The sequence below is a fragment of the Hyla sarda genome, unplaced genomic scaffold (assembly GCF_029499605.1).
Source record: "Hyla sarda isolate aHylSar1 unplaced genomic scaffold, aHylSar1.hap1 scaffold_18, whole genome shotgun sequence".
NCBI lineage: Eukaryota > Metazoa > Chordata > Amphibia > Anura > Hylidae > Hyla > Hyla sarda.
The window spans coordinates 427,981-500,069 of record NW_026608445.1 but is presented as its reverse complement, the minus strand read 5'-3'; the positions used below and the strand labels follow the sequence as shown (position 1 = coordinate 500,069).

Genomic DNA, 72,089 nt, shown 5'->3' with positions numbered 1-72,089 from the left:
AAGAGGCATGGACTCAAGGGACAGGGACATAATACTCCCCCTTTATAAAGCATTGGTACGGCCTCACCTGGAATATGCTGTTCAGTTTTGGTCGCCTGTACATAAAAGGGACACTGCAGAGTTGGAAAGGGTGCAGAGACGCGCGACTAAACTAATATGGGGCATGGAACATCTTAGCTATGAGGAGCGATTAAAGGAGTTACAATTGTTTAGTCTTGAGAAGAGACGTTTAAGGGGGGATATGATAAACGTATATAAGTATATAAATGTCCCATACAAAAAATATGGAGAAAAACTGTTCCAGGTTAAACCCCCCAAAGGATGAGGGGGCACTCCCTCCGTCTGGAGAAGAAAAGGTTTAGTCTAAAGGGGCGACACGCCTTCTTTACCGTGAGGACTGTGAATTTATGGAACGGTCTACCTCAGGAACTGGTCACAGCAGGAACAATTAACAGCTTTAAAACAGGGTTAGATACATTCCTGGAACAAAATAACATTAATGCTTATGCAGAATTATAAAACTACATCCCTTCCCTTATCCCCTTACACCCTTCACTTCAATTCCCTGGTTGGACTTGATGGACGTATGTCTTTTTTCAACCATACTAACTATGTAACTATGTACTTTGTACACTTTTGGGTAAAAATGAAATGTTGTTATCTTTATTCTGTAGGTCAATAGATTAAGATACCCAATTTACATAGGTTATGTTTTATATTACTACTTTTCAAATTGCATTCTTAAAATTGCCGTATATATGGGACTGTATGAGGGCTTATTTTTTGTGCCACTTTCTTTAGTTTTTATCAATACCATTTGTGTTTTGATGGGACTTTTTGATCACTTTTTATTAATTTTCTTCAGCAATTCTGCACTTTCGGTAGATATATTTTAACATATACAACATTCACTAAGCGGGTTTATTAACAATATATTTAAATAGTTAAAACATTTCCTCACACAGTGATACCTAATGTGTTTATGTTTATTTTTGTTTACATAATTTTTTTTTGTCAGAAATTTTTATTGAACAGTTTTGTGTAAAACAAAACAACATACAAATACAAAAAGGTCCCCCCTCCCCCTACCACAAAAAACAATCAACCAACCCCTTCCCCCAACCCCAATCCCCATGTCTGCCTTCACAACGGATCCACGGCAATAGAACAAAATGTAGTGCGGCACAGCATCGGACACATCAGAAAAGAGGTGCCAGTCCCTTGAACCATATAACATAAAGGCAGGCAATACAAGGAAATGTTCAGGGGTAATACAGACAATTACTGAGTGTGGAAAAACCCACAGAAAGGGGAACAACCACGAAACATAGTACACCAAGACAAACGTGGAACAAAAAGACACTAGAAACAGAAAAAGCGCAGTCAAAACACTAGGATGTATTACCGTGCGGACCTCTCAGAACCCCCCAGCAGCACCTCCATTGGGGTTCTTCGTAAATACGTAGATGGTAAACCTGGGCTGTCAATCCAGGGGCCCCAGATGAGTTCAAATTTACGCATGGCCTTCCTTTTGAAATATACACCTTTCTCCAACCTAATGATGTGATTCAGTTTTGTAACCAACTCAGTTATAGTAGGAGGGGTGGCTCTCAACCAGTGTTGTGCAATTAACTTACGGGCTTGATACTAAATTCTGCCAATACCTATGTATAAGCCCCTATCCTCATCCCTCCCGTCCAAATAACCCAGGATACACGTTATGACAGAGAGACTAAGCTTCGGGCAGAGAGGAAATGAAAGACAATACTCTGCGCAAAAAATCACCTGAGTATTGGGGGGGAATATAAAGTGCCACCAGCACACAAAGTATGATTAAAAGTGCCATAAAGGCACACAAATCTGCCCTCCGGGTTAATTAAACTTGAAATACAGGAAAACATAACACTTCTATGAATAAGCACACTTACCCCTCTAGCATGTGACGAATAGGTGCCGTGGAAAGTGTGGCCAAACCACGGTTTATTTAGCATATGTTTAGTGTCGTCTATCCGACAGACATAGTATAGCAGGTTGGGAGGGATGAGGACCTGGAAAACAGCAAGACGCTTAGTAGGATCATTGAGGCCTCTAACATTCCACGCCACTACTGTCAGATCACTAGCCATAGTACAAATGCAGAAACATAATTGACAACATGAAACGTCGGTCGCTGACAGCATCCATAAGGCAAGGTGGTATATGACATATAACAGCAGAGAAATAGGGTAGAAGCACATGACAAGTAGCAGAACTCTGAACGGAAGCGCCAAGGCCCCTCACATACCACGCCACCTCACGCAGGGTGGTAACCATAGTACAAAGGGAATAATAGAAGCAGCAACGTGGAAGGGCAGATAAAAAAGACCAGACATAGACATGCAAAACACAGCACCGCACAAAAAATCGGAAGGAGAGACACGGAGTAACACAAACAAAAAAACAAAACAGTCACAACTTGGGAACAATAAGGGCAACCAAATAGCCGAGGTAGGGTGAGCAGATTAACAGATTAAATTACTAACATGCTGCGCTCAAAGCCGAGCCAAAAATCATCAGGGAACACGGCCCCTCCGTCGGCTCCTGTGTCTTCTTATTGTGCTTTCGCCAGGCCATTCTAATAGCTGCACGTACCGGGCACCATCACAAACAGATGGGGAGAAGAAATACAATATATAATATGCCAAATGCAAGATAATTGAGCAGATGCACAGCGGAGTACAGCACTCTAGCAGCCGCTCACATGCCGTGCTAATTCATGCCCCCTCTTAACCCTTGAAAGAACCAGCCATTTTACACCTTAGGTGGCCATTTTTTGAACATCTGACCACTGTCACTTTAAACATTAATAACTCTGGAATGCTTTTAGTTATCATTCTGATTCCGAGATTGTTTTTTCGTGACATATTCTACTTTAACATACTGGTAAAATTTAGTGGTAACTTGCATCCTTTCTTGGTGAAAAATCCCAAAATTTGATGAAAAATTTGAAAATTTAGCATTTTTCTAACTTTGAAGCTCTCTGCTTGTAAGGAAAATGGATATTGCAAATATTTTTTTTTTATTCACATATACAATATGTCTACTTTATGTCTGCATCATAAAATTGCTGTGTTTTTACTTTTGGAAGACACCAGAAGGCTTTAAAGTTCAGCAGCAATTTTCCAATTTTTCACAAAATTTTCAAACTCACTTTTTTTCAGGGACCAATTCAGGTTTGAAGTGGATTTGAAGGATCTTCATATTAGAAATACCCCACAAAAGACCCCATTATAAAAACTGCAGCCCCCAAAGTATTCAAAATGACATTCAGTCAGCGTTTTAACCCTTTAGGTGTTTCACAGGAATAGCAGCAAAGTGAAGGAGAAAATTCACAATCTTCATTTTTTATACTCACATTTTCTTGTAGACCCAATTTTTGAATTTTTACAAGGGGTAAAAGGAGAAAATGTATACTTATGTCTGTAGCCCAATTTCTCTCGAGTAAGCACATACCTCATATGTCTATGTAAAGTGTTCGGCAGGCGCAGTAGAGGGCTCAGAAGCGAAGGAGCGACAAGGGGATTTTGGAGAGTACGTTTTTCAGAAATGGTTTTTGGGGGGCATGTTGCATTTAGGAAGCCCCTATGGTGCCAGAACAGCAAAAAAACAACAACACATGGCATAGCATTTTGAAAACTAGACCCCTTGAGGAACGTAACAAGGAATTAGGTGAGCCTTAATACCCCACAGGTGTTTCACGACTTTTGCATATGTAAAAAAAATTATAATAATTTTCACTATAATGTGTGGTTCCCCCCAAATTTCACATTTTTGCAAGGGTTAATAGCAGAAAATACCCCCCAAAATTTGTAACCTCATCTCTTCTGAGTATGTAGGTACCCCATAAGTTGACCTGAAGTGCACTACGGGCGAACTACAATGCTCAGAAGAGAAGGAGTCATATTTGGCTTTTTGAGAGCAAATTTTGCTCGGGGGCATGTCGCATTTAGGAAGCCCCTATGGTGCCAGGACAGCAAAAAATACCCACATGGCATACCATTTTGGAACTTAGACCCCTTGAGGAACGTAACAAGGGGTACAGTGAGCATTTACCCCCCACTGGTGTCTGTCAGATCTTTGGAACAGTGGGCTGTACAAAATTTTTTATTTGCACAGCCCATTGTTCCAAAGATACGTCAGACACCTGTGGGGTGTAAATTCTCACTGCACCCCTCATTACATTCCGTGAGGGGTGTAGTTTCCAAAATGGGGTCACATGTGTTTTTTTTTTTTTTTTTTTGCGTTTGTCAAAACCGCTGTAACAATCAGCCACCCCTGTGCAAATCACCTCAAATGACCATGGTGCACTCTCCCTTCTGGGCCTTGTTGTGCGCCCCCAGAGCACTTTTTGCCCACATATGGGGTATCGCCGTAGTTGGGAGAAATTGCATTACAAATTTTGGAGGGCTTTTTTCCCTTTTACCGCTTGTCAAAATGAAAAGTATAGGGCAACACCAGCATGTTAGTGTAAAAAATTTTTTTTTTACACTAACATGCTGGTGTAGACCCCCAACTTCCCCTTTTCATAAGGGGGTGAAAGGAGAAAAAGCCCCCCAAAATTTGTTAGGCAATTTCTCCAGAGTACGGGGATACCCCATATGTGACCCTAAACTGTTGCCTTGAAATACGACAGGGCTCCGAAGTGAGAGCGCCATGTGCATTTGAGGCCTGAATTAGGGATTTGCATAGGGGTGGACATAGGGGTATTCTACGCCAGCGATTCCCAAACAGGGTGCCTCCAGCTGTTGCAAAACTCCCAGCATGCTTGGACAGTCAACAGCTGTCCGGCAATACTGGGAGTTGTTGTTTTGCAACAGCTGGAGGCTCCATTTTGGAAAGAGTGGCGTACCAGACGTTTTTCATTTTTATTGGGCAGGGGGGCTGTGTATATGTGTATATGTAGTGTTTTTTTACTTTTTATTTTGTGTTAGTGTAGTGTAGTGTAGTGTTTTTAGAGTACAGTCACACGGGTGGGGGATTACAGCGAGTTTCCCGCTGCGAGTTTGACCTGCCGCGCAAAATTTGCTGCATCGCAAACTTGCAGCCTGATACTCACTGTAAGCCCCCTGCCCATGTGAATGTACCCTGTACATTCACAGGGGGGGGGGGGTTGGGGAAACCTCCAGCTGTTGCAAAACTACAACTCCCAGCATGCACAGTCTATCAGTGCATGCTGGTAGTTATAGTTTTGCAACAGCTGGAGGCACACGGGTTGGGAAACACTGAGTTAGGAAACAGACAATGTTTCCCAACCAGTGTGCCTCCAGTTGTTGCAAAACCACAACTCCCAGCATGCCCAGGCAGCTGAAGGGCATATTGGAAGTAGTGGTTACGCAACAGCTGGAGGAGAACAGCTGGCGGAGAACAGTTTGGGACCACTGTGTAGTGGTGTCCAAGCTGTAGCCCTCCAGATGTTGCAAAACTACAACTCCCAGTATGCCAAAACTGTCCAGGCATGCTGGGAGTTGTAGTTCTGCAACATCTGAAGGGCCAGATGTTACAAAACTACAACTCCCAGCATGCCTGGACAGTAAGGGCATGCTGAGGATGTGTAGTTTTGCAACATCTGAAAGGGCACAGTGGTCTCCAAACTGTGGACCTCCAGATGTTGCAAAACTGCAACTCCGAGCATGCCCAGACGCCAAGGGCTGTCTGGGCATGCTGGGAGTTGTAGTTTACAGGGTCCCATTACAGCAATGCATGTCGCTTTACGGCGACGTGCATTGCTGTAAAGGGCCCGACCGCGGCTGAAGAGGAACTCACCTGTCGCCGCCGCCGTCTTCATCGCCGGGATCCGGGTCTTCAGGGACGAGGTAAGTAACGGGGCCGGTCCCCAGCACTCCCCCGCCCCCCGCCGCGTCCTCCGGTCTTCCTCCTGTCCTCTCCGGACTTCAAGGGGCCGGGCAGGGCGGGAGGAAGTAACCCCCCCCCCTGCGATTGGTCGATTAACTAACCGAAGAATCGCAGGGGATCGGAGGCTCCTATTCTTTAGCATGGTCCTGGCTGTCTGTAATAGCCGGGATCATGCAAAATTACCGGGTGGTTGGGTCCCAGAGACCCAATCAGCCCGGTATCGCCGCAGATCGCAAGGGCGATTTCCCTACATGGCCCCCCTCGGCGTTTGCCCTGGATGCCTGCTGAAGCATTTCAGCAAGCATCGGCTTCCGATCTCTGCCCGGGGCGCGGCAGAGACCGGAGAAACACCAGGATGTACTAGTACGTCCTGGGTCCTTAAAGCCCACGGTGCCAGGACGTTCTAGTACGTCCTGGGTCCTTAAGGGGTTAACATTATTTTGTGTAAAAATGGGAGAAAGTGGTGATTTAAACTTGTATTAGGAAAAGGGCTTATTCACTTTTAGTGACACTTTATTTTTTCATTTTATTTTCTACTATGCAGAGTACCCAGTGTTAGATGGTTTTCCTACCTAAACATAGTTAACAATTACTCACTTTTATTTTATCCCATCCTTATATCCCATCCTCAAATCCAGTCCTCATATCCCATCCTCAGGTGGGGCTGAGCTGTGATGAAGAGATTGTTGTTAAATGACCTGTGATGTGGGTGTTTAGGGCAAAAATTGTGTTTTCGGTCAGTAGCCGAAACAAAAAAAAGGGCCTAAAATAGAAGGGTTGTGACTGGCGGGCGGGCGGGCATCGCTTGCAAGCTGCACTGACACACTCACCAGGAGATGCATAGAAGAGCTTGTGGATTAACCCCATTATTCAATAGCCTGTTTTGACCTTAACCCCTTCCCGCTATTGGATGTATGCATACGTCCAGGCGAACTACACGTTCGCGCAAATGGACGTATGCATACGTCCAAGCGATCTCCTGCTCTGCCGCGGGCAGCGCAGGAGATCGCGGGTGGGACTCAGCTGTCAATCACAGCCGGAGTCCCACCGCAGCTGCTGGGGCCGCGATCTCGCCGGTCCCGGCAGCATTAACCCCATAGATGCCGTGATCAGTTCTGATCACGGCATCTACGGTGTTTGCAGGGGGAGCGCTCTCCCCCTGCCCATCAACGGCGGCGCCGCGATAAAATAAGGGGGATCGGGGGTGTCCAAGACACCCTCGATCCCCCTTGAAGAGATAGGAGTGAGGTGGCAGGGTTGCCACCCCTCCTATCCCTGCTATTGATCGGCGGAGCGGCCGACCAATAGCAGACTGGGGGCGGGGGGGTTAAGGTTCGGTTTCCCCCCGCTATGCCCACCCATGTCCGGGCACAGCGGGGGGAACCGTGTAATAGCGGCGGCGGCGGCAGCGGCTGTCACTTACCCGGCGGCGGCTGTGATCATGGCGGCGGTGGAGGTGAGTATGGCGCCGCGTGTCCGGGAGTCTGTTGTCTAGTAACATCTGCAGGGCGACAGTTTAGAGAGTGGTCTCTAAACTGTGGCCCTCCATATGTTGCAAAACTACAACTCCCACCATGCCTTGACAGCTGTTTGCTGTGTTGGCATGCTGGGAGTTGTAGTTTTGCAAGATTTAGAGGGGTTCAGGCTAGAGATCACTGACAGTGGTCTCTAAACTGTAGCCCTCCAGATGTTACAAAACTACAACTCCCAGCATGCCCAGACAGCAGTTTGCTGTCTTAGCATGCTGAGATTTGTAGTTTTGCAACATCTGGAGGGCCACAGTTTAGAGACCACTGTCAGTGATCTCTAGCCTGAACCCCTCTAAATCTTGCAAAACTACAACTCCCAGCATTCAGGAACAGCAAATGGCTGTCTCGGCATGCTGGGAGTTGTACTTGCGTGCCTCCAGCTGTTGCATAACTACATCTCCCAGCATTCCCTTTGGCAATCAGTACATGCTGAGAGTTGTAGTTCTGCAACAGCTGGAGGCACACTGGTTGGGAAATACCGAGTTAGGTAATAGGTTCTATTACCTAACTCAGTATTTTCCAACCAGTGTGCCTCCAGCTGTTGCAAAACTACAACTCCCAGCATGTACGTTCTGTCAGTTTTGCCCCCCCCCCCCATGTGAATGTACAGGTTACATTCACACTGGCGGCGGATTACAGTGAGTTCCCCGCTTCAAGTTTGAGCTGCAGCCGCAGCTCAAACTCCTAGCGGGAGACTCAGTGTAATCCGCCGTCAGTGTGAATGTAACCTAAAAACACTACACTAACATAAAATAAAGAGTAAAACACTACATATACACACGTACACTGCCCCCCCCCCCACCACCCCCCCTTCCCCCCAATAAAAATGAAAAACGTATCCTACAGCAGTGTTTCCAAAACAGAGCCTCCAGCTGTTGCAAAACAAAAACTCCCAGCATTTCCGGACAGCCATTGACTGTCCAAGCATTCTGGGAGTTTAGCAACAGCTGGAGGCACCCTGTTTGGGAATCACTGGTGTAGAATACCCCTATGTCCACCCCTATGCAAATACCTAATTTAGGCCTCAAATGCGCATGGCGCTCTCACTTTGGAGCTCTGTCTTACTTCAAGGCAACAGAATAGGGTCACATATGGGGTATCGCCATACTCGGGAGAAATTACCTACCAAATTTTGGGGGGCTTTTTCTCCTTTTACCCCTTATGAAAAGGTAAAGTTGGGGTCTACACCAGCATGTTAGTGTAAAAAAAACATTTTTGTACACTAACATACTGGTGTTGCCCCATACTTTAAAATTTCACAAGCGGTAAAAGAAAAAAAGCCTCCAAAATTTGTAACGCAATTTCTCCTGAGTATGGAGATACCCCATATGTGGGCGCAAAGTGTTCTGGGGACGCACAAAAAGGCTCAGAAGGGAGAGTGCACCATGTAAATTTGAGGTCTAAATTGGTGATTTGCACAGGGGTGGCTGATTTTACAGCGGTTCTGACATAAGTGCAAAACAATAAATACCCACATGTGACCCCATTTTGGAAACTACACCCCTCACGGAATGTAATAAGGGGTACAGTGAACATTTACACCCCACAGGTGTCTGACAGATCTTTGAAACAGGGGTCTGTGAAAATGAAAAATAAAATTTTTAATTTGCACAGCCCACTGTTCCAAAGATCCGTCAAATGCCAGTGGGGTGTAAATTCTCCCTGCACCCATTATTACCTTCCGTGAGGGGTGTAGTTTTAAAAATGGGGTCACATGTGGGGGGGTCCACTGTTCTGGCACCACGGGGGGCTTTGGAAATGCACATGGCCAAATTCTCTCTCCAAAAGCTCAAGGATGCTCCTTCTCTTCTGAGCATTGTAGTTTGTCCCCAGTGCACTTCACGTCCACTTATGGGGTATTTCCATATTCAGAAGAGATGGGGTTACAAATTTTGGGGGGTATTTTCTGCTATTATCCCTTGTAAAAATGTAAAATTTGGGGGAAAACAAGCATTTTAGTGTAAAAAAAATATTTTTTTTTTACATATGCAAAAGTCGTAAAACACCTGTGGGGTATTAAGGTTCACTTTACCCCTTGTTACGTTCCCCAAGGGGTCTAGTTTCCAAAATGGTATGCCATGTGGTTTTTTTCTTCTGTCCTGGCACCATAGGGGCTTCCTAAATGCGGCATGCCCCAGAGCAAAATTTGCTTCCAAAAAGCCAAATGTGACTCCTTCTCTTCTGAGACCTGTAGTGCGCCAGCAGAGCACTTTTCATCCCCATATTGGGCGTTTTCTGAATCGGGAGAAATTGGGCTTCAAATTTTGGGGGGTATTTTCTGCTATTATCTTTTTTAAAAATGTAAAATATTTGCTAAACCAAGCATTTTTGGTAAAGAAAAACATTTTTTTTTTACATATGCAAAAGTCGTGAAACACCTGTGGGGTATTAAGGTTCACTTTATCCCTTGTTACGTTCCTCAAGGGGTCTAGTTTCCAAAATGGTATGCCATGTGTTTTTTTTTTGCTGTCCTAGCACCATAGGGGCTTCCTAAATGCGACATGCCCCCCGAGCAAAATTTGCTCTCAAAAAGCCAAATATGACTCCTTCTCTTCTGAGCATTGTAGTTCGCTCGTAGAGCACTAAAGGTCAACTTATGGGGTACCTCCATACTCAGAAGAAATGGGGTTACAAATTTTGGGGGGTATTTTCTGCTATTAACCCTTGCAAAAATGTGAAATTTGGGGGGAAACACACATTTTAGTGAAATGTTTTTTTTTTTTTTTTACATATGCAAAAGTCATAAAACACCTGTGGGGTATTAAGGCTCACTTAATTCCTTGTTACGTTCCCCAAGGGGTCTAGTTTCCAAAATGGTATGCCATGTGTTTTTTTTTTGCTGTTTTGGCACCATAGGGGCTTCCTAAATGCAACATGCCCCCAAAAACCATTTCAGAAAAACGTACTCTCCAAAATCCCCTTGTCGCTCCTTCGCTTCTGAGCCCTCTACTACGCCCGCCGAACAATTTACATAGACATATGAGATATGTGCTTACTCGAGAGAAATTGGGCTACAAATTCAAGTATAAATTTTATCCTTTTACCCCTTGTAAAAATTCAAAAATTGGGTCTACAAGAACATGCAAGTGTAAAAAATGAAGATTTTGAATTTTCTCCTTCACTTTGCTGCTGAAACACTTACTGAATGCCATTTTGAATACTTTGGGGGTTGCAGTTCTTGTAATGGGGTCATTTATGGGGTATTTCTAATATGAAGATTCTTCAAATCCACTTCAAACCTGAACTGGTCCATGAAAAATAGCGAGTTTGAAAATTTTGTGAAAAATTGTAAAATTGCTGCTGAACTTTGAAACCCTCTGGTGTCTTCCAAAAGTAAAAACACGTAAATTTTATGATGCAAACATAAAGTAGACATATTGTATATGGGAATCCAAAAAAAAAATATTTGGAATATCCATTTTCCTTACAAGCAGAGAGCTTCAAAGTTAGAAAAATGAAAAATTTTCAATTTTTTCATCAAATTTGGGGATTTTTCATCAAGAAAGGATGCAAGTTATTACAAACATTTACCACTATGTTTAAGTAGAATATGTCACGAAAAAACAATCTCGGAATCAGATTGATAAGTAAAAGCATTCCAAAGTTATTAATGTTTAAAGTGACAGTGGTCAGATGTGCAAAAAAGGGCTGCGTCCTAGAGGTGAAAATGGGCTGTGTCCTTAAGGGGTTAAAGGGGTACTCCAGTGGAAAACTTTTTTTTTTTAAATCAACTGGTGTAAGAAAGTTAAACAGATTTGTAAATTACACGAGGAAAGAATGAAGGATGGCATACACCCAGACGGAAACTTCAAATATTCTTTATTGTACAAACACGGTGGTGGTGTCAGAGAGGTGAACAGACAGGAACGCCGAGGGCCTCAGCGTGCAGGTACCTGTGTTTGTACAAGAAAGAATAGTGATGTCGCGAACATAAAATTTTCGGTACGCGAACTTCCGCAAAAGTTCGCGGACCGGCGAACCGGGCGAACCGCCATTGACTTCAATGGGCAAGCGAATTTTAAAACCCACAGGGACTCTTTCTGGCCACAATAGTGATTTAAAAGTTGTTTCAAGGGGACTAACACCTGGACTGTGGCGTGCCGGAGTGGGATCCATGGCAAAACTCCCATGGAAAATTACATAGTTGATGCAGAGTCTAGTTTTAATCCATAAAGGGCATAAATCACCTAATATTCCTAAATGGTTTGGAATAATGTGTGCTTTAGCCCCCTTTAGGCATCATATAATTAGGTTCCCCCCTTTAGACAGCACATAGATTCCCCCATATTAGCACATGGTTAGAGCCCCCCTTGAGGCAGCACATAGTGGGATTTGAACCCAAGGCCCCAGCGCTGCAAGGCAGCAGTGCTAACCTCTGAGCCACCATGCTACCCTTAGCATACATCTAATATCCACAGTTGCTAAAATGGACAGAGATGTCAGCAGAGAGTACCAGAAAAATTAGGCATGTACACATGCCTGAAAAATGTGGTATTGTTGCAGCCGCTTCTGTAGCAGCGGCTAGAAAAATTGCAGCACCATAACATGTGCAGCAGCAGAGGCCAGAAAAATTAGGCATGTACACATGGATGAAAAATTTTATATTGTTGCAGCCGCTTCTGTAGCAGCGGCCAGAAAAATTGCAGCACCATAACAAGTGCAGCAGCAGAGGCCAGAAAAATTAGGCATGTACACATGGATGAAAAATTGGGTATTGTCGCAGCCGCAGCTGTAGCAGTGGCCAGAAAAATTGCAGCACCATAACAAGTGCAGCAGCAGAGTCCCGAAAAATTAGGCATGTACACCAGGTCATTCTCCTTCATACTTTTTATACGAGGGTCCCTCAACAGGCACGACAGCATGGAAGACCCCATTTGCGCAAGGTTGGATGCCGAGCTACTCATGTCCCATTCCTCGTCCTCAGTGATGTCAGGGAAGGTATAATCTTCTTCCCCCCAGCGACGTACAACACCACGGGAACTAGATAGGTGACAAGGAGCACCCTGGGATGCCTGCTGTGGTTGATCTTCCTCCTCCTCTTCAAAGCCACATTCCTCCTCTGACTCCTCTTCCTCACAATCCTCTTCCAGCATTGCCGCAGGTCCAGCAAACGATGCTGAAAAGGCTGTTTCTGGTGGTGATGGTGTCCACAACTCTTCCTCTTCACGCTCATCTACTGCCTGATCCACCACTCTTCGCAGGACACGCTCCAGGAAGAAAAAAAATGGTATGATGTCGCTGATGGTGCCTTCGGTGTGACTGACCAGGTTTGTCACCTTCTCAAAAGGACGCACGAGCCTACAGGCATTGCGCATGAGCCTCCAGTAACGTGGCAAAAAAATTCCCAGCTCCGCAGATGATGTCCTAGCACCCCGGTCATACAAATATTCGTTGATGGCTTTTTCTTGTTGGAGCAGGCAGTCGAATATTAGGAGTGTTGAATTCCAACATGTCGGGCTGTCGCAAATCAAGCGCCTCACTGGCATGTTGTTTCGCCGCTGGATATCTGACAAGTGCGGCATGGCCGTGTAGGAACGCCTGAAATGGCCACACACCTTCCTGGACTGCTTCAGGACATCCTGTAAGCCTGGGTACTTGAGCACAAAGTGTTGTACAATCAGATTACACACATGTGCCATGCACGGCACATGTGTCAACTTGCCCAACCTCAATGCTGCCAACAAATTTGTTCCATTGTCACAAACCACCTTGCCGATCTCCAGTTGGTGCGGAGTCAGCCATTGGTTCACCTGTGCGTTCAGGGCCGACAGGAGTGCTGGTTCGGTGTGACTCTTTGAGGCAAGTCAACCCCAAGATGGCGTGACACTGCCGTATCCGGGATGTGGAATAGTACCTGGGGAGCTGGGGTGGGTGCCGGTGATGTGGAGCAAGACGCAGCAGTGGAAAAGGACTCGGCCGAGGATGTTATGGAAGAGGATGGAGTAGGAGGAGTAGAGGAGGTGGCGGCAGGCCTGCCTGCAAGTCGTGCTGGTGTCACCAACTCATCTGCAGAGCCACGCATTCCATGCTTGGCAGCCGTCACCAGGTTTACCCAATGCGCAGTGTAGGTGATATACCTGCCTTGACCATGCTTTGCACACCAGGTATCAGTGGTCAGATGGACTCTTGCCCCTACACTGTGTGCCAGACATGCCAAAATTTCCTTTTGCACAATGGAGTAAAGATTGGGGATTGCCTTTTGTGCAAAACATTTTTGGCCGGGTACCTTCCACTGCGGTGTACCAATGGCTACAAATTCTTTAAATGCCTCAGACTCCACCAACTTGTATGGTAAAAGCTGGCGGGCTAGCAGTTCCGACAAGCCAGCTGTCAGACGCCGGGCTAGGGGGTGACTTTGAGACATTTTCTTCTTGCGCCCAAACATCTCCTTGACAGACACCTGACTGTGGGCAGATGAGCAGGAACTGCTCAAGGCGAGAGACGGAGAGGCGGATGGTTGAGAGGGGGCAAGGAGGGCAGCAGTGGTTGACCTGGCTGAAGATGCTGGACCAGGAGGATGGCAGCTTTGACTTTGTGTGCTGCTTGTACTGACGTATTGATCCCATAGGCGTTTGTGATGTGACATCATGTGCCTTCGTAAAGCAGTTGTGCCTAGGTGGGTGTTGGACTTCCCACGACTCAGTTTCTTCTGGCACAGGTTGCAAATGGCCTCGCTGTTGTCAGAGGCAGACACACAAAAAAAATGCCACACTGCTGAGCTCTGCGATGACGGCATTCTGGTGGTGGCAACAGCATGCGTTGATTGGCGTCCCGTCTGGCTGACCTCAGGTGCCGATGCATGCTGTCTGACTGTGCCACTAGCTCCTTGCAACGACCTTCCCCTGCTTCCAACTGGTCTCCTCCTCCTCTCTGTCTTCCCATCTGAACTTTCCCTCTCTTCTTCTCTTCTAGCGGGCACCTACATGGCATCCACGGACACATCGTCATCATCAACACCTTCACCGCTATCTGACACCTCAAGAAGGAAGCAGCAGCGGGTACAACATCATCATCACACCGTACATCCATGTGTGTAATGCTGCCTGACTGAGACATATCCCTGTTAACTACATCCTCTGGCAATAATGGTTGTGGATCACTCATGTCTTCAAACTGATGTGTAAATAACTCCTCTGACGGATCAAGTAAAGCTGCTGTGGTGCTAGTGTTGGTGGTGGCGGCAGGCGGGCAAGTGGTAGCATGAGAGGTGCCCGAAGCTAAGCTAGAGGAGGAGAAGGAACGGTGCATCAAGGTTCCGAGCGGAAGCTGTAGTAGATTGGGTGTCTTGTGATAGCCAGTCAACTAAGTCCTCAGAAATTTGGGGGTTCAGAGTACGTGGCCTCTGAACACTGGCCATTCTAGGGCCAAAGGGAATCACAGCACCACGACGGCCCCTGCAGGGTGGCCTTCCTCTGCCTGTAATTTTTTGGGTTAAATTTGCACAAGTGTCACACCTAATGTGATTTGCACTAGGGTGACACAATTTGCCCTGCAGGCAAAAAAAATGGCAACTGTGACATGAACTGACAGTGACGACTGATTTTATTTAACAGCCACAAAAGTTTTTTTTTTTTTTGCACAACTATCACACCTAATGTGATTTGCACTAGGGTGACAAAATTTGCCCTGCAGGCAAAAAAACTGGCAACTGTGACGTGAACTGACAGTGACAACTGATTTTATTTAACAGCCAAAAAAAGGATTTTTTTTTTAAATTTGCACAACTGTCACACCTAATGTGATTTTCACTAGGGTGACACAATTTGCCCTGCAGGCAAACAAACTGGCAACTGTGATGTGAACTGACAGTGATGACTGATTTTATTTAACAGCCAAAAAAGGTATTTTTTTTTAATTTGCACAACTGTCACACCTAATGTGATTTGCACTAGGGTGACACAATTTGTCCTGCAGGCAAAAAAAACTGGCAACTGTGACGTGAACTGACAGTGACGACTGATTTTATTTAACAGCCAAAAAAGGTTTTAATTTTTTTTTAATTTGCACAACTGTCACACCTAATGTGATTTGCACTGGGGTGACACAATTTGCCCTGCAGGCAAAAAAAAAACTGGCAACTGTGACGTGAACTGACAGTGACGACTGATTTTATTTAACAGCCAAAAAAGGTTTTTATTTTTTTTAAATTTGCACAACTGTCACACCTAATGTGATTTGCACTGGGGTGACACAATTTGCCCTGCAGGCAAAAAAACTGGCAACTGTGACGTGAACTGACAGTGACGACTGATTTTATTTAACAGCCAAAAAAGGTATTTTTTTTTTATTTGCACAACTGTCACACCTAATGTGATTTGCACTAGGGTGACACAATTTGCCCTGCAGGCAAAGAAAAAATGGCAACTGTGACATGAACTGACAGTGATTACTGATTTTATTTAACAGCCAAAAAAGTTTTTGTTTTTTTATTTGCACAACTGTCACACCCAATGTGATTTGCACTAGGGTGACACAATTTGCCCTGCAGGCAAAAAAACTGGCAACTGTGATGTGAACTGACAGTGATGACTGATTTTATTTAACAGCCAAAAAAGGTATTTTTTTTTTTTTTGCACAACTGCCACACCTAATGTGATTTGCACTAGGGTGACACAATTTGCCCTGCGGGCAAAAAAAACTGGCAACTGTGACGTGAACTGACAGTGACGACTGATTTTATTTAATCCCTTAACGATGCAGGACGTAAATGTACGTCCTGGTGTTGTGGTACTTAACGCACCAGGACGTACATTTACATCCTGAGCATAACCGCGGGCATCGGAGCAATGCCGACATCATGCGAGGCAGGTCCCGGCTGTGGATCGCAGCCAGGGACCCGCCGGTAATGGCGGACACCCGCGATCCCACGGATGTCCGCCATTCACCCCTCAGATGCCATGATCAATACCGATCACGGCATCTGCAGCATCGCGGTCACTTAAAAGGATGATCGGATCGCCCGCAGCGCTGCCGCGGCGATCCGATCGTCCTGCACGGCAGACGGAGGTCCCCTCACCTGGCTCCGCTGCCTTCCGGGAGACTTCTGCTCTGATCTGCCTTCCCACAGACCAGAGCAGAAGATGACCGATAATACTGATCAGTGCTGTGTCCTACACATAGCACTGAACAGCATTAGCAATCGAATGGTATCTATAAATAGTCCCCTATGGAGACTATAAGAGTGTAAAAATTAAAGTGAAAAAATAAAGTAAAAAAAATTTGAAAAACCCCCTCCCCCAATAAAAACGTAAATTGTCCCATTTTCCCTATTTTACCCCCCAAAAGTGTAAAAAAAAGTATTTTATATACATATTTGGTATCACCGCATGCGTAAATATCCGAACTATTAAAATAAAATGTAAATGATCCCGTACGGGGGACGGCGTGAACGTAAAAAAAAATAAAAGGCCAAAAGGAGGGAAATACTGAAAAAAATAATATTTGGTGTAATCTACAGACCCCCTAATATAACTGAAGAGATAGAAGGTCGGCTGTATAAACAAATAGAGAGGGCCGCCCGGGCAGGTACAGTGGTAATAATGGGAGATTTTAACTATCCAGATATAGATTGGGGCCGGGGGCTGGCTAAAACTACTAAGGGGAGAAAATTCCGAAATTTATTGCAGGATAATTTTATGGGCCAGTTTGTGGAGGACCCAACAAGAAGTGATGCCTTGTTGGATCTGATCATTTCCAACAACGCAGAGCTGATTGGTAATGTAACAGTGCAGGAAAACCTTGGTAATAGCGACCACAATATAGTTACTTTTGACTTAAAATGTAGAAAACAAAGACAGATGGGGAAAGCAAAAACATATAACTTTAAAAAGGCAAATTTCCCTGGTCTGAGAGCTGCACTACAGGACATAGACTGGGGGAGGTGTTCTCAAATACGGATACAGAAGGTAAATGGGACATCTTTAAATCAACTCTAAATAACTATACAGATAAATATATACCAAAGGGGAACAAATATAAACGATTAAAACTAAATCCTACATGGCTGACAAATGAGGTTAAAAGAGCAATAAACAACAAAAAAATAGCCTTCAAAAAATTCAAATCTGATGGGTCAGCTTTAACATTTAAACAGTACAAGGAGCTTAATAAAATCTGTAAAAATGTAATAAAAACAGCAAAAATTCAAAATGAGAGACATGTGGCCAAAGAAAGCAAAACTAATCCTAAATATTTTTTTAGACATATGAATACAAAAAAACCAAGGACAGAGCATGTAGGACCCCTTAATAATGATAATGGGGAGGTTGTCACGGGCAATCAAGAGAAGGCGGAGCTACTGAATGGGTTCTTTAGTTCTGTATACACTATGGAAAAAGGAGCTGACATTGGCCAGGTCAGTGCTGGTAACACATCATGTAATGTACTGAACTGGCTTAATGTAGAGATGGTACAAGGTAAATTAAGTAATATAAATGTAAGCAAATCTCCAGGGCCGGATGGACTACACCCAAGAGTTCTTAGAGAGGTAAGTTCAGTAATATCTGTACCCTTGTTCATGATATTTAGAGATTCTCTGGTGTCTGGTATTGTGTCAAGGGACTGGCGCAAGGCGAATGTGGTACCAATCTTTAAGAAGGGCTCTAGGTCTTCGCCAGGCAATTATAGACCGGTAAGTCTAACGTGCATTGTGGGTAAATTGTTTGAAGGACTTATAAGGGATTACATACAGGAATACATAGGGGATAATAGTATTATAAGTGATAGCCAGCATGGGTTTACTAAGAATAGAAGTTGTCAAACCAATCTAATTTGCTTTTATGAAGAGGTGAGTAGAAGCCTTGACAGAGGAATGGCTGTGGATATAGTGTTTCTGGATTTTGCCAAAGCGTTTGATACTGTCCCTCACAGACGTCTGACAGGTAAGTTAAGGTCCTTGGGCTTGGAAACTTTAATTTGTAACTGGATTGAACACTGGCTCATGGATCGTACCCAGAGAGTAGTGGTCAATGATTCGTACTCTGATTGGTCCCCGGTAAATTAGTGGTGTACCGCAAGGTTCAGTACTGGGCCCGCTGCTGTTTAATTTATTTATCAATGATATAGAGGATGGTATTAACAGCTCTGTTTCTATCTTTGCAGATGACACCAAGCTTTGTAGCACAGTACAGTCTATAGAGGATGTGCATAGGTTACAAGATGACTTGGATAGACTAAGTGTCTGGGCATCCACTTGGCAAATGAGGTTCAATGTGAATAAATGTAAAGTTATGCATCTGGGTACTAATAACCTGCATGCGTCATATGTCTTAGGGGGGGATTAAACTGGCAGAGTCACTGGTAGAGAAGGATCTGGGTGTACTTGTAGATCACAGACTACAGAATAGCATGCAATGTCAGGCTGTTGCTTCCAAAGCCGGCAGGATATTATCATGTATCAAAAGAGGCATGGACTCAAGGGACAGGGACATAATGCTCCCCCTTTATAAAGCATTGGTACGGCCTCACCAGGAATATGCTGTTCAGTTTTAGTCGCCTGTTCATAAAAAGGACACTGCGGAGTTGGAAAGGGTGCAGAGACGAGCAACTAAACTAATATGGGGCATGGAACATCTTAGCTATGAGGAGCGATTAAAGGAGTTACAATTGTTTAGTCTTGAGAAGAGACGTTTAAGGGGGGATAATGTAAACGTATATAAGTATATAAATGGCCCATACAAAAATATGGAGAAAAACTGTTCCAGGTTAAACCCCCCCAAAGGACAAGGGGGCACTCCCTCCGTCTGGAGAAGAAAAGGTTTAGTCTAAAGGGGCGACACGCCTTCTTTACCGTGAGGAGTGTGAATTTATGGAACGGTTTACCTCAGGAACTGGTCACAGCAGGAACAATTAACAGCTTTAAAACAGGGTTAGATACATTCCTGGAACAAAATAACATTAATGCTTATGCAGAATTATGAAACTACATCCCTTTCCCTTATCCCCTTTCACCCTTCCCTTCAATACCCTGGTTGGACTTGATGGACGTATGTCTTTTTTCAACCATACTAACTATGTAACTATGTAACTATGTAACAAAATAGCTGCTTTTTATAACATTTTATTCCAAAAAATTTTTTATAAAACATGTAATAAAAGTTTTGTATAGGCAAATTTGGTATTAATAAAAAAGTACAGATCACAGCGCAAAAAAATGAGCCCTCATACCACCGCTTATATGGAAAAATGAAAAAATTATAGGTCTTCACAATAGGGGCATTTTAAACGTACTAATTTGGTTAAAAAGTTTGCGATTTTTTTTAAACGCAACAGTAATAGAAAACTGTATAATCATGTGTATCATTTTAATCGTATTGACCCAGAGAATTAAAAACACATGTCATTTTTACCATAAATTGTACGGCGTGAAAACAAAACCTTCCAAAATTTGCAAAATTGCAGTTTTCTTTTTAATTTCCCCACACAAAGACTATTTTTTGGTTGCGCCATACATTTTATGGTAAAGTGAGTGATGGCATTACAACGGATAACTGTTCGCACAAAAAACAAGCCCTCATACTTGTCTGTGGATGAAAATATAAAAGAGTTATGATTTTTTGAAGGCTAGGAGGAAAAAATGAAAACATAAAAATAAAATTGTCTTAGTCCTTAAGGTCCAAATGGTCTGAGTCCTTAAGGGGTTAACAGCCAAAAAAGGATTTTTTTTTTAAAATTTGCACAACGGTCACACCTAATGTGATTTGCACTAGGGTGACACAATTTGCCCTGCAGGCAAAAAAAATGGCAACTGTGACGTGAACTGACAGTGACAACTGATTTTATTTAACAGCCAAAAAAAGGTATTTTTTTTTTTTGCACAACTGTCACACCTAATGTGATTTGCACTAGTGTGACAATGAGCAAAAAAGCTTGCCAGCGAGTGGTCCCCAACCAGGGTGCCTCAAGCTGTTGCAAAACACACAGACTGATATTTTTCAGCCCTTTGAATACTGTAGTAGTTAGTTGCTTGAAGGAACTTAAGTTTTATTCTGGAGTACCCCTTTTAACCAGCGGTTTCCTCCCAACCAGTGTGCCTCCAGCTGTTGCAACTTGCAAGACACACGGACTGATATCTTTCAGCCCTTTGAATACTGAAGTAGTTAGTTGCTTGAAGGAACTTAAGTTTGATTCTGGAGTACCCCTTTTAACCAGCAGTTCCCTCCCAACCAGGACTGATATCTTTCAGCCCTTAAAAAGGGCTTTTTTGGGTGCTGTCCTTAAAGCAGATGTTACACTAGTGCTTTAGAAGTAAACTGGACCCTGAATACACCACCTAGCAGCAACCTAGCTATCGCTTTCCCTATACAGCAGGAGCAGCTTCTCTAACCCTCCACTTCCTAAGCCTGCAGCATGCTGAATGAGGCTAAAATGGCGCCCGTGCAAGAGGTAGGAGGGTCTGGAAGGGCGGGACTACTGCTGATTGGCTGTAATGTGTCTGCTGACTCTGACTCACAGGGTCAAAGTTTACTGCAATGTTAAAGTATAGGGGGCGGATCGAACTTCACATATGTTCGCCCGGCGATGCGAACATGCTAAATTCGCCAGGAACTGTTTGCCGGCGAACAATTCGCGACATCTCTAATAAAGAATATTTTAAGCTTCCATCTGGGTGAGTGTCATTGTGGTCCCGGATGAGAGCATAAAGCCTTGTAGGGGTGTAGGGTATTTAGGTTGTTGCTGTTCAGGATAGTTAAGGGCGCTGTTAACCCTTGTCACTCGTGACGCCAGGGTGAGGGTTAAATGCTGGGTTTCTTGATAGGCCTATTGCCACCCTTCCCAAGAGCAATAGGTGATGCAGAAATAAAGGATTGCCCACAACCACTGTTAACTGAAAACTTGCTGGAACTTTTAGTGAAGAATTTCTGTACATGTAGTAATAGTAACAGTCCAGATAACAGAGTCTCTTTGCATATAGTTTTGCAACATAGATTGACAGTCGGTTGGGATCAGATAAGCTCAATTTAGCTTCTTAAGGATTGTATAGCAGAGATCCGCTGGATTTAGGGGAGTATTTAGGTCCAGTGATCTTGCGATGAGTAGCGGGAATTGCTTAGTCTATCCGCTATGTTAGAGGCCTAGGCCGCAAGGCTTCGGCCTAGTAAATCGTCTTGCAAGCTGCGGAGGTCCTACCTCTTGCAGAGTCAGCAGCCCAAGAAAGGGATCAAGATGGCGCGGGTCCCTTATATGGGCAGGGGCTGGCCATTTTTGATTGGTCCGTAACGACTGTCACTCACCGTTACAGTGCATTGTGGGTGAACACGTCACGGGAACCTCCAAAGGTCCTGTAGCAAAACCATAGAGTTTTAACCTAATCACGTGACGCGCAGGTCCTGCTACGCTCCGAACAGGTAGATAACTAAATATATATCTCTATACTTATACTTATATTGTATATTAATAAGAACTGCTATATAGTCATCGACTAAGTGAGAGGTGACAAGGGGAAAACTACACAAGAGGGACCCCGACGTCCTAGGGACTCTGACTATGGGGACCTCTATACAGGTAACGTATACAGTACGGTACCGGTACACCACAAACCCTCTTACTTGAAATAAGTCGACCCAACGCCTGTCCCCTAAGGCAGAGGAACTAGGACAAGAACATGATTATACATATGAAATTTTTCTTTCTATACATCCTGACAAAACCTTAGTAAACATTAAGCACATTTATACTTGCTTGTTACTCTGACTAGCATCTTGACTAGACAATATGAATCCATCTAGACATTGAGGAAGCTATCTAACCTTTAGTTTCTAGCTCCTTAAACATTTTTATATAGCTCTAGAACATTTATGAGGCTAACTATACATTAGTACACAGCTTTCTATAACCTTTAGTCTCAAGCTGTCTAACCATTTTGAAATCTCACCACATTTTTTTTTCTTTTTGCCACAGCGAGTCACCTGTCACACAGAAGGATACATTGGCTTGCCCGAGGCTCTCTACCAATAAGGATGGCTACTAGGGTCTATCGGCTACACGCTACTTACCCCTAGAACACAACAGTATAACCTACCTAGGTTACCTTTAGAAATACGTGTTTAATTCTAAACTCACAAGAGCACCTACTGGCCAGGTAGAGCATCTCACACACGTAATACAGAGAAAAGAAATATGAGTGTATCTAACAGTGGCAGGAATTGGGTATCAATAGGCTACAATTCCTAAATGTTTCTTGAATGTGAGATATTTTTGTTTTTGTGTATGTACTGAAGAAGAATGAGGTAGTACATTTAAGTGAGTAATTTAAGTACTATGTGTGCAAGTACTGTTTACTAGTTAGTCTTGCTATTTTACGGGTAGTTTAGTTTGATGAAAGGTGCTAGCGATTGGCGACTAGAAACAATGTCACTCTCGGAGAAGCCAAGAGAGTCACCTATTGAGCAACGACTAAAACACCTTTTAGCATTTTTATTCCTTTGTATGTACACGTGCGTATAGCGGAAAATTTTCCTTGTACAACATTTACTTACTTTTTATGTACACAGACATGAAGCTATTTTTGTGTGTACAGGAACCATATACATTTTTATTATACCTTATTAACACTCCAACAAGGTTCAGGGGCATACACCTGATAAGTGCAAATCTCAGCTAGAGAGTCCTATGAATATAGAGTTATGTACACAAAATGGACGTGTAAGGATCTGCAGTCCACCTACACTAGGAGTCTATGCTTCACGGTTGTCCCAAATCAACCGGGCACAAAACTTACGAATCTTCTACTGGTTAGGAGTCTCTTGACCTGATGGTCGGGCACAAAGCTTGATGGTTACGTTGCTGAACTTGAAACTGGAACAATCTTAGCACAGTCCTGCTAGGCACATGTCTTGAACTTTGTCACTGAAAATCAAAAGGGGTTAGCATAGAAAAAGCAATAAACATTACTTTACAGTCCTTCAAAAGACATTTCTCCGGAATCTTCTTGTGCCTCTTGTAGAACCTCTGTGTCTCCCAACATCTTGAGCAGGCAAGGAGTTAATGTAACTCTCCCACACCACATTGGTGAGAGTAGAATGGGTAGCAGTAGGATTTAGAGTGACCAAGGGCTTACTAGCCGGGATCACGGTTGGTGCATAAGGTTTTAGCACCACCGCCATATCAGGAGTGGGGCAAAACACTTTCATCGGTACCCTGGAAGCAGGCAAACTCTCCAAGTCAGAAGAGGGCCTTGGTACATAGGTTGGTACCTGTGCAGGAGGCAAACTCTCATTGCTCCGAGAGGGCCTAGGAATGGTCTTTGGTGCCCGCAATTTAGGCTTACTTTCTTGAACTTGAGCAGGACTTGGCACTTTACTATACACAGAAGATGATTGATGTTGTAGAGGCTCCTCCTCCTTGAGTACGTTGGTGTACACATCAGGAGCAGACCATTTCGGCCTCAGGTTGAAGGGATCCGATTCCCAATCTGTAGACGGAAAGTATTTGAAGGGAAGCTGTGTTGGGGCTGTTGGTCTTGTGACCGCTGCTGCCCATTCTCCACGCAGGCTCTGGACGGGGGTGTACTCCACAATTTCCCCCACCTCCAAGGAGTAGAACTTTCTATGAAGATATGGCCTCTGTACTGCTCGCCGGTTTACGAGGATGGTTTGCCCCGTGTGGCAATCTAGGAGTGTCCCATAACCTCTGACCTTGTCGAACTTGGCCACAGTTGCTTTTCGTCGTTCTCGAGGCTCCTCCCCTTCTCGGGGATGGTCCCATTTGCTGATGAATAAAGCTTCCATTTCTTTAGTATTCTCCTGGTAGCGAATTCTTTCTTCAGGAGGCAAATGCACACGCTTAGGGGTGTACAGTTCTCTGTGTCGGGCCTTTAGTTTGTCCATCAGTTCAGACAGCTCGGCTTCTTGACGGGCCTTTTCCCTTTGTGCGGCTGGAATTGGTGGGAGTGGCTTCCCAGGTATAGGTTGTAGAACCGCGTGCATATACTTGATGAGTCCTGGCTCGTTCCCAAAGATCCACTGGGGCAAATCTGGTGAGCACTTGGCAAAGTAGATAAAGGTATTTTAGCTTCAGGGCTGGAGGAGGAAGAATAGGCCGCCTCTGGCGGGGTACTCACTGCAGACTCCTCCGATGTGATCTCGGCCCACGAGCCCCAAGTTCTGTGGTGAGGGGACAATCTCACCGGCGATGCACCTCCAGGTGTCCCTGCGCTCTCTGCTGGAGGTGTGTCTGGCCAATCGTCATCATCATCAGGCAGTGGGGGAAGATTGCAGGCCCCCTCTTCGTCTAATGACAACCGCTGCAGATTGTCAGCAAGTTCTTGGAAAAGTTGGGCTGCGACTGCCACAACTTTCTGCTGTTCCGGCGCCATTGTGCTATCTTCACCACGTGGAACGCTGCTCTCCACCATGTCTGTACTCTCCGGCTCTCTGTGCAGACTGAAGAGGTCGCTGTGCGTGGTGTCTTTTATAGTGGGCTTCCCCAAAACGGCAGCCGGCAGGAAGGACGTCATCGGTGCAGCCCCGACTTCCTGTCCTCCCAGAAACAACTCCTGTGTCTCCAAGTTCCCTTTCGGCTGCGACACAGCAACGATAATGCGGTCTGCGACACATGAATAAAGTCCATTACTTTCTGGGGGGAGTACAACATCACTAGTGTCAACAGCAGTAGGCACACACTCGAATCCTGTTCGTGCGACGCCAAATAGAGTTGTGGTGCCGGATGAGAGGATAAAGCCTTGTAGGGGTGTAGGGTATTTAGGGTGTTGTTATTCAGGATAGTTAAAGGCGCTGTTAACCCTTGTCACTCGTGACGCCAGGGTGAGGGTTAAATGCTGGGTTTCTTGATAGGCCTTTTGCCACCCTTCCTAAGAGCAATAGGTGATGCAGAAATAAAGGATTGTCCACAACCACTGTTAACTGAAAACTTGCTGGAACTTTTACTGAAGAATTTCTGCACATGTAGTAATAGTAACAGTCCAGATAAGAGAGTCTCTTTGCATATAGCTTGAGCAACGGTTGACAGTCGGTTGGGATCAGATAAGCTCAATTTAGCTTCTTAAGGATTGTATAACAGAGATCCGCTGGATTTAGGGGAGTATTTAGGTCCAGTGATCTTGCGATGAGTAGCAGGGAATTGCTTAGTCTATCCGCTATGTTAGAGGCCTAGGCCGCAAGGCTTCGGCCTAGCAAATTGTCTTGCAAGCTGCCGAGGTCCTACCTCTTGCAGAGTCAGCAACCCAAGAGAGGGATCAAGATGGCGCAGGTCCCTTATATGGGCAGGGGCTGGCCATTTTTGATTGGTCCGTAACGACTGTCACCCACCGTTACAGTGCATTGTGGGTGAACACGTCACGGGAACCTCCAAAGGTCCTGTAGCAAAACCATAGAGTTCTAACCTAATCACGTGACCCGCAGGTCCTGCTACGCTCCGAACAGGTAGATAACTAAATATATACATCTCTATACTTATACTTATATTTATATTAATAAGAATTGCTATATAGTCATCGACTAAGTCACCTCTCACTTAGGAAAACTACACAAGAGGGACCCCGACGTCCTAGGGACTCTAACTATGGGGACCTCTATACAGGTAACATATACAATACGGTACCGGGACCCCACACCATCCTCCATTCTTTCCTCGTGTACATTTGGATCTGTCTATCAGTTCTGGATTGAGCACTGCAAGATTTGGTTTTGCTTCTCATTTCCACCTGTAGCTGCCTATTTGCCATATACATAGCAGTGCCGGATCGGTTATCTACTATTTGCTAGTTTTGTAAATTACTTCTATTAAAAAATCTTAAAGGGGTATTCCAGGAAAAAACTTTTTTGTATATATCAACTTGCTCCAGAAAGTTAAACAGATTTGCAAATTACTTCTATTAAAAAATCTTAATCCTTTCAGTGCTTATGAGCTTTGGAAGTTAAGGTTGTTCTTTTCTGTCTAAGTGCTCTCTGATGACACCTGTCTCGGGAAACGCCCAGTTTAGAAGAGGTTTGCTATGGGGATTTCCTTCTAAACTGGGCATTTCTAGATTTGATATTTTCTGCTCGTACGACAAAGAGCCATGCTGCACCAAATTAATAATTAATTCACATCTACAAAATCACAGAAGGAAGAGATAGCTATCAGGCACTGCAGAGCAAAATAAACCAGCCAAACGTACAAGGTAATCAAATGCCGGTGCACACCTGCTGCTGTGAAGGGATCATAGGCGGTGCAGATTCAATGGTAGTATGAAGGATATGTATTCCAAATACTAAAAGAGAAAACAGATAAATGAATCGCACTCACCATACGAATTTTCCCAAGTGAAGATCTTTTATTCTATATTAAAGGGGTACTCCGGCGAAAAACTTTTTTTTTTTTTTTAAATCAACTGGTGCCAGAAAGTTAAACAGATTTGTAAATTACTTCTATTAAAAAATCTTAATCCTTCCTGTAATTATTAGCTGCTGAATACTACAGAGGAAATTATTTTCTGTTTGAAACACAGAGCTGTCTGCTGACATCATGAACACAGTGCTCTCTGCTGACATCTCTGTCCATTTTAGGTACTGTCCAGAACAGCATATGTTTGCTATCGGGATTTCCTTTTATGCTGGCAGTTCCTAAAATGGACAGAGATGTCAGCAGAGAGCACTGTGCTTGTGATGTCAGCAGACAGCTCTGTGTTTCAAACGGAAAAGAATCTCCTCTGTAGTATTCAGCAGCTAATAAGTACAGGAAGGATTAAGATTTTTTTTATAGAAGTCATTTACAAATCTGTTTAACTTTCTGGCACCAGTTGATTTAAAAAAAAAAAAGTTTTTCACCAGATTACCCCTTTAAGGTGAAGTAGCATACAACGGAATGGCAGATCCATGGAGCAGGGAGTGAGAGTGGCCACTCTCGAGATGCAGGGGCACACCATTGGGTGGCAGCTAGTTTTGTGTTAGCAGGCGCTTCTTCCCGCCAAGTGTGCCGCACATATTTTTTCTCATTTTTTTGTAATTTTTTTTTCCACTTTTACTTTTTACTTTTTCCACTTTTTTTGCTCCTGTTGCCATCACAATGGAGGCCAGTGTAAGGCCTCCGGTTGCCATGGCAACCATTGGCACTCTGCTTTCACTTTGCAGAGTGCAGCTCCAATCCTGAGTGCCCACAGGTGGCCTACTCCGATGCCCCCCCCCCCTCACCACTGATTGCTTCACAGTGAAGCGACAGAGAAGAGGGGGAAGGAGGAGACCGACAACAGATCCCTGCCATTGGTCCATCTGTACTGACGGACCAATGGCAGCGATCGCCGGCTGGGGACCGCTGCGATTGGTCCCTGGCTGGCTTCAGGGAGGCTTGGCTGTGCAGCTCAATAAACTGTCACCTGCGCCCGGCAGCACTGTGACAGTTGATTCTCATTGGGTACATGTACCTGATTTTGCGGGAAGGGGTTAAGGAAGCGGTAATCCCAAAGAAGACTTACATGGGACTTTAGACAAAATCAGACCTTTGCAAATGGGGGTGGGTTAGGGTTAACTTAACTTTCCTATATTTTTAGTTGACATATATGTTACATACATTGATAAGTGTAATCAGCACTCCACTTATACAGGTTGCTGAGACCAGAAATAATGATAATAATAAAAATAATAATAATACAATTTTCAAAAAATAACATAACAATGTCTCTGAAATATAAAGTACAACTTCACAATCTTTAGAGAAAACACAGTGAAACTTTCAAACAATAGTCTAGAGAGCCAACAATTCAACAGAGAATTCCAGGTACTTCTAAACTTTGTTCACTTTACTTGTGTACAAGAGGGACTAATAGTTGACGTAAGTATGGTATATATGAGGGAACATTGCCAACATAAGAGTTTGCTCCATGCTACTCGAAAATGAGTAGACACCAATTTGTTCATCATCAGAAGCTCAAAAGGCTTTGTCACTAAACAACAATATATGTTCTCCTTCTAAAGGTAAATTCTTTTACATATGGAAAACAGAATAAATATTTTTGGGAAAAGACCAGGTCTTATTTATTTGGCTTTCACACAGAGTTTCATTTTTAGATTTTCCTTTGATGAAAAACCCACAGCATTTCTGCATGTAAATCTACAGCGAGATATTCAAATGATGGTGATTTTGGTCAAGATTATTTGCTGATTTTCTGCTAGGGATTTTGTTTAGAAAACATGAATGCTAAATAAAATGAGTTTATTTTTTATCCAGACTCATGAATCATGCTTCAGATCCATAGATCTGCAGATTTAGAAATTGGTAAAGCAGGGGATTTGAAATCCACCTCACAGGTCAGTTTCTGTGTGGATCTCATGCATTTTGTTTTTTTGTTTGTTTTAAATATGCAAATCTAATGCACTGAGAATATTCCACATGTAACTAACTTTTTGGCTGGAAATACACATGCAATTTATGTAGCAATGTTTTTGCAGTTTTTCAGTTAAAGCCAGAAGTAAAATGATGAATACAATGGAAAGACATAGAGAGATGGAAAGAAAGAAAGAAAGAAAGAAAGAAAGAAAGAAAAAGATAGATGTTTTTTTTCCTTTGACCTCAAAACTTTCCGTTAAAATATATAAAAAGTATCATGTGTGTTTCCAACTTTGCAGAGAATATTGATGTCTGTCAAAGATGTAGCAGAGATGAGCACAAGACCCAATGCGTTCAATAACTTTTGACATAGTTTATAGATCATAAGGTTGAAAAATTGACAAGATTCCATCAAGTTCAACCTAATATTGTATTGATCCAGAGTAAAGTAAAGAAACCCTATTGTATGGATCCAAAGTAAAGTAAACATTCCCTATGAGACTGATGCCAATTTCTAATTGATTGATGTGATCTGGGTATGAATGCAGATAGGATTGTCTCCTCTTAGTGAAAGGCTAGTTTCAGACAAGAGAACACAATCCAATGGAGGGAAGAAAAAATGATCAGTGGTCGCCTGAACCCTGTGATCTCAGCATTAGGTCGTTGTCACATAAGTGTACTACAGCTACATTTCTGCACCTGTAGTATAGCCACAAATCCTAACCCATCAGAGGATCTACTCTCCTGAACTAACAGACAGCATCATAAGGACCCGATCAAGTAAGTAGACCCGCAGTTGGACTGGGATTTGTGGCTGTAATACAGTCACAAAATGCAGCTGTATTACTCTTCTCTGAACCAACCTAATGCTGAGATCATAGGATTCAGGGGACCACTAATAGTTTCTTCTTACCTCCATGGGATTGTGTTCTTGTGTTCCTAGATGTAGAAAGCATGAGTATGTGTGATGAATTTCTTGTTCTCTGTTTCTGCAGCATCCTCATTGTAAGAAGGTGAGGCCTTTCTACTGGTACTGTGGCATGTACACTCCCTGACCGACAGTCCCCTTAAACAGCATCCAGACGTTTTTTATGAAAGTCCTTGCAGTGAAACTTTTCAAGTGAATAAATTAAACCCTTAAGGACACAGCCCATTTTCACCTTAACCCCTTAAAAGGGTACTCCGCCCCTAGACATCTTATCCCCTATCCAAAGGATAGGGGATAAGATGTCAGATCGCCGAGGTCCCGCTGCTGGGGACCCTGGGGATCGCTGCTGCAGCACCCCGCTATCATTACTGCGTAGAACGAGATCGCTCTGCACGTAATGACGGGCAATACAGGGGCCGGAGCATCGTTACGTCATGGCTCCGTGCAGTAATGATGGCAGGGTGCCGCAGCGGCGATCCCCGCGGTCCCCAGCAGCGGGACCACGGCAATCTAACATCTTAGGGGGCAGTACCCCTTTAAGGACCAAGCCCATTTTGACCTTAAGGACCAGGCCAATTTTTTTGTTGCATTTTTCATTTTTTCCTCTTCGTCTTCTAAAAATTGTAACTCTTTTATATTTTCATTCACAGACTAATATGAGGGCTTGTTTTTTGCGTGACCAGTTGTCCTGTGTAAGGACATCACTCACTTTACCAAAAAATGTATGGTGCAAGCAAAAAAATACTATTTGTGTGGGGAAATTAAAAAGAAAACTGCAATTTTTCAAATTTTGGAAGGTTTTGTTTTCATGCCGTACAATGTATGGTAAAAATGACATGTGTTCTTTATTCTGTCTGTCAATATGATTAAAGTGATACCCATGATTACACACTTTTCTATTATTGTTGTGCTTAAAAAAATCGCAAACTTTTGAATCAAATTAGTATGTTTAAAATCCTCCTATTGTGATGACCTATAACTTTTTCATTTTTCCGTATAAGCAGCGGTATGAGGGCTAATTTTTTTCACCATGATCTGTACTTTTTATTGATACCACATTTGTGTATATAAAACCTTTATAAAATGTTTTATAATTTTTTTTTATAAAATGTGACAAAAAAAGCAACAATTTAGCCCTTTTTTTATGTACACGCCGTTCACCGTACGGGATCAATAACATTATATTTTAATAGTTCAGACATTTATGCACGCGGCGATACCAAATATGTGTATATTTTTTTTTTACACTTTATGAGGGTAAAATGGGAAAAAAGGACATTTAACATTTTTATTGGGGAAGGGGATTTTTCAAATTTTTTAGACTTTTTACTTTTTTAACTTATTTTACTTTTATTTTTACACTTTAATGGTCCCCATAGCATACCACTGATCAGTGTTATCGGTCATCTTCTGCTCTGGTCTGCTTGATCTCAGACCAGACCAGAAGACCCTTGGAAGGCGGCGGAGGCAGGTGAGAGGACCTCCGTGCACCGTTATGGATGATCGGATCGCCGCGGCAGCACTGCGGCCGATCAGATCATCCATATTTCTGACCACACTCCCGCAGAGTGAGGGGTTAATGGCAGACATCCGCGTGATCGCGGATGTGCGCCATTACCAACGGGTCCCTGGCTGCCGTCAGCAGCCGGGACCAGCCGAGCATCATCCGAGCATCGTAAATATACGCTCTGGTGCACTAAGTACTGCGGCACCAGAACGTAAATTTATGTCCTTGATCGCTAAGGGGCTAAGGACCAGTGCATTTTTTGCAAATCTGACCACTGTCACTTTAAGCATTAATAACTCTGGGCTTTAACTTATGAATTTGATTTCAAGATGTTTTTTCATGACATATTCTACTTTTTCATCATAAAATTGACATGTTTTTACTTTCTGTACTTTTTGAAGACAATAGAGGGCTTCAAAGTTTAGGAGCAATTTTCAAATTTTTCACGAAAATATCAAAATCTGAATTTTTCAGGGACCAGTTAAGTTTTGAAGTGAATTTGAAGGTCTTTATGTTAGAAATACCCCATAATGGACCACATTACGAAAACTGCCCCCCTCAAAGTATTCAAAATGACATTCAGAAAGTTTGTTAACCCTTTAGGCGTTTCACAGGAATAGCAGCAAAGTGGAGGAGAAAATTCTAAATCTCCATTTTTTACACTAACATGTTCTTGCAGACAAATTTTATTCATTTTTACAAGGGGTAAATGAGAAAAAGCCCACCAAAATTTGTAGCCTAAGTAACCGAGTAAGGAAATACCTCATATGTTAATGTAAACCACAATGTGAAGGAGCGAGAGTGAAATAGTTTATGGGGGGCATGTCACAATTAGGAAACACCTATGGTGCCAGAACAGCTAAAAAAAAAACACATGGCATATTATTTTGGAAACTACCCCCTCTAGAAATGTAACAAGGGGTACGGGGAACCTTAATATCTCACAGGTGTTTGACGACTTTTCGTTAAAGTGGGATGTGTAAATTAATTTTTTTTTCACTAAAATGCTGGTTTTCCCGCAAATTTTACATTTTTACAAGGGTTAATAGGAGAAAATGCCCCCCCCCCACCAAAATGTGTAACCCCATTTCTTCTCAGTATAGAAATACCCCATGTGTGGACGTATAGGGCTCTGCTGGCGCACTACAATTCTCAGAAGAGAAGGAGCCACATTTGGCTTTTGGAAAATGAAATGGTTTTTGGGGAGCATGTCGCATTTAGGAAGCCCCTATGGTGCCAAAGCAGCAAAAAAAAAAAAAAACACACATGGCAAACTATTTTGGAAACTACACCCTTCAAGGTATATAACAAGGGAAATAGTGAGCCTTGTTTGACGAATGTTTGGTAAAGTTGGAAAATGAAAAATTTGATTTTTTTCCACTAAAATGCTTGTGTTATCCCAAATTTTTCATTTTCACAAGGGATAATAGGAGAAAAAGCCTCCCAAAATTTGTAACACCATTTCATATGCGTATTTCACATGAGTATTTCATATGAGTATGGAAATACCCCATATGTGGATGTAAAGTTGTCACGATGCCGGCTGGCAGGAAGTGGACCCTCTGTGCCAGAGAGGGATTGGCGTGGACCGTGCTAGTGGACCGGTTCTAAGCCACTACTGGTTTTCACCAGAGCCCGCCGCAAAGCGGGATGGTCTTGCTGCGGCGGTAGTGACCAGGTCGTATCCACTAGCAACGGCTCACCTCTCTGGCTGCTGAAGATAGGCGCGGTACAAGGGAGTAGGCAGAAGCAAGGTCGGACGTAGCAGAAGGTCGGGGCAGGCAGCAAGGATCGTAGTCAGGGGCAACGGCAGAAGGTCTGGAAACACTGGCAAGGAACACACAAGGAACGCTTTCACTGGCACTAAGGCAACAAGATCCGGCAAGGGAGTGCAAGGGAAGTGAGGTAATATAGGGAAGTGCACAGGTGAAAACCCTAATTGGAACCACTGCGCCAATCAGCGGCGCAGTGGCCCTTTAAATCGCAGAGACCCAGCGCGCGCGCGCCCTAGGGAGCGGGGCCGCGCGCGCCGGGACAGAACAGACGGGGAGCGAGTCAGGTAGGGGAGCCGGGGTGCGCATCGCGAGCGGGCGCTACCCGCATCGCGAATCGCATCCCGGCTGGCAGCAGGATCGCAGCGCCCCGGGTCAGAGGACGTGACCGGAGCGCTGCAGCGGAGGGAGTGAAGCGAGCGCTCCGGGGAGGAGCGGGGACCCGGAGCGCTCGGCGTAACAAAAGTGCTCTGCGGGCAAACTACAATGCTCAGAAGAGAAGGAGCGCCATTAAGCTTTTGGAAAGAGAATTTGTTTGGAATGGAAGTCGGGGGGCCATGAGCATTTACAAAGCCTCCATGGTGCCAGAACAGTGGACCCCACCACATGTGACCCTATTGTGGAAACTACACCCCTCACAGAATGTAATAAGGGGTGAAGTGAGCATTTACACCCCACTAGTGTTTGATAGATCTTTGGAACAGTGGGCTGTGCAAATGAAAAATATAATCTTTGATTTCTACGGACCACTGTTCCAAAAATCTATCAGACACCTGTGGGGTGTAAATGGTCACTGCAACCCTTATTACATTCCATGAGGGGTGTACTTTCCAAAATGGGGTCACATGTGGGGGTCCATTGTTCTGGCACTATGGGGGCTTTGGAAATACACATGGCCTTCAATTTCGGACAAATTTTCTATTCAAAAGCCCAATGGCGCTCCTTCTCTTCTGAGCATTGTAGTGCGCCAGCAGAGCACTTTACATCCATATATGGGGTATGTTCTTACTCAGAAGAAAATGGGTTACAAATTTTGGGGGTCTTATTTCCTATTTTCCCTTGTGAAAATGAAAAATTTAGGGTAACACCAGCATTTTAATACAACATATTTTTTTTTTTCATTTTCATTTTCCCATCCAACTTTAACGAAAATTTGACAAACATCTGTGGGGTGATAAGGCTCACTATACCCCTTGTTATGTTCTATGAGGGGTGTAGTTCCCAAAATGGGTCACACGTGGGTATTTCTTTTTTTTGGGCTTCTATGTCAGAACCCCTGTAAAATCAGCTACCCCTGTACAAATCACCAATTTAGGCCTCAAATGTACATAGTTCACTCTCACTTCTGAGCCTTGTTGTGCATCCGCAGAGCATTTTACACCCACATATGGGGTATTTCCGTACTCAGGAGAAATTGCGTTACAAATTTTGGGGGTCTTTTTTCCTTTTACCTCTTGTGAAAATAAAAAGTATGGGGCAACACAAGCATGTTAGTGTAAATTTTTTTAATTTTTTTTACACTAACAGGCTGGTGTAGACCCCAACATTTCCTTTTCATAAGGGGTAAAAGGAGAAAAAGCCCCCCAAAATGTGTAACTCAATTGCTCCCGAGTATGGAAATACCCCATGTGTGGCTCTAAACTGTTTCCGAAGTGAGAGAGCGCCATGCGCATTTGAGGACTAAATTAGGGATTGCATAGGGGTGGACATAGGGCTGTACAGTGGCTGTATGAAAATGCTGGGAGTTGTTGTTTTGAAACAGCTGGAGGCTCAGTTTTGGAAACACTGCCGTACAATACGTTTTTCATTTTTATTAAGGGGGACAGTGTAAGAGGGTGTATATGTAGTGTTTTACCCTTTATTTTGTGTAGTGTAGTGTAGTGTTTTTAGGGTAGATTCACACTAGCACCTGCAGAGCATTTTACGTCGACAAATGGGGTATTTCCGTACTCAGGAGAAATTGTATTACAAAATTTGCCTTTTTCTCCTTTTACCTCTTGTGAAAATTAAAAGTATGGGGCAATACCAGCTTGTTAGTGTAAAACATTATTTTTTTTTTCACTAACAGACTTGTGTAGACCCCAACTTTTCATACGGGTTAAAAGGAGAAAAAGCCCCCAAAATTTGTTATGCAATTGCTCCTGAGTACTGAAATACCCCATATGTGGCCCTAAACTGTTTCCTTGAAAAATGACAGGGCTCTGAAGTGAGAGAGCGCCATGCGCATTTGAGGCCTAAATTTGGGATTTGTATAGGGACAGACCCGGATACAAGCGTTACAATTGCCTTTGCTACCAAAAATATTCTATGCCAGTGATTCCCAAACAGGGTGCCTCCAGCTGATGCTAAACTCCCAGCATTCCTGGACAGTCAGTGGCTGTCCAGCAATGCTTGGATTTGTTGTTCTGCAACAGCTGGAGGCTCTGTTTTGTAAATATTGCCATACGAGATGTTTTTAATTTTTATTGATGGGGAAGGGGAGGACAGTGTAAGGGTGTGTATGTGTAGTGTTTCACCCTTTATTTTGTGTTAGTGTAGTTTAGTATTTTAGGGTACATTTGCACTCGCGGGGGCCGAAAATTTGCCGCAGCTCAAACTTGAAGCAGGAAACTCACTGTAAACCCGCGCCCATGTACCCTGTACATTCACATGGGGGGTGTCAAACCTACAGCTGTTGCAAAACTACAACTCCCAGCATGCACTGACAGACCGTGCATGCTGTGAGTTGTAGTTTTGCAACAGCTGCAGGCACACTGGTTGGAAAACCTTGAGTTAGGTTCGGTTACCTAACTCTGTATTTTCCAACTAGGGTGCCTCCTGTTGTTGCACAACTACAACTCCCAGCATGTACTGCTGGGAGTTGTAGCTATGCAACAGCTGGAGGCACGCAACTACAACTCCCAGCATGCTGAGACAGCCGTTTGCTGTTCGTGCAGGCTGGGCGTTGTAGTCTTGCAACATCTGGAGGGCTACATATTAGAGACCACTGCATAGTGGTCTTCAAATTGTGGCCCTCCAGAGGTTGCTAGGCAACAACTCAGCTGGCTTCTGTCAGTAGAAAGATCCCCGCCCACCACCGATCGTCACCCGCTTTCGGTAAGGGACCTCCTCCGCCACTCCCAGCACAGTTCCCCCGCTCTGCCCGGACTACCATAGGTGGGCAAAGAGGGGGAACCGAACTTTAATCCCCCGACCCCGATCTGCTATTGGTCGATTGCTTCTGATCGACCAATAGCAGGGATAGGAGGGGTAGCACCCCTGCAACCCCACTCCTATCCCTTCAGGGGGATCGGGAGTGCCTTGGACAGCCCTGATCCCCCTTATTTTCCATGTATGACCCCAAATTGCCACAGATCGCCTGTCTGAATTGAGGACCCCCCCAGGCGTTGGCACGGGATGCCTGCTGAACATTTTCAGCAGGCATCCCGTTCTGTTTACCGGAAGATTGTTACCAAAAACCACACAGCAAGCCCTGTATAGCACTGCTAGGAATGTATTTATGCAGTTTTAACCCCTTAACTACGTGGGACATAAATGTACATCCTGGTGAGGTGGTACTTAATGCACCAGGACGTACATTTATGTCCTAAGCATAACCGCGAGCATCGGAGCGATGCCCGGATCATGCGCGACCGGTCCCGGCTGCTGATCGCAGCCAGGGACCCGCCCATAATGGCGGACATCCGCGATCCCGCGAATGTCAGCCATTAACCCCTCAGATGCCGTGATCAATACAGATCACGGCATCTGCAGCATCGCGGTCACTAAAATGGATGATCGGATCACCTGCAGTGCTGCCGTGGCGATCTGATCATCCAGCACGGCAGACCTAGCTCCGCTGCCTTCCCGGCGTCTTCTGCTCTGATCTGCCTTCCCACAGACCAGAGCAGAAGATGACCGATAATGCTGATCAGTGCTAGGTCCTATACATAGCACTGAACAGTATTAGCAATCAAGTGATTGCTATAAATAGTCCCCTATGGGGAATATTAAAGTGTAAAAATAAAAGTAAAAAAAAGTAAAGTAAAAAAATTTGAAAAACCCCCTCCCCCAATAAAAATGTAAATTGGCCCATTTTCCCTATTTCATCCACAAAAAATGTTAAAAAAATATTTTATGTTCATATTTGGTATCTCCGTGTGCGTAAATATCTGAACTATTAAAATAAAATGTTAATGATATCGTACGGTGAACGGCGTGAGCGGAAAAATAAAAAAAGTCCAAAATAGATGCTTTTTTATAACATTTTATTCCAAAAAAATTTATAAAAAATTGATTAAAAGTTTTATATAAGAAAATATGGTATTGATAAAAAAGTACAGATCACGGCGCAAAAAAATTAGCCCTCATACCGCCGCTTGTACGGAAAAATGAATAAGTTATAGGTTTTCAAAATAGGGGGATTTTAAATGTACTAATTTGGTTAAAAAGTTTACGATTTTTTTTAAGCGCAACAGTAATAGAAAAGTATGTTACCATGGGTGTCATTTTAATCGTATTGACCCAAAGAATAAAGAACACGTCATTTTAAAAAAGCTGCCACTAGATGTCGCCCTAATTGTCCAGAACACATTTTTCCCTCCCCATCTCTTGCTCAGTCAGACTTTGGACTCCTGCTGGCCTGGCAGAAGTCCAAATCAGTGCAGCCTTAGCCAATCATAGCTCATCCCACACTGAACTGCTCTGGGCTGTGTGTAGCAGAGTGAGAGAGGAAGTTCTCCCCTGTATAGCTTCAGATGATGTCACGTCTGCTGGGAAACACCCCTTCTCAGTCTGTGAATTTGACTGACACTGAACAGAAAATAAAGAGCTATTTCAAGGTAGAAAACTAAAAAATAATAAAATAAAAAAATATTAAGGGGGTGGTTTATCATTATGGGGGCAGTGAACTTGGATGATTATAAAATTTAACAAGATCATGACAGGACTCTTTAAGGCCAAAATGGGCTTCGTCCTTAAGGGTTTAAGGACAAAGACAATTAAGCCTGTACGCCACTTAAAGACCAAGCCTGTTTTTTCAAATCGGGGATGTTTACCATTATTAGAGAATTACTCTGCTAATGTTTTGCTAATCACAACAATTCTGACATTGTTTTTTTGTTACAAGTTGTACTTCATGTACATAGTAAAAGTAAGCCGATATCATTTGTAGTTCTTTTTTACAATGCAAAAAATCATGAAATGAAAAAAAAATATTTGTTGCTATTTTAACACTAATAGGTTGCATGTAGTTACTGAGCATATAGTTTATGAATCTTATACTTTCAGATGTCTTCTTTATTTTGACATAATTTATTTTTTATAATTGACATTTTAAAGAGTACATGTGATCAAACCAAACAAATTGTTTCTCTTTGTGTTGCAAATGTTTAATATATTGTTCCTTATGTAATTATAAGACACTTTGCTATTTACTTGCTGTTAAAATTCTCAATCTTTATATGTTTTTAATGTGATTCAAAAAATGGCCACTAGGTGGCTCTGTTCTGTTCCCTGTGAAAGTTAAACAGTAAGTTTGGTCTCCTTCTGGTCTGGCAGGAGACCAAACTCAGGAAGTGCGTGTGGGGCATGGCTCAGCTCTCGCAGGCTTTAGTGATGTCGCGCCTGCTGGGGAACGCCCACTTTCTCCTGCCTGGAGCTCACATAGTGTGAGCAACGGGAAAGGTATAATACAGAGCTTTTTAAAGAGTACCTCTCATTAAAAAAAACTTTTGCTATATTAAAGTTGAATTCCTAATAACTAAATTCCTAACTGCTTTTAATAAAACATTTTGCTTCCTTTAATGTCCTTTTTAAGTTTAAAGTCCTGCATCAAGCCTGTGTAATGATTTCGGACTCATGGCATGAGTCTGAAATCCTAATAGAGGCAGGGCCCAGGCGAGCTCAGTGCAGGTGGGAGCGAGCGCTGAGCTCGTACACAAACAGGGCGCACTCCTGACCTACCATGTTCCTTATTTCTGCAGGGCACGGCAGCTCTGTCCTCCGAACAGAGAGGAGGAGACTCAGGAGGTGCCGTCCCTGCCGTGTGCCAGGGCTGTATGCACGCTCCTGAGAGGGATCGCAGCATACAGCGTATGCTGGGCCACGTCCAATTCCTCCTCTCACACAGTGCTCTGAACTGAGCTACTGAAGAGGAGAGAAAAAAGGTATTTTTGGGGGTTTTAAAGAAAAATAAATGCAGGGATAGACTTAGTCAGGGACAGATGGAGAGAAGGATTAGGGAGAGTTTAGATGGTGATAGGTACTCTTTAAAGCTCGGAATTTTTTTTATGGGCAGAAGGGGTGTTAGGAGTAGTTAGGGAATATTATCTGAGTTAGTTTAGAAACTATGGTTTGATGGCAGGTACTCTTTAAATGAATTACAAGCCTAACAATTTTACTTGAAATTTTGAAAAATTTTTGAAATTTGAATAGTATGCAGGGTTTGAAGAAACTTAAATGGGCACTGTCACCAACTTTATTTTTTGATATGTTGTAGTATTTATGTACTACAACATATCTCTAATATACTTTTATTATTATTTTTTTTCATTAGAAAGGTTTAATTTACATAAAAAAATCGGCCACTGAAAAAGGACTGATTTTGGAGTGGCAATCAGTCCTTTTTCAGTTAGGCTGCACTCGCTCCCTGCCTGTCAATCAGACAGGCGGGAGCGAGCGCATTGGCTCCCCGGCCACTGGCTGGGAGGCCACTCCTCCCGCACATCGCCGCCGCCGCCTCGTTGCCGCTGCTGCCGTAACTGCAAGTGTAATGAGGGAACGGGGTATGCGGGGCGGGGGGAGTGGGGGAGTGAACGGGCTACTGCCGTAGCGAGGGGGGGAAACGGGCTAGCAAAAAAAAAAATAGGATGGTGGGAGCTACCCTTTAAAGGTGGTAGAACATAGGTACACCCCCACTCCATTTAAAAAATTAGACCCTTCAATGTATTCACAAGGGGGTGTAGTGAGTATTTTAACACTACCGTTTTTTTTGCTGGAAATATTACAGTCAGTGTAAAAAAAATATTTGCATTTTAGTTTTTTTCACAAATACATCATTTGTGGGACATATTTTGTGTACATTGCTTCTGATATATATATATATATATATATATATATATATATATATATATTTATATATATATATATATATATAAAATGCACCCTATATTTTATTGATCTGTTCGTCCTGTATCCTTAAATAATCCCAGCTTAGGCCATATTTGGTTCCTTGGTCGCGTGGAGGGATCCAGAAGGAGAGAAGCTCCATTTTGCTTTCAGAGCAACATTTTAGGCCGATTGGATTTTAGGCCCCACTCCATGCTTGAAAAGGATTTTAGCTGCCAGAACCACACAGAACCCCCACAAGTCAGTCTCATTCTAGGGCTCTGTTAGGGCCTCTTTCCGCTAGTATATGCTAATTTCGTGGGACACAGAACTGAATAGGACTGCTACAGTATACGTCGGCATCGCTTTCTTCACCTGATGCTGTCAGATACCTCTAACATACTGCAGAAACGCAGTAAGAACAAGGCCTTTTAAAAAAAAGTATTTAATAAGGATTGGGTAACACGGCGCACATCTGTAGTCCCTGGGTAGCTCAGTGTGTCAGCTCATGACTGCCGGCAGGAAATCAGCCACTAAGAGCAGACACACAGAGCTACCCAGCCGCAGCAGGGAGCTTGCTCTTGTGACGGCCATTGGCCCATCCACAGCATGAAATATTGAAATACTTTGGTCCTGGCAGTGACAGCCTGCCAAGATCAAATGCAGCACCCTGTGATCGCCTTGTTGGGTGCTGCAGGGGAGACAGAGGGGGCTCCCTCTGTCAAATCACTTACAGCTTGCGGTTGCCTCTGACCATAGCTGTAAGGGTTAAAGCTGCCGGGACCAAAGTTGAATCAAATAACTGTGAAAATCTATATCCTTTGCCTTTAATTCCTGACTTGTTTAACCAGATGCAGGGTGCCAATTGATTTACTAAGCTTGATTTGCTGATTTGCAGGGGCATAAAATCTTATTCGCATAAAGGAGCGTGACGAGTGGAAAACTGCCTTTAATACACCTGAAGGTCATTTTGGATACTTAGTAATGCCTTTTAGTTTGAGTAATGCCCCTGCAGTGTTTAAAAATCTGGTTAACGACATAGGGGGACATTTAAAAAAAAAAGCTTGCTTATGTATGTATTTTTTATTTTTTTTGCTTAAAGGGGTACTCCGGTGCTTAAACATCTTATCCCCTATCCAAAGGATGGGGGATAAGATGCCTGATCGCGGGAGTCCCGCCACTGGGAACCCCCGGGATCATGCACCCCGTTTGTAATCAGTGCCCGGAGCGTGTTCGCTCCAGGAGTGATTACCGGCTACCGCAGGGCCGGCGGCGTGTGACGTCCCACCTCCACCCCTCAATGCAAGCTGACAGGAGGGGGCGTGATAACTATCACGCCAACTCCCGTAGGCTTGCATTGAGGGGCGGAGAGTGACGTCACACGGGGGCGGAGGCGTGCCGTCACATGCCGCCCGCCCTGCTGTCGACCATAATCAGACCCGGAGCGAACACGCTCTGGGCACTGATTACAAACGGGGTGCCACGTGCATGATCCCGGGGGTCCCCAGCGGCGGGACTCCTGCGATCAGGCATCTTATCCCCTGTCCTTTGGATAGAGGATAAGATGTTTAAGCACCGGAGTACCCCTTTAATGTTTTGCTTATGTGTAACACATGTATTAACAAGTCACACAGCCTTTACAAATTTGTTGCACGTAAGCAAATCAGCTTTTTTCCTTCATTCTGTTTCCCATTTTGAGATTTTGCTCGTGCAAGCAAATTTTGTAAGCCAGGGTTAAACTGGAGTAAATGTATGGCATTTTTTGATGGCATGTGACTTTTCTGCGACAGTCGCACAATATAAATCTCTGACCACTGCAAGTCATTTTTGAAAATATGCTTACATAAGCCAAACAGAATTTTCTTGCTCTTCTCGCTCGGCCGGTCAAAAGTCATGCAGAAAGGTGCCTAGTCGCATGTGTGACATTTGAAAGACAAATATATGAAAAAAAAAAATCTACTAAATGCTTTTAAAAAGGTCCCCAATATTCTGGGAGTTTCTAGGTAGATTTATGGTGGTCGATCTGGACGATATTCTCATATACTCTCCTGACTGGTCTTCACACACTCACCATGTCCTTGCTGTATACAGCTGCTAATAAGTACTGGAAGGATTAAGAATTTTTATTAGAAGTAATTTACAAATCTGTTTAACTTTCTGGCACCAGTTGATTTAAAAAAAAAAATTCCACTGGAGTACCCCTTTAACCCCTTAAGGACCGGAGGTTTTTCCGTTTTTGCATTTTCGTTTTTTGCTCCTTGCCTTTAAAAAATCATAACTCTTTCAAATTTACACCTAAAAATCCATATGATGGCTTATTTTTTGCGCCACCAATTCTACTTTGTAATGACGTCAGTCATTTTGCCCAAAAATCTATGGTGAAGCGGGAAAAAAATCATTGTGCGACAAAATTGAAAAAAAAAACGCTGTTTTGTAACTTTTGGGGGCTTCCGTTTCTACGTAGTACATTTTTCGGTAAAAATGACACCTGATATGTATTCTGTAGGTCCATACAATTAAAATGATATCCTACTTATATAGGTTTGATTTTGTCGGACTTCTGGAAAAAATCATAACTACATGCAGGAAAATTAATACGTTTAAAATTGTCATCTTCTGACCCCTATAACTTTTTTATTTTTCCGTGTATGGGCGGTATGAGGGCTCATTTTTTGCACCATGATCTGAAGTTTTTAACGGTACCATTTTTGCATTGATAGGACTTATTGATCACTTTTTATTCATTTTTAAATGATATAAAAAGTGACCAAAAATGCACTATTTTGGACTTTGGAATTTTTTTGCGCGCACGCCATTGACCGAGCGGTTTAATTAATGATATATTTTTATAATTCGGACATTTCCGCACGCGGTGATACCACATATGTTTATTTTTATTTTTATTTACACTGTGTTTTTTTTTTTATTGGAAAAGGGGGGTGATTCAAACTTTTAATAGGGGAGGAGTTAAATGATCTTCATTCACTTTTTTTTTTCACTTTTTTTTTGCAGTGTTATAGGTCCCATAGGGACCTATAACACTGCACACACTGATCTTCTATGTTGATCACTGGTTTCTCATAAGAAACCAGTGATCAACGATTCTGCCGGATGACTGCTCATGCCTGGAACTCAGGCACTGAGCAGTCATTCGGCGATCGGACAGCGAGGAGGCAGGAAGGGGCCCTCCCGCTGTCCTGTCAGCTGTTCGGGATGCCGCGATTTCACCGCGGCTATCCCGAACAGCCCACTGAGCTAGCCGGCATGCTTTCGGTTTCACTTTAGACGCGGCGTTCAACTTTGAACGCCGCGTCTAAAGGGTTAATAGCGCGCGGCACAGCGATCAATGCCGCGCGCTATTAGCCACGGGTCCCGGCCGTTGTTAGAGGCCGGGCCCGAACCGCTATGACGCGGGGCCACGCCGTGGCCCCGCGTTATAGATCGGGAGTGGACACATGACGTTCCAGTACGTCATGTGTCCTTAAGGGGTTAATGATTGGTCTCCTAAGGTGCTGGCAGCTTTTGATACCCTCATAAGAAATGTTGCCTTTGCGTCAGTATTGATCCAACCTGATCTAAGCAAACCATTCAAGTTTGAGCTTGATGCCTCAGAGGATGGGGAACAGGGAACACTGGCCCATACTCACTTACATCCTTGTGCCTTTTTCTCACATAAGTTCTCTGCTGCAGAAATGAACTATGATGTAGGTAATATTGAGTTGTTATCCATTGTTTGAAGAATGGAGACATTATCTAGAAGGTTACAGTCATCACTGATCACAAAAATATTACTTTTCTAGAATCTGCCAAACGACTTAAGTTACCCATGTTAAACTCATTGGACTTTGTTCTTTACCAGTTCAATTTCACTATTACTTACAGACCAGGGTCTAAGAATATAAGAGCGGAGGCTCTATCTAGGTTTCAGTGCCCATGAGGCCTTGGATTCTGACCCTGATACTATTCTGCCAAAAGGTATTGTGGTATTAGCCATCTTCTCAGATTTGACATCTGAGATCCAAGCCAATCAAGGTTTGGTACCTCCTGATGCTCGTCAGGACAAAATATTGGTGCCCAGTCAATTTCGCCTTTGTATAATTAAAGAGGGCCATAGTTCTCCCTTGGCAGGTCACCCAGGTATCCTAGACACAAATTAATTCAAATGAGTTTTCCCTACTCTCAGTAGAGATGCTAAGGCCTTTGTGTCGGCTTCTGAGGTGCTGGTGAATTATGTCCACTTCCTATCCCAGAGAAACCTTGGACCCATATTTCCATGGATTTCATGACAGATTTACTCAATTCCAAGGGTGAAAACTGTGCTGTGGGTAATAGTGGACAGATTCAGCAAACAATGCCATTTGGTACCACTACAGAAACTTCCCTCTGCTCAAGTGTTAGCGGACTTGTTTGTCAAACACGTTGTCCGTTACCATGGGTTACCTGTTAATATTGTTTCTGATAGAGCGGCACAAATTGTGTCCAAATTCTCGCAGGCATTTTGTAAAAAACTGGGGGTTGAATTGTCCTTTTCTTTTGCGTTTCACCCTCAGTCCAACGGCCAAACAAAAAGAAAGAACCAGAGTATTGAGAAATATCTTCGGTGTTATGTGACAAGCAAAATGAGTGGATTTCATACTTGACACTGGCCAAATTTGCCACCAATAATCAAGAAAACTCTTCTACTGATATGTCACCCTTCTTTTGTGTGTATATGTTCAATCTTCAAAGTTCACCTCTTGTCCAGAAGCTTTTAGTAATAATCCAGAGGTGGATAACTCAATGAACAGATTGTATACAGTTTGGGCACAGGTTCAGAAGGACCTGGAAAAAGCCCAAGAAAAAAAGAAGAGGTTTACCAACAAGAGACACACTTGTGGCACAGGGTTTAATGTAGGGGATAAAGTTTGGTTGTCTACAAAAAACCTCCGTAGAAAAGTAAAATCAGGAAAATTGGCTCCAGGTTTATTGAGCCTCATAATGTTTTAGAGGTTACAAACCTAGTTTTTATATATCAAAATTACCAGCTTCTTTCAAGGTACATAATGTGTTTCATCGTTTCCTTTTTGATGGTCTACATTCTATCTCTGACTCCGGCGGTTAGACCTCCACCTCCAGTGAGGATTTATGGTGAGATGGAATATGAGGTTGGGAAGATTTTGGACAGTCGCAGGGTCCAAAATTCCTTACAATATTTGTTAGACTGGGTTCCATCTTCTAATATACATGCTTCCAGGTTTATCAGAAACTTTCACTCCTTTCATCCAGACAAATATGCACAAGATCTTAAGGATCCAGTGGCCCCTCATAAAAAGAGGAGGGAGGGGGTAATGTAACATCTGGCTCTGGCCGAACACAAAGAGTTAAATGACTGTAGTTGGGCTGGAGCTGCTTGGAGCTCACCTGTGTCACCTGGGTGTGGCTCTCAACTCTGCTACCTATCAGGATGGTGTATCCCTGATCACCTGCCTATAGAAGCTAGGAGCAGTGATCAGTTAATTGTCTGTGAAAGGTTATACCTTAGCTGACACCTCCTGCTTACTGGATCCCTGCTTGTTTATATATCCTTGACTTTTCTCTTGACTCTTCTCTTGTTCTGCATCCCTGTACTCCATTATTTCCTGGTACCGACCTTGGCTAGACTGACAATAACTCCAGCTGTTTCTTGACTCCTACTGTTTTTGTATTTTATTATTTTGACAATGCTGTCCTAGCGCTTAGCAGGGAGAGTTTGTTATTGTGTTTGTCGATCCATCACTTAGGGCAGATAGGCAATAGGTAGGGACAGTGGCTGTGGGTGAGTTGGGGCTTCACTGCTCCCTTCCCATACGTGATACTTTGCTATACGTTTTGTGGTAAAATAAGTAACATTCTTACATAGTACAATTGGTCATGCATAAAACAAGCCCCCAAATGGGTCGGTAGGAAAATTAAGTTATGTTTATTAGAAGGAAAAAAAATGAAAGTGTTAAAATGAAAAATCACTGTGTCCTTAAGGGATTAGTGGCATACCTTTTTTTTTTTTATCTCAAAAGTCCTTTGCAGTTAATAATATGTAATAAGCCTCAAGTGCCCAGAGGATGTCCCCATGCACTACAAGAGCCCACTTTTACCCAGCCCACATCTCATTTACCCCATCTGTGAAGTGAATAAGCCTAGTGACTGTCAATCAAAGGCTGGTAGGTGTATGCAAGTAGGCACATAGATGGTGAATAAGAGGAGATAGGCTGGATAACTGTCAGGGACAGGGGGACAGGGAGAGTGAGCCTTAAACTGACCCTAAAACATCTCTCCTCGCCTACTTGCCCATCTATCCTAAACAATGGATCGACAACTGGGAGCCGGTCACTTTCTGCGCTAAAGTGCAGTGGCGTAAAAACAAATAATAAACACAGTCGTCACAGGCAAGAAACAGAAACCTACTAGACAACCAGATATACCAGACAGAATACAAATACTAACAGGGCAGAATATAAACTCACAAACAGAGCAGAATATAGTGAATTAACAACCAGTTCATAAACCGTATATCAGATAAACGGCAGACATGATAAAATGAACAAGACTAGGCAGAATATGAGTATACAGCAAAATCCAGGAGATGAAGGGGATGAACAGAAGAACTGAAAGCCAAAACACTGAAACTGAATGGGTAAAATAGAACACTGTTCACATACAGGCACAAGTACAAAGGACAAAGATCAGATCAACCAAACAGGATATAAATATAAGACACTGTTCACACTGGGACACAGAACCAGGATACCAAACAGGACTATAAAATACAGAGCTCAGGTAAAACTAGACTAGACTCAGACAGTGTGAACACAGACTAAGCAGAAAGGACATACAATCCTAAAAACCGACATATGTAACACAGACTAAAATCTACAATCAACAAGACTATTTAACGATGGCTAAAACTGAGATGATATCATAGGATAAATACAAGGTGCATGCTCAAGCAGACTTGGAAGTGTATTGCACAAACAGACATAGTAATATTGCACTCAATAACCAGCAACTAAAATTCAGACTGACTTAGGCTGAGAAAGACAAGGCAGGCACCAAAGCTGGGATGTCAGGGGTTAAAGACACGGTGTGGAGCGTGGAACAGCGCAGAGGTGATGGATGCGTGTACCTCAGGGGGTGCTAATCAGAACTTTCTCAGGCTTGAAAAAGCGGGCTGAACCGCGAAAGGAGCGCTGCTTCGCCTCGGCCGGTCAGTCAGCTCACGCTGACCGCATCTCTCTACCCCTCCCTTCAGCATGTTTTAACGATGTTCCAATAAAGAAGACGTTTTAACTTCACTAGTGGGTGAGTGCAATCAACTTTTTTTCTACTTGAATATTGAAAATACAGACTGAGCTGGAGTTATATAGCCACACCCGCCTAGCACATGTGTGAAAGGCTTAACTCTTCCACTCCTGGAAAAAAAGCACAGAAAACAGATAATGCATGAAAAACAAGGTCTGAACAGCACCTAAAACGGGAAAATGCAAAAACAAATAAACGGACATTACAATAACCCTGGGGTTTTTCCATATGCCCCCTGGGCACTTGAGCCTTATTTACATGTTAACAAAAAAAGGCTTATACCTCAGGGCTGGGAAGGACTATGGAGATTTAAAAAAATGCTGGTATGCCAGAGTCCTGATGAGAAGCCTTATCCAGCCATGGTCCTTTTTTACCTGTTTAGCTGTTGACAGGCCCTCTTTAAACAAAATCATAAAGACCTCATAACTTTGAGCAAAGCTTCTCATTTTCTATCATTACATACTATTCCATAGGAGAACTGACAGCTCTGGTTACAGTTGTCTCTTGGAAGATAGTTACACAATAACAGGGCTGGTCGGGGTGATAAGATGAGCACTGGACCTTTTCATGTCAGTGTGATTTGGCAGGGTTTGAGGTGCAGGGCAGATGTTGTTACCCTAGCGGCAGATGGTATTAACCCCTTGTGTTCGTGACGCCAGGGTGTGGTTTAGCCTTAACCTTAAGAAGGTATACCACTGGATCCTGGGCTAGGCACGGGGGGGCAATGAAGACACTGATGCCAAGTTACAGACAACAGTAGCTTTACTAAGGGTAGACAGTTGGAACAGTCTATGCAGCACAGCCAGGGCCCAAGGAGGTGACCAGTGACACAGAGGCCTCACAGGCTTACTGAGACTTGCAGTTGGACTGGTGAATTTAGTGCAGGCCACGCTGGTTAGACAGATGACCTGACTTTACTGACTTGTGACTGACAGGACAGCGACTTTATTTTACTTGCACTTGACTTGTGGCTGCAGGACTAGACTTGAGGCCTCCATTACTTTGGACAAACACACAAGGCCCGACTTTACTGGACCTCAGCAGGAAGCAAGAGAGAAAGAAATAGAAGCTAGCTCCACCTAGGGCTTATATGGGGGAGACTAGCAGGGAGCCCATAGGTCACCTTTGGGGTCAGCTGATCACTGGTACCTCCTGGGTAACAATCACATGGTACATTTTATTAAAGGCATAACACATCTTTTAATATACAACATATATGTATATATATATATATATATATATATATATATATATATATATGTATAAAACTCAATGGGGGAGATTTATCAAAGGATTTAGACAGTTTTTTCCTGTCTAAATTTGTCTCACAGAAAGTCGCAGTCTAAATATGTGCAACTTTTCTGCGACTTTTGCTTTAGAGCATTTTTAGAACATGATGCATTCTAGTCTATTTTAGATGAAAAAATGCATTGGTGCTGAATTTATCAAAAGCAACTTTTCAGCGACAAGTCGCATTGGCTGAAAGTACGCCGAAATGTCAGACCATGCTGGAGCAGGTTTAAATACTGTCTAAAGCATAGATCACAAAGTCTTTGGACAGAATTTATCAAGAGCCGTGCACCTTTTGATAAATTAGACCAGCCTAACCCTCTATAGTTTGGTCTATATTGATGTGGGACATATACAACTTTGATAAATCTCCCCCAATGAGTGTATGTGTGTGTGTATGTGTGTGCGTGTATGTTCCAGCATCACGTCCAAACGGCTAAAGATATTAACATGAAACTTGGTACACATGTTACTAATATGTCAACAACAAACATAGGATAGGTAATTTAACCCTTACTCACCGCCATTTGCCAGGGTTGGGGTTTTTGTTTAAAGTCCCATACCCATTCCCAAGTCTATGGGAAATATATGTTCCCCCCTAACTTCTGCACAGCTGGAGATATTTCGATAATATCGGCTACACATATTACAAGTAGGGATATGAGATCGGGATAGGAGGTCGAGATAGGAGGTTGAGATAGGAGGTCGAGATAGGAGGTCTGGATAGGAGGTCGAGATAGGAGGTCTGGATAGGAGGTCGGGATATGAGGACGGGATAGGAGGTCGAGATAGAAGGACGGGAAAGGAGGACGGGATAGGAGGTAGGGATAAGAGGTCAAGATAGGAAGTCGGGACAGGAGGTCAGGATAGGAGGTCGGGATAGGAGGTCGGGATAGGAGGTCGGATAGAAGGTCGAGATAGGAGGTTGGGATATGAGGTAGGGATAAGAGGTCAAGATAAGAGGTTGGGATAGAAGGTCTGGATAGGAGGTCGGGATAGGAGGTCGGGATAGAAGGACGGGAAAGGAGGACGGGATAGGAGGTCGGGATAGGAGGTCGGGATAGGAGGTCAAGATAGGAGGTCGAGATAGAAGGACGGGGAAGGAGGACAGGATGGGAGGTCGGAATAGGAGGTCGGAATAGGAGGTCAAGATAGGAGGTCGAGATAGGAGGTTGGGATAGGAGGTCGAGATAGGAGGACGGGATAGGAGGATGGGATACGAGGACGGGACATGGGGTTGGGATATGACAACAATATATAAAGACGGGATATGAAGTCAAAAGCTTCCTCCTTTGTTTATTTTTCTTCCCAACAAGGATTAGGAAGGAAAAATCAGGCAATGACAGGTACTCAGCTAGTATTAAACAAAAGTAGGAATGCTCCAACTAGGATGAATTATTCCTGATGGGGTTAAAGCTTTAGCTCAATGCTAAACCATCATTCTTCTGTAAGAACATACAAAGATCAGCCATTGGTACCTGTAACTGTTTTGTATCTTGACTATCTTTTACCAGCTACAGTACAAGTAATGGAAACATCAAATCAAACATCTCCAGGAAGATTCATCCTCCTTGGCATGGCCAATGTCCTGTATCTCCAGTTAATCTGCTTTATTATGTTCTTGATGATGTATATGATAACACTGTCAGGGAATGTTCTGCTGATCACTGCTGTGAAGATCAACTCAAAGCTACACACTCCCATGTACTTTTTCTTGAGTAATCTCTCTGTGATTGACATCTGCTTCTCCTCCACCATTGTACCTAAAATTCTAACAAATATTCTATCCAACGACAGAAGTATTTCTTATGTGGGATGTGCACTTCAAATGTATTTCCATATGTCCTTGGGAGCTACAGAGTGTGTCATTCTTGCTGTCATGGCCTATGATCGTTTTGCAGCCATTTGTAGACCATTGCACTACCAAATGATTATTAACAAGAAGATATGTGTTTGTTTAGCTTCTATATCATGGGGTGTGGGCTTTGCTAATGGCATCATTCATACACCTCTCACTTTTCAATTGCCCTTTTGCAAATCCCATCACGTTAATCACTTCTTCTGCGAGATGCCTCCTTTCTTTCAACTCTCCTGCAAAGATACTCATCTTAATGAAATTGTCATGTACGTTGCGGCACTTATCATTATCCTGTGTGCTTTCTGCTTGACGTCAATTTCATATGTTCACATCATCTACACCATCTGCAAGATCCAGTCATCAGAAGGGAGAGAAAAAGCTTTCTCGACATGTTCATCCCACCTCACTGTTGTATCTGTGTTCTATGGGACCATTATCTTCATGTACATGAAACCTCGCTCTGTATACTCTCCTGAAATAGGCAAGACCATGTCCATTATATATACAGCAGTGACCCCCATGTTGAACCCCATCATCTACAGCATGAAGAACAAGGATGTTAAAGACACAATAAAAAATAAACTTTCTAGGTAACCAATGAATAAAGATACACTGAAACTGCAAGCAAATGTAGGAATATGAAATATAACAAATTTTCACCTAGATTTTCATACATGGATTTTATGGACCAACACGGCTGGCATCAGATTTTCTCATTAGTGGGGTATAAACCTGTGGAATTCCCTCTAATGATAAAGATGGTTCTTTCCATACATGTGATGTCACAGGAAGAGGAAATGGACTGATTCAAATGAAAAAATTAATCTGTCCAACCATCATAGCCAAATATCGATTGGCAAGTGTATAGACCAATTCAACAGAACAAATATTAAGCCAATAAACAAAAGATGGGAGGTGCCATCAAACCAAACCCCCATCGAGTGGTGCTCGCATCATACACGACAGGTTCTGGCTGCTAGCAGCAGCCGGGACCCGCCGGTAATGGCTGACATCCACGATCACGCGGATGTCCGCCATTAACCCCTCAGATGCCGTGATCAGAACAGATCTTGGCATCTGCAGCTGTGCGCATGTTAAAATAGATGGTCGAATCCCCTCACCTGCCTCTGTCCGTCTCCTGCTCCGGTCTGAGATGGAGCAGACCAGAGCAGAAGATCACCGATAATACTGATCATTGCTATGTCCTATGCATAGCACTGAACAGTATTAGCAATCAAATGATTGCTATAGATAGTCCCCTATGGGGACATAAAAAATGTTTAAAAAAAATTTGAAAATGGAAAAAAAATTGAAAAAAAAGTGAAAAATCCCCTCCCCCAATAATAATGAAAATTTTTAGTTTTTCCCATTTTACCCCCAAAAAGCGTAATTTTTTAAATTATCATGTTTGGTCATTATTACAAAAGATAGATGTCACGATGCCGGCTGGCAGGTAGTGGATCCTCTGTGCCAGAGAGGGATTGGCGTGGACCGTGCTAGAGGATCGGTTCTAAGTCACTACTGGTTTTCACCAGAGCCCGCCGCAAAGCGGGATGGTCTTGCTGCGGCGGTAGTGACCAGGTCGTATCCCCTAGCAACGGCTCAACCTCTCTGGCTGCTGAAGATAGGCGCGGTACAAGGGAGTAGACAGAAGCAAGGTCGGACGTAGCAGAAGGTCGGGGCAGGCAGCAAGGATCGTAGTCAGGGGCAACGGCAGGAGGTCTGGAACACAGGCTAGGAACACACAAGGAAACGCTTTCACTGGCACTAAGGCAACAAGATCCGGCGAGGGAGTGAAGGGGAAGTGAGGTGATATAGGGAAGTGCACAGGTGTAAACACTAATTGGAACCACTGCGCCAATCAGCGGCGCAGTGGCCCTTTAAATCGCAAAGACCCGGCGCGCGCGCGCCCTAGGGAGCGGGGCCGCGCGCGCCGGGACAGAACTGACGGAGAGCGAGTCAGGTACGGGAGCCGGGGTGCGCATCGCGAGCGGGCGCTACCCGCATCGCGAATCGCATCCCGGCCAGAGGCGGTATCGCAGCGCCCCGGGTCCGTGGAACCGACCGGAGCGCTGCAGTGAGAGGAGTGTAGCGAGCGCTCCGGGGAGGAGCGGGGACCCGGAGCGCTCGGCGTAACAGTACCCCCCCCCTTGGGTCTCCCCCTCTTCTTGGAGCCTGAGAACCTGAGGACCAGACTTTTGTCCAGGATATTGTCCTCAGGTTCCCAGGACCTCTCTTCTGGACCACAACCCTCCCAATCCACTAAAAAGAAAGTTTTCCCTCTGACCTTTTTAGATGCTAAAATTTCTTTGACGGAGAAGATGTCCGAGGAGCCGGAGACAGGAGTGGGGGGAACAGATTTGGGAGAGAAACGGTTAATGATAAGTGGTTTAAGAAGAGAAACATGAAAGGCATTAGGAATACGAAGAGAAGGGGGAAGAAGAAGTTTGTAAGAGACAGGATTAATCTGGCGCAAAATCTTGAAAGGACCAAGATAGCGTGGTCCCAACTTATAGCTAGGGACACGGAAGCGGACATATTTGGCGGAGAGCCATACCTTGTCTCCAGGGGAAAAAATGGGAGGGGCTCTTCTTTTCTTATCCGCGAATCTCTTCATGCGTGAAGAAGCCTGTAAGAGAGAATTTTGGGTCTCTCTCCATATGATGGAGAGATCACGAGAAATTTCATCCACAGCGGGCAGACCAGAGGGCAAGGGGGTAGGGAGGGGGGGAAGAGGGTGACGGCCGTACACCACGAAAAACGGGGATTTGGAGGAAGATTCAGAGATTCTGAAATTATACGAGAATTCGGCCCAAGGTAGAAGATCTGCCCAGTCATCCTGGCGGGAGGAAACAAAATGTCGTAAATAGTCACCCAAGATCTGGTTAATTCTTTCTACTTGTCCATTGGATTGAGGATGGTATGCAGAAGAAAAATTTAATTTAATCTTGAGTTGTTTACAGAGAGCCCTCCAGAATTTAGACACAAATTGGACGCCTCTATCCGAGACGATCTGCGTAGGCAACCCGTGAAGACGAAAAATGTGTACAAAAAATTGTTTAGCCAACTGAGGCGCTGAAGGAAGACCAGGAAGAGGGATGAAATGTGCCATTTTGGAGAATCGATCAACGACCACCCAAATAACAGTGTTGCCATGGGATGGGGGTAAGTCAGTAATAAAATCCATACCAATCAGAGACCAAGGTTGTTCGGGAACAGGCAGAGGAAGAAGAAAACCAGCGGGCTTCTGGCGAGGAGTCTTATCCCGGGCACAGATAGTGCAGGCTCGCACAAAGTCCACCACATCAGTCTCTAGAGTCGGCCACCAATAGAAGCGAGAGATGAGTTGCACAGATTTCTTGATGCCCGCATGACCTGCGAGATGGGAGGAGTGACCCCATTTGAGGATTCCGAGGCGTTGGCGTGGAGAAACAAAGGTCTTTCCTGGTGGAGTTTGCCTGATGGAGGCTGGAGAAGTGGAAATCAGGCAGTCAGGAGGAATGATGTGTTGAGGAGAGAGTTCAATTTCAGAAGCATCTGAGGAACGAGAGAGAGCATCGGCCCTAATGTTCTTATCAGCAGGCCGAAAGTGAATTTCAAAATTAAATCGGGCAAAGAACAGAGACCACCTGGCCTGACGAGGATTCAGCCGTTGGGCAGACTCGAGGTATGAGAGGTTCTTGTGATCGGTGTAAATAATAACTGGAAATCTTGATCCCTCCAGCAGATGCCTCCATTCCTCAAGTGCTAATTTAATGGCTAGAAGCTCTCGATCCCCGATGGAGTAGTTCCTCTCCGCCGGAGAGAAGGTCCTAGAAAAAAACCCACAAGTAACAGCATGCCCGGAAGAGTTTTTTTGTAGAAGGACAGCTCCAGCTCCCACTGAGGAGGCATCAACCTCCAATAGGAAGGGTTTAGATGGGTCAGGTCTGGAGAGCACGGGAGCCGAAGAGAAGGCGGACTTGAGTCGTTTAAAGGCGTCTTCCGCTTGAGGAGGCCAAGACTTGGGATCGGCATTTTTTTTGGTTAAAGCCACAATAGGAGCCACAATGGTAGAAAAATGTGGAATAAATTGCCTGTAATAATTGGCGAACCCCAAAAAACGTTGGATGGCACGGAGTCCGGAGGGGCGTGGCCAATCTAAGACGGCAGAGAGTTTATCTGGATCCATTTGTAGTCCCTGGCCAGAGACCAAGTATCCTAGAAAAGGAAGAGATTGGCATTCAAACAGACATTTCTCAATTTTAGCATAGAGTTGATTGTCACGAAGTCTCTGAAGAACCATACGGACATGCTGGCGGTGTTCTTCTAGATTGGCCGAAAAAATTAGGATATCATCAAGATATACAACAACACAGGAGTATAACAGATCACGAAAAATTTCATTAACAAAGTCTTGGAAGACAGCAGGGGCGTTGCACAGGCCAAAGGGCATGACCAGATACTCAAAGTGTCCATCTCTGGTGTTAAATGCTGTTTTCCACTCATCCCCCTCTCTGATGCGGATGAGGTTATAGGCGCCTCTCAAGTCCAATTTAGTAAAGATGTGGGCACCTTGGAGGCGATCAAAGAGTTCAGAGATGAGGGGTAAGGGGTAGCGGTTCTTAACCGTGATTTTATTAAGTCCGCGGTAGTCAATGCAAGGACGTAGAGAGCCATCTTTTTTGGACACAAAGAAAAATCCGGCTCCGGCAGGAGAGGAGGATTTACGGATAAAGCCCTTTTTTAGATTCTCCTGGACGTATTCAGACATGGCAAGAGTCTCTGGGGCAGAGAGAGGATAAATTCTGCCCCGGGGTGGAGTAGTGCCCGGGAGGAGGTCGATAGGACAATCATAAGGCCTGTGAGGAGGTAGAGTCTCCGCTTGTTTTTTGCAGAAAACATCCGCGAAGTCCATATAGGCCTTAGGGAGACCGGTTACTGGAGGAAGCACAGAGTTACGGCAAGGGTTACTGGGAACCGGTTTTAGACAGTCCTTGGAACAAGAGGGCCCCCAACTCTTGATCTCCCCAGTGGACCAATCCAGGGTTGGGGAATGAAGTTGAAGCCAGGGAAGTCCGAGGAGAATTTCCGAGGTGCAATTGGGGAGGACCAAAAGTTCAATCCTCTCGTGATGAGATCCGATGCTCATTAGAAGGGGCTCCGTGCGGAAACGTATGGAACAGTCCAATCTTTCATTGTTTATACAATTGATGTAAAGGGGTCTGGTGAGACTGGTCACTGGGATGTTGAACCTGTTGACGAGAGAGGCCAAAATAAAATTTCCTGCAGATCCAGAGTCTAAGAAGGCCACAGAAGAGAAGGAGAAGGCAGAGGCAGACATCCGCACAGGCACAGTAAGACGTGGAGAAGCAGAGTGGACATCAAGGATTGTCTCACCTTTGTGCGGAGTCAGGGTACGTCTTTCCAGGCGGGGAGGGCGGATAGGACAATCCCTCAGGAAGTGTTCGGTACTAGCACAGTACAGGCAGAGGTTCTCCATGCGGCGTCGTGTCCTCTCTTGAGATGTCAGGCGAGACCGGTCGACCTGCATAGCCTCCACGGCGGGAGGCACAGGAACAGATTGCAGGGAACCAGAGGAGAGAGGAGCCGAGGAGAAGAAACGCCTCGTGCGAACAGAGTCCATATCTTGGCGGAGCTCCTGACGCCTTTCGGAAAAACGCATGTCAATGCGAGTGGCTAGGTGAATAAGTTCATGAAGATTAGCAGGCATTTCTCGTGCGGCCAGAACATCTTTAATGTTGCTGGATAGGCCTTTTTTAAAGGTCGCGCAGAGGGCCTCATTGTTCCAGGATAATTCAGAAGCAAGAGTACGGAATTGTACGGCATACTCGCCAACGGAAGAATTACCCTGGACCAGGTTCAACAGGGCAGTCTCAGCAGAAGAGGCTCGGGCAGGTTCCTCAAAGACACTTCGAATTTCCGAGAAGAAGGAGTGTACAGAGGCAGTGACGGGGTCATTGCGGTCCCAGAGCGGTGTGGCCCAAGCCAGGGCTTTTCCAGACAGCAGGCTGACTACGAAAGCCACCTTAGACCTTTCAGTGGGGAACTGGTCCGACATCATCTCCAAGTGTAATGAACATTGGGAAAGGAAGCCACGGCAAAGCTTAGAGTCCCCATCAAATTTATCCGGCAAGGATAGTCGTAGTCCAGAAGCGGCCACTCGCTGCGGAGGAGGTACAGGAGCTGGCGGAGGAGATGGTTGCTGGAGCTGTGGTAGTAACTGTTGTAGCATAACAGTCAGTTGAGACAGCTGTTGGCCTTGTTGCGCAATCTGTTGTGACTGCTGGGCGACCACCGTGGTGAGGTCAGCGACAACTGGCAGAGGAACTTCAGCGGGATCCATGGCCGGATCTACTGTCACGATGCCGGCTGGCAGGTAGTGGATCCTCTGTGCCAGAGAGGGATTGGCGTGGACCGTGCTAGAGGATCGGTTCTAAGTCACTACTGGTTTTCACCAGAGCCCGCCGCAAAGCGGGATGGTCTTGCTGCGGCGGTAGTGACCAGGTCGTATCCCCTAGCAACGGCTCAACCTCTCTGGCTGCTGAAGATAGGCGCGGTACAAGGGAGTAGACAGAAGCAAGGTCGGACGTAGCAGAAGGTCGGGGCAGGCAGCAAGGATCGTAGTCAGGGGCAACGGCAGGAGGTCTGGAACACAGGCTAGGAACACACAAGGAAACGCTTTCACTGGCACTAAGGCAACAAGATCCGGCGAGGGAGTGAAGGGGAAGTGAGGTGATATAGGGAAGTGCACAGGTGTAAACACTAATTGGAACCACTGCGCCAATCAGCGGCGCAGTGGCCCTTTAAATCGCAAAGACCCGGCGCGCGCGCGCCCTAGGGAGCGGGGCCGCGCGCGCCGGGACAGAACTGACGGAGAGCGAGTCAGGTACGGGAGCCGGGGTGCGCATCGCGAGCGGGCGCTACCCGCATCGCGAATCGCATCCCGGCCAGAGGCGGTATCGCAGCGCCCCGGGTCCGTGGAACCGACCGGAGCGCTGCAGTGAGAGGAGTGTAGCGAGCGCTCCGGGGAGGAGCGGGGACCCGGAGCGCTCGGCGTAACAATAGAGTCACTATCTCAATAAACACGTCTCCAAAATACTGGCCAACGCATTTCTGACACAGGTAAAGTGTCTTCCTCAGGGGCATGGAAGGAGACAGTGACCTAAATGAGACATAAGCTATTCCATATAGTTGCTTGGCAAAGAGATACACTAATGCAAATAGTTGCTTAACAAGGATAAGAGTGAGAGCTGATACAGTAGCGGCTCTGGTTAGGAGAAAATGTGCTCAATATCTGTCACAGCACAAAAAAAGAGACAATACAGTGAGCAGGAGTCGCCTTAAAGGTCCGGTCTGTAGACCTATTGCAACTATGCGTCCTCGCTCGTATATATGCGCAAACCCGCAGTGGTGGTGAGCCGTGCAGTTGTGGCGGCTTCAATGCGCACACCGGCACAACTGCACGGCTCCCCGCCACAGAGGGTTTGCGCATATACAAGCGAGGATGCAGCAGCCGCAATAGGTCTACAGACTGGACCTTTGAGGCGGCTCCTGCTCACTGTATTGTCTCTTTTTTTTGTGCTGTGACAGATATTGAGCACATTTTCTCCTAACCAGAGCGACTCTGGTCCTTGTTAAGCAACTATTTGCATTAGTGTATCTCTTTGCCAAGCAACAAAATGCAATAGCTAATGTCTCATCTAGGTCACTGTCTGCTTCCATGCCCCTGAGGAAGACACTTTACCTATGTCAGAAACGCGTCGGGCAGTATTTTGGAGACGTGTTTATTGATATAGTGACTCTATCTTTGTAATAATGAGCAATCAGAAAACTACTAGTTAAACAGTTGTCTATTTTGCGTCATATTGATGGTAACACATTACCTATATAACACTCACTAAACTTCTGTGTGTTTTATTTGCAGAACTAGTTAAAGTTACATTTTAACTTCACTCCCCTTTACATATTATTTATATTAAAGGGGTACTCCAGTGAAAACCTTTTTTCTTTTAAATCAACTGGTGGCAGAAAGTTAAACATATTTGTAAATTACTTCTATTAAAAAATCGTATTCCTTCCTGTACTTATTAGCTGCTGAATACTACAGAGGAAATTATTTTCTTATTGGAATGCTCTCTGATGACATCACGTGCACAGTTCTCTCTGCTGATGTTATTATAATAATAATAACCCTTTATTTATTGTTGTCCTTAGTGGGATTTGAACCCAAGTCCCCAGCACTGCAGGGCAGCAGTGCTAACCACTGAGCCACCATGCTGCACTTAGCATACATCTGCTATGCATGGTTGCTAAAATGGACAGAGATGTCAGCAGAGAGCACTGTGCTCGTGATGTCATCAGTGTTCCAAAAAGAAAGGAATTTCCTCTGTAGCATTCAGCAGCTAATAAGTTCCGGAAAGGATTAAGATTTTTTAATAGAAGTAATTTACAAATATGTTTAACTTTCTGCCACCAGTTGATTTAAAAGAAAAAAGGTTTTCACCAGAGTACCCCTTTAAGACTGGGAGCACTGCCTATCAAAGGTGTTTAGATACCTGATGCATCTATTTTTATGCTCTTTAATCGTATTAACCCACAGAATAAAGAACACATGTCATTTTTACCGTGAAGTATACAGTGTGAATACAAAATGTGCCAATTTGTGGTTTTCATTTAAATTTCCTCCCTTAAAAAATTATTTTTTGGGTTTGCCGTACATATTATAGTAAAATGAGAGGCTTCATTACAAAGTACAATTGGTCACGCAAAAAAAAAAGCCCTTATATGGTTCTGTAGATGGAAATATAAAAGAGTTATGGATTTTAGAAGGAGAGGAGGAAAAAATGAAAACGCAAAAATAAAATTGGCCTGGTCCTTTAAGGTTAAAATGGGTTTGGTCCGTAACCCTTTAAGGACCCAGCCAATTTTCACTGTAGGACCCGGGCATTTTTTTGCACATCTGACCACTGTCACTTTAAGCATTAATAACTCTGGAATGCTTTTACCTTTCATTCTGATTCCGAGATTGTTTTTTCGTGACATATTCTACTTTACGTTAGTGGTAAAATTTTGTCGATACTTGCATCGTTTCTTGGTGAAAAATTCCAAAATTTGATGACAAAATTTTAAATTTTGCATTTTTTTTTACTTTGAAGCTCTCTGCTTATAAGGAAAATTAATATTCCAAATAAATTATATATTGATTCACATATACAACATGTCTACTTCATGATTGCATCATAACGTTGACATGTTTTTACTTTTGGAAGACACCAGAGGGCTTCAAAGTTCAGCAGCAATTTTCTAATTTTTCACAAAATTTTCTAAATCAAAATTTTTCAGGAACCAGTTCTGTTTTGAAGTGGATTTGAAGGGCCATCTTATTAGAAATACCCCCAAAATGACCCCATTATAAAAACTGCACCCCCCAAAGTATTCAAAATGACATTCAAAAGGTTTTTTAACCCTTTAGGTGTTTCACAGGAATAGCAGCAAATTGAAGGAGAAAATTCAAAATCTTCATTTTTTACACTGGCATGTTCTTGTAGACCCAGTTTTTGAATTTTTACAAGGTGTAAAAGGAGAGAAATCTTCCTAAAATGTGTAGCCCAATTTCTCTCGAGTATGGAAATACCTCATATGTGTATGTCAAGTGTACGGCAGGTGCAGTAGAGGGCTCAGAAGGGAAGGAGCGACAATGGGATTTTGGAGAGTGAGTTTTTCTGAAATGGTTTTTGTGGGGCATGTCGCATTTAGGAAGCCCCTATGGTGCCAGAACAGCAAAAAAAAAAACACATGGCATACTATTTTAGAAACTACACCCCTCAAGGAACACATCAAGGGGTACAGTGAGCCTTAAAACCTCACAGGTGTTTGACGACTTTTTGCTAAAGTCGGATGTGAAAATGAAAAAAAAAATGTTTTCACTAAATTGCTGGTTTTCCCCCACATTTTATATTTTTACAAGGGGTAATAGGAGAAAATGACCCCCAAAATTTGTAACCCCATTTCTTCTGAGTATGGAAATACCCAATGTGTGGACATCAATTTATCTGTTGGTGCACTACAATGCTCAGAAGAGAAGGAGCGCCATTGAGCTTTTGAAGACAGAATTTGGTTGGAATAGAAGTCGGGGGCCATGTGCGTTTACAAAGCCCCCCCGTGGTGCCAGAAAAGTGAACCCCCCCACGTGACCCATTTTGGAAACTAAACCACCCACAGAATTTAATAAGGGGTACAGTGAGTATTTACACCACACTGGCGTTTGACAGATCTTTGGAACAGTGGGCTGTGCAAATGAAAAATTACATTTTTCATTTTCACGGACCACTGTTCCAAAAATCTGTCAGACACCTGTGGGGCGTAAATGCTCACTGTACCCCTTATTATATTACATGAGGGGTGTAGTTTCCAAAATTGGGTCATATGTGGGGGGTTCCATTGTTCTGGCTCTATGGGGGCTTTGTAAACACACATGGCCTTCAATTCCGGACAAATTTTATCTTCAAAATCCCAATGGTGCTCCTTCTCTTCTGAGCATTGTAGTTCGCCCGCCGAGCACTTTACATCCACATATGGGGTATGCTCTTACTCAGAAAAAATGGGGTTACAAATTTTGAGGGGCTTTTTTCCTATGTTTCCTTGTGAAAATGAAAAATTTTGGGTAACACCAGCATTTTTGTGAAAAATTTTTTTTTTCATTTTTCCATCCAAATTCGTCAAACACCTGTGGGGTGTTCAGGCTCACTATACCCCTTGTTACTTTCCGTGAGGGGTGTAGTTTCCAAAATGGGATCACATGTGGGTATTTATTTTTTTGCATTTATGTCAGAACCGCTGTAAAATCAGCCACCCCTGTGCAAATCACCAATGTAGGCCTCAAATGTACATAGTGCGCTCTCACTCTTGAGCCTTGTTATGCGCCCGCAGAGCATTTTACGCCCACATAGGGGGTATTTCTATACTCAGGAGAAATTGCGTTAAAAATTTTGGGGGGCTTTTTTTCCTTTTAACACTTGTGAAAATAAAAAGTAAAGGACAACACCAGAATGTTAGTGTAAAATGTTAATTTTGTTTACACTGACAGGCTGGTGTAGCCCCCAACTTTTCCTTTTCGTAAGGGGTAAAAGGAGAAAAAGCCCCCCAAACTTTGTAGTGCAATTTCTCCCGATTACGGAGATACCCCATATGTGGCCCTAAACTGTTTCCTTGAAATACGACAGGGCTCTGAAGTGAGAGAGCGCCATGCGCATTTGAGGACTAAATTAGGGATTGCATAGGGGTGGACATAGGGGTATTCTACGCCAGTGATTCCCAAACAGGGTGTCTCCAGCTGTTGTTAAACTCCCAGCATGCCTGGACAGTCAGTGGCTGTCCGGAAATGCTGGGAGTTGTTGTTTTGCAACAGCTGGAGGCTCCGTTTTGGAAACACTGCCGTACAATACATTTTTCATTTTTATTGGGGGGACAGTGTAAGGGGGTGTATATGTAGTGTTTTACCCTTTATTATGTGTTAGTGTAGTGTAGTGTTTTTAGGGTACAGTCACACTGGCGGGTTACAGTGAGCTTCCCGCTAGAAAAGTTTTCCGCAGCTCATACTTGAAGCAGGAAACTTACTGTAAACCCGCCCGTGTGAATGTACCCTGTACGTTCACATGGGGGGGGCAAACCTCCAGCTGTTTCAAAACTACAACTCCCAGCATGTACTGACAGACCGTGCATGCTGGGAGTTTTGCAACAGCTGGAGGCACACTGGTTGGAAAACCTTCAGTTAGGTTCTGTTACCTAACTCAGTATTTTCCAACCAGTGTGCCTATAGCTGTTGCAAAACTACAACTACCAGCATGTACTGATCGCCGAAGGGCATGCTGGGAGATCTAGTTATGCAACAGCCGGAGGGATCGCAACTACAACTCCCAGCATGCAGAGACAACTGTTTCGGCATGCTGGGATTTGCAGTTTTGCTACATCTGGAGGGCTACAGATAGAGACCACTGCACTGTGATCTCCAAACTGTGGACCTCCAGATGTTGCAAAACTACAAATTCCAGCATGAACAGACAGCAAACAGCTATGTGGGCATGCTGGGAGTTGTAGTTTTGCAAGATCTAGAGTGCTACAGTATAGAGATCACTGTGCAGTGGTCTCTAAACTGTAGACCTCCAGCTGTTGCAAAACTGCATCTCCCACCATGCCCAGCAGCTGTCTGGGCATGCTGGGAGTTGTTGTTTTGCAACATCTGGAGGGCTACAGTCTCAGACTGTAGCCCTCTAGATGTTGCTAGGCAACTTACCGGCTTCCGTCGGATCCAGAGAACTGTCCTCTTCTGCTGCACGACATCGCCGCTCGCGCGGATCACCGCCGCCGATCCGGTCCCGCAGCTTCCACCGACAGGTAAGTGGATCTTCGACGTTGGGTCCCCGTCATTTCCCCGTCCTGCCCCGCCTATTGTGGGTGGGCAGAACGGGGAAAATGAAAGTAAACCCCCCTGCCCCTAATCTGCTATTGATGGTCGCGTCTAGACCACCAATAGCAGAGATAGGAGGGGTGGCACCTCTGCCACCTCACTCCTATGGCTACAGGGGGATCGTGGGTGTCTTAGACAACCGCGATCCCCCTTCTATTCCGGGTCACCAGGTCACCATAGACCCGGATGACCCGGAATCGGCGCAAATCGCAAGTGTGAATTCACTTGCGATTTGCGCCTATCGCCGACATGGGGGGGTCTGGGGGGTCTGATCGATATCAGCAGTCACCCCGGCCCGGTCCCCGCCCAGCACGCGGCGGGAACCGAAATTCCCACGGGAGTACAGGTACGCCCTGGGTCCTTAAGACTAGTGTTGAGCGGTATAAGCCATATTCGAATTTGCGAATATTCGCGAATATATGGACGAATATTCGTCATATATTCGCGAATATTCGCATATTCGTCATATATTCGCGAATATTCGCATATTCGTAATATTCTCGTTTTATTTTCGCATAAGTGAAAATTCGCGAAAATTAGCATACACAAAATTAGCATAAGCAAAAATTTGCATATGCGAAAATTAGCATATGCAAAGTTTCGCATATGCGAAAATGCGCGCACCAGTCTCACACAGTAGTATTACACCTTCTTTACACCACACAAGCTGGAAGCAGAGAGGGATGATCACTGTGATGTGTACTGTGAAAAAAAACACACACACAAAAAAACGAATATTCATAATTACGAATATATAGTGCTATATTCGCGAATATTCGCAAATTCGCGAATATGCGATATTCGCGAATAAAATTCGCATTGCGAATATTCGCGAGCAACACTACTTAAGACCCAGGTGCAGAAGGCGTATCCATACGCCCTAGGTCCTGTACGGGTTAAGGGGTTAAAGAACAAGGTTGAAAACAGACCAGAGACCATCAAGTTCTACCAATAACCCTAATGAGTTCCTACTGAGTTGATCCAGAGGAAAGCAATAAACCCTCATCTTACAGATAAAAATTCCTTCCCGACTCCAAATATGCCAGTCAGATTAAATCCCTGGATCAACCTTCTGTCCCTATAAATCTAGTATACATAACCTGTAATGTTGTTATTCTCCAGAAATGCATCCAGGCCCCTTTTGAACTCTCTTAAGTTCTAACCAATCCGTACAGCCAGGCTCCCCTGCCGTGCTGCACAGATCTCTATGCGCTAGCACATAGACTACTTTCCGGACCTCAGAATGAAAGAAAGGATATGCGCAGTGAGAGCTGCATGAAGACTTAGACACCACAACATTTTTCAACCTTGGATTCTGAATACAATTGTTATATTAGTGTGTATGTACTCTCCCTAGTTTTTATTTATAAAAACACGGGTAGGTACCATAATAAGCTTAACCACTTAAGGACCCAGGACGTACGCGGACGTCCCCGCACCCTGGGCTTTAAGGACCCAGGACGTCCCCGTACGTCCTGGCGTTTTCCGGTCCCTGCCGCGCGCTGGGCAGAGATTGGAACCGGATGCCTGCTGAAATCCTTCAGCAGGCATCAAGGACAAACGCCGAGGGGGGCCATGTAGGCCCCCATGTCGGCGATCGCCGCAAATCGCAAGGGAAATCGTCCTTGCAATCTGCGCCGATACCGGGCTGATCGGGTCTCTGGGACCCGACCCCCGGTAATTTTGCATGATCCCGGCTGATCCACAGACAGCCAGGACCATGCTGGAGTATAGGAGCGAGGTGGCAAGCCTGCCACCTCCTCCGATCCCCTGCGATTCTTCGGTTAACTAACTGACCAATCGCAGGGGGGGGGGGGGGCGGTTACTTCCTCCCGCCCTGCCCGGCCCCTTGAAGTCCGGAGAGGACGCGGTGGGGGACGAGGGAGTGCTGGGGACCGGTCCCGGTACTTACCTCGTCCCTGAAGACCCGGATCCCGGCGTGAAGACGGTGGCGGCGGTGACAGGTGAGTGGATCTTCAGCTGCGGTCGGGCCCTTTACAGCAATGCACGTCGCCGTAAATCGACATGCATTGCTGTATTGGGACCCTGTATACTACAACTCCCAGCATGCCCAGACAGCCCTTGGCGTCTGGGCATGCTGGGAGTTGCAGTTTTGCAACTTCTGGAGGTCCACAGTTTTGGGACCACTGTGCCCTTCCAGATGTTGCAAAACTACACATCCTCAGCATCCCCTTACTGTCCAGGCATTCTGGGAGTTGTAGTTCTGTAACATCTGGCCCTTCAGATGTTGCAGAACTACAACTCCCAGCATGCCTGGACAGTAAGGGCATACTGGGAGTTGTAGTTTTACAACATCTGGAAGAGCACAGATTGGGAACCACTGTATTAGTGGTCTGCAAACTGTAGTCCTCCAGATGTTGCAAAACTACAACTCCAAGCATGCTGGGAGTTGTAGTTCGGCAACATCTGGCTTTAAAAATGTTGCCGAACTACTACTCCCAGCATGCCTGAGAATGTTTGGGAGTTGTGGTTTTGCAACAGCTGGAGGCACACTGGTTGGGAAACATTGTCTGTTTCCTAACTCAGTGTTTCCCAACCCGTGTGCCTCCAGCCGTTGCAAAACTATAACTACCAGCATGCACTGATAGCCTGTGCATGCTGGGAGTTGTAGTTTTGCAACAGCTGGAGGTCCCCCCCCCCTGTGAATGTACAGGGTACATTCACATGGGCAGGGGGCTTACAGTGAGTATCAGGCTGCAAGTTTGTGATGCAGCAAATTTTGCGTGGCAGCTCAAACTCGCAGCGGGAAACTCGCTGTAATCCCCCGCCCGTGTGACTATACCCTAAAAACACTACACTAACACAAAATAAAATAAAAAGTAAAAAACACTACATATACACATACCCCTACACAGCCCCCCTCCCCTCCCCAATAAAAATGAAAAACATCTGGTACGCCACTGTTTCCAAAATGGATCCTCCAGCTGTTGCAAAACAACAACTCTCAGTATTGCCGGACAGCCGTTGACTGTCCAAGCATGCTGGGAGTTTTGTAACAGCTGGAGGCACCCTGTTTGGGAATCACTGGCGTAGAATACCCCTATGTCCACCCCTATGCAAATCCCTAATTCAGGCCTCAAATGCGCATGGCGCTCTCACTTCGGAGACCTGTCGTATTTCAAGGCAACAGTATAGGGTCACATATGGGGTATCGCCGTACTCGGCAGAAATTGCCTAACAAATTTTTGGGGTCTTTTTCTCCTTTCACCCCTTATGAAAAGGTGAAGTTGGTTTCTATACCAGCATAATTTTTTTACACTAACATGCTGGTGTTGCCCTATACTTTTCAATTTGACAAGAGGTAAAGGGAAAAAAAGCCCCCCAAAATTTGTAATGCAATTTCTCCCGACTACGGAGATACCCCATATGTGGGCGCAAAGTGCTCTGGGGGCGCACAACAAGGCCCAGAAGGGAGAGTGCGCCATGTACATTTGAGGTGATTTGCACAGGGGTGGCTGATTGTTACAGCGGTTTTGACAAACGCAAAAAAAAAAAAAAAACACATGTGACCCCATTTCAGAAACTACACCCCTCACGGAATGTAATGTAATGAGGGGTGCAGTGAGAATTTACACCCCACAGGTGTCTGACAGATCTTTGGAACAGTGGGCTGTGCAAATTAAAAATTTTGTACAGCCCACTGTTCCAAAGATCTGACAGACACCAGTGGGGGGTAAATGCTCACTTTACGCCTTGTTACGTTCCTCAAGGGGTCTAGTTTCCAAAATGGTATGCCATGTGGGGGTTATTTTGCTGTCCTGGCACCATATGGGCTTCCTAAATGCGACATGCCCCCCCCCCGAGCAAAATTTGCTCTCAAAAAGCCAAATATGACTCCTTCTCTTCTGAGCATTGTAGTTCGCCCGTAGTGCACTTCAGGTCAACTTATGGGGTACCTCCATACTCAGAAGAGATGGGGTTACAAATTTTGAGGGGTATTTTCTGCTATTAACCCTTGCAAAAATGTGAAATTTGGGGGGGAAACACACCTTTTAGTGATATTTTTTTTTTTACGTATGCAAAAGTCGTGAAACCCCTGTGGGGTATTAAGGCTCACTATATTTCTTGTTACGTTCCTCAAGGGGTCTAGTTTCCAAAATGGTATGCCATGTGGGGGTTATTTTGCTGTCCTGGCACCATAGGGGCTTCCTAAATGCGACATGCCCCAGAGCAAAATTTGCTCTCAAAAAGCCAAATATGACTCCTTCTCTTCTGAGCATTGTAGTTCGCCCGTAGTGCACTTCAGGTCAACTTATGGGGTACCTCCATACTCAGAAGAGATGGGGTTACAATTTTGGGGGGGTATTTTCTGCTATTAACCCATGCAAAAATGTGAAATTTGGGGGGAAACACACATTTTAGTGAAATTTTATTTTTATTTTTTTACATATTCAAAAGTCTTGAAACCCCTGTGGGGTATTAAGGCTCACTTTATTCCTTGTTACGTAGCTCAAGGGGTCTAGTTTCCAAAATGGTATGCCATGTGTTTTTGCTTTTTTTTGCTGTTCTGGCACCATAGGGGCTTCCTAAATGCAACATACTCTCCAAAATCCCCTTGTCGCTCCTTCGCTTCTGAGCCCTCTACTGCGCCTGCTGAACACTTTACATAGACATATGAGGTATGTGCTTACTCGAGAGAAATTGGGCTACAAAAATAACAATACATCTTCTCCTTTTACCCCTTGTAAAAATTCAAAAACTGGGTCTACAAGAACTTGCCATGTACATTTGAGGTCATTTGCACAGGGGTGGCTGATTGTTACAGCGGTTTTGACAAATGCAAAAAAAAAAAAACACATGTGACCCCATTTCGGAAACTACACCCCTCACGGAATGTAATGAGGGGTGCAGTGAGAATTTACACCCCACAGGTGTCTGACTGATCTTTGGAACAGTGGGCTGTGCAAATTAAAGATTTTGTACAGCCCACTGTTCCAAAGATCTGACAGACACCAGTGGGGGGTAAATGCTCACTTTACACCTTGTTACGTTCCTCAAGGGGTCTAGTTTCCAAAATGGTATGCCATGTGGGGGTTATTTTGCTGTCCTGGCACCATATGGGCTTCCTAAATGCGACATGCCCCCCGAGCAAAATTTGCTCTCAAAAAGCCAAATATGACTCCTTCTCTTCTGAGCATTATAGTTCGCCCGTAGTGCACTTCAGGTCAACTTATGGGGTACCTCCATACTCAGAAGAGATGGGGTTACAAATTTTGAGGGGTATTTTCTGCTATTAACCCTTGCAAAAATGTGAAATTTGGGGGGGAAACACACCTTTTAGTGATTTTTTTTTTTTACGTATGCAAAAGTCGTGAAACCCCTGTGGGGTATTAAGGCTCACTATATTTCTTGTTATGTTCCTCAAGGGGTCTAGTTTCCAAAATGGTATGCCATGTGGGGGTTATTTTGCTATCCTGGCACCATAGGGGCTTCCTAAATGCGACATGCCCCAGAGCAGAATTTGCTCTCAAAAAAGCCAAATATGACTCCTTCTCTTCTGAGCATTGTAGTTCGCCCGTAGTGCACTTCAGGTCAACTTATGGGGTACCTCCATACTCAGAAGAGATGGGGTTACAATTTTGGGGGGTATTTTCTGCTATTAACCCTTGCAAAAATGTGAAATTTGGGGGGGAAACACACCTTTTAGTGATTTTTTTTTTTTACGTATGCAAAAGTCGTGAAACCCCTGTGGGGTATTAAGGCTCACTATATTTCTTGTTACGTTTCTCAAGGGGTCGTTACGAATATCAGGATTTATTCAATTCGCAACGAATGCGAATGTCGCCGTGATTCTATCATGCAAATTGCTTCATTAAACCCCAGTTTACAGCGTTCCGGGCTCCAGGACACCTAAAATGGCGGATCCACATGTCAGCACATGGGGCAGCGGATGCTGGGAAGGCGGGAAGGCAAGGCGGGAAGGGAGGTAGGTCGGATGACCCTGAATCACATGCAGGATGCCGCCTCTCAGCATTCATTGACCCCTGTAATGTCAAAGCCCTATATAATCGGCAGCCATTTTGCGGCTGCTCATTTCATGCCATTCACTGCAGAGAGAGAGGATGGCTGAGTGTCTCTGTGTGTTACACAGAGACGCTGAATTGATTATACCGCAGCATTCCACTTCAATCTGCTAGTCACATCAACATTGTGGACAGAGACCAATGCAGTGCTTTGCTTGTTCTCACTGAGAAGGATTTTTACACGAATGTTGCGGTTTTAGGGTGATAATACTGTCTGCTGCTCCACTCATAACCTGAAAAAACAGGTTCTTTAGCCCGCCTACTGTGGCTCTAGGTAAAACTAAGCTAAGACCGTGGGGGCAGGGAAGTTAATACTACATGGGAAATAATGGATGTAAAAACACATAATTTCAATGTCCAAACATACAACATGTATATCTCCATAAAACAAAGAAATACAAAGTAATTATATTCCCCCAGTTTCCCCATCCACCCAAATAATCCGGTTTGGTGTTCCATGGAGTTTTGATCGCTGTCAGTCTACATTGATGATTGTTAATGTCACCCTCATTGTTCACTATGTAGCTGCAGCAAGAATCTAGGGCTAGGCGATTGTTAGAGCTACAGCCCTTATTTGTAGCTTCTCTTGAGACAGTTTCTATAAAGCGTCCTTGTGGTGGCCAAAGGTTGAGCAGGGTTGCACTGCCACTAATCTGCTGAATGGAAAATAAACTGGTTTAGAGTAACTTTCCAACAATACAATTTTAATATTTCCAGGCCCATTAGAGATTCTCTTCTGCCTGTGCTGATGAGTGAACCTTGGTAAAACCCAACACTAGACACAGTTGAACTCCACTTTGCATCCATACTCACTTTCCCAGCATTATTCCAACCATTTCTAACTAATTTGAGTGTGAGTGTTACCTCAGTCCCTCTAGGCATGTGGCCTTCTAGTGCAAGGAATAGCTTTTGCCAAGCCTCCCCCACCTCTTGAAAAATCAAAGTGTCAGGCTAGGTTTCCACTTGTTTTTTTTTCTGGCAGTTTTTGGAAAACTTCCACTGCAGTTTTTGAGCCAAAGCCAGAAGTGTATTCAAAAGGAATAGGACATATAAAGGAAGGACTTACACTTCTCCTCCCTTATGGATCCACTTCTGACTTTGGCTTAAAAACTTCAGTGGCAGTTTTCCAAAAACTGCCAGAAAAAACCCAAGTGGAAACTTAGCCTTTGTTAGTTTATTACTAATTCGTTTTCCCCACTAATTTGAGGAGGCTCCTAATATATATCAACCCAAACTAACAAGAGTATTGTCATTTTTACATGTAAGCCTATGGTATGGCCCTAGTGGCCAGAAAAGAAAGTTTAGCTGCACACAGTCCTTATGTTATGTGTCTCCATTTTTCCTAAAAGACAAAACAAGTGAAACATTATTTACATGCAAAAGGAAGGTGGCCATTATTTACTCTTTAGTCTCCCTTCCCCCATTTGACCAACAGGGGCATGGAATCCTCCACCTGTATATATGGTTTCTGTAAAAATATTGCTACCTGTTCACACAACTCCTTGAACACGTATTTTGTAATGTCATCTTTCATAGGATCAAACAGATAAAGTTTATATTGGAAGCTGAGAGATTTCTCTGGAAACTGTTGTTTGGAGGAAGAATGTATATTTCGGGATTTACCTGGTTCCCTCTGCGTCATGTTTCCAGTAGAATAACAACTTGTGGAGATATGGCCACTATGACCACATGTAGTGCTTTTAGCTGAACAGTATTTCGTTTTGTTACCATGTGCCTTACAATATCTAGCGATATGGCCTGAAACACCACATGCAAAACAAGACTTTACCCTTTTAGCCGTATTTACTATCTGGGTCTCATTCTTCATAGCTGATCTATGCCGCTTCACTGCTAGAGACACACTTCTAACAACTTTTAAACTGCTCCAATTTGCTTTGTACTTCCCCTTGTTGCTATTCGATTTCTGTTCCTTACACAATTGAGAGCACACACTGGGAACTTCTACAATCTCACTCTCTCTCTTATTTGTACTTGAAACACAGACCTTTTCAGAGGGTAAATCTGCTGGGGAATGTGGCTGTGAATTATGGGAAGAGGCCACACCAGACACCATTTTTGGGAACTCACTTTTAGCAATCTCATACCTCATCTCCAGGATCTCAGCACAAGACTGAGCCAATTTTCCATCAGTATCAATACATTGGTTTTCCCATTCCAGTAATTCTGATTCCAACATGCAAATCTGCCTATCTTTATCATGAACAATCTGTGTTTTTGTCTGCAACTCTTTCTCAAGTTCCACATTTCTCTGCACCTCACATTTTAGGGCCTGTAAAAGAATCCAACCAACTTCAGCCGCAGCTCGGCTCTCATTTTTGGGATAAACCCCTAAATCAATCTTCAGAGCCATGCCTCCTCTCTCATCCCCCATCTCTGGGTAAACCGGTGCACCATAGTGTACAAGCTCTTCTGCTATAACACTCCATTTTCCCATAGTGATAGCCCAATGTGGTACAGCCCCAAGTTTGGGCCTTCTATCCTGCCGCAATGCACAAAACTTCTTCCTAAGGAAACTCATTCTGAACAATAGAATCTTAAGCACAATATCAGATGGCAGGACAATGTTTGCAGTAAGCCTTATTACTATTATATATTGTACCACTAACACATACACAAACAGGCTACACTGGGGTATCTCGCACAAGCGTGTATACCCTCTCACACTAGTGAAACACGGAAAATATAGTGTAGAGTTACAGCTCACACAACTAAAGGTACAATCACAAACTAACAACACATGTACAACAGGAAACTTTCAATGTGCTTTACAATCTGTGTCTAATAACTATCATGGATGCAATACAACCAACCATCACCCAGAAAAGCAATGCTATTGATTACCAGTGACAAATCACTAATGCAATACAAGTTACCCTTAAACAAGGAACACAAAGCAACAGTCTATGAGGATCCTGTATAACTCGTACAGTGCTACACGTGATAACCACATCTAAACAGATAAACCTATTGTATCATACAACAAAATCTGTAAGAGCTTCCTCCTGTCCAAGGCAATAATCCTTAGGTCACAGTTTAACCTCTTAAGGACCCAGCCATTTTACACCTTAGGACCCGGCCATTTTTTGAACATCTGACCACTGTCACTTTAAACATTAAT

General features: G+C 44.2%; 1 protein-coding gene across 1 annotated transcript; it reads left to right on the top strand.

Moving 5' to 3' along the window:
• The first annotated feature begins 50,107 nt into the window (after positions 1 to 50,107).
• LOC130313960 (putative olfactory receptor 2W6) lies at positions 50,108 to 51,031 on the top strand. The gene has a single exon (XM_056552685.1). It carries the CDS (start codon positions 50,108 to 50,110, stop codon positions 51,029 to 51,031), a length of 924 nt encoding a protein of 307 aa, XP_056408660.1.
• Positions 51,032 to 72,089: the final 21,058 nt, after the last annotated feature.

What these genes read in the sequence shown, in the direction of transcription:
- LOC130313960 (XM_056552685.1), top strand. Translation starts at nt 50,108, where the DNA reads ATGGAAACATCAAATCAAACATCTCCAGGAAGATTCATCCTCCTTGGC.